Source organism: Callithrix jacchus, chromosome 6 (genome assembly GCF_049354715.1).
Source record: "Callithrix jacchus isolate 240 chromosome 6, calJac240_pri, whole genome shotgun sequence".
Taxonomy (NCBI): domain Eukaryota; kingdom Metazoa; phylum Chordata; class Mammalia; order Primates; family Cebidae; genus Callithrix; species Callithrix jacchus.
This window is the reverse complement of record NC_133507.1, coordinates 158,087,863-158,159,951: the sequence shown is the minus strand read 5'-3', so window position 1 is coordinate 158,159,951 and position 72,089 is coordinate 158,087,863.

The following is a 72,089-nucleotide window of genomic DNA, read 5'->3' as shown; positions in this document are numbered from 1 at the left end:
GACTATGGTGTCCTTCTATTAATTACTGCCTGCTTCTCACATCTTCCCATAGCCACTCAGTAACACTTGCGTTAGCATCCCCAGCACTCAGCTAGGCTCTGGGAGGGCTTCAAAGGTATAAAAAGTAGCACCACGATAAACGGCACCAAGATACACCCCTGTGAAATATGCACCCAAATGATAGCCCAAGGCCACGTGTGGCCTGCTGAAAGGAGCCCAGATCGACACAAAGATAGGGATTCTAGTTCCACCTAATCTTATCAGGTGTGTGGGCTTGAATGAGACACTGCTTTTGTTTTTTTTTTTAACTGCACTTTGGTTCTTCCCATGCAAAGTGAGAAAAAAATCAACTGCGTGGGAATAAAGACAACCATCCATTTCCCTGTGCAATCTAATCAGTAAATCACTGCTCAACCACAGAGAGTCTTCAAGGCAAGGTAACAGCTCAGCAGTGAGGGCATGCTACGACAAGAAGATGAGCTTGGGAAGACGTTGCAATGTCAAGGAGGCTTGAATGGGACCTCAGGACTAGAAAAGTTACTGAGGCAGTGGACAGGGCAACTACCTTGGGGTATCATTTTCTTTTAAAGGATATTAAGCCAAAATGTCCAGGCTCTTCAGAACTAAGGCCAATTCAGGCAGAGCTAAGTGTGAAATACGGTGTTGAAGATTGACTTGGAAAAAAAGGGAGGACAAAGACTGACACTATATTTCTTTCTTTTTTTTTTGAGACAGAGTTTTGCTCTTGTTACCCAGGCCGGAGTGCAATGGTGCGATCTCGGCTCACCGCAACCTCCGCCTCCTGGGTTCAGGCAATTCTCCTGCCTCAGCCTCCCGAGTAGCTGGGATTACAGGGACGCGCCACCGTGCCCAGCTAATTTTTTGTATTTTTAGTAGAGACGGGGTTTCACCATGTTGACCAGGATGGTCTCGATCTCTTGACCTCGTGATTCACCCGCCTCGGCCTCCCAAAGTGCTGGGATTCCAGGCTGAGCCGCCGTGCCCGGCCCGCTATATTTCATACGTAGCTATGCCTGAATTCGCATTAGTTTGGCATTGGAATTGACACAAATCAGTTGATGGAACGAAAAATTTGTGTCATCATGAATGTTATAATTTAGACGTTCACTTTGAATGACTTGGATAGTGAAAGAAGGTTAAGAAATGTGATGTTTATGGTTAACATAGTCAAAATACTGATTGTTACAAAAACAGAACCTATCACCCATCTTCAGATTCTGAGTCATTTTAAAAGAGAAAATATCTAACAATCCATTTACTAAAATTGTCATAACTAGATATTGAAGGAGCTTGCAACGTATTACATTTTTATGTGACAGTGAGTCTTTTTCTATCATTCATCTGGGAGACAGAATAAGGCTTGTTTTCTTTTGCTGTGGCTATTTTGATAGGTTAGCCAATAGATAGCTTAGCTGTATAAATGTGTACCGGTACGTGTGTATACCATTCTTCATTTCCAGGAGGTAACAGAGAAATTCAGTAAGTAAACAAAGTTTAAGGCGGTAAAAAGAAAGCACGTGCTTCATAACACCGCAGAAGCAGAGATGACTGGAAACGACAGCTAAGTGAAGTCCTCAGATTCCAGAATGGCCATTTCTGCAGAAAAGAGAGTCCTCCTTCACGTGAGGAGAGCTGCGCCCAGGGAAGACTCCACAGAAATGGCAACGCGGGCACCTTCCCAGTCACAGCGAATGCAGTATCTCCAACAGCCTGTCATTTAGGAAGATCAGCCAGCACTTCATAAATCAACTCACATCTCTAAGATGAGAAAAATAAAAATAAAAAGCGCCCACTGAGGCATCAGCTTTCCTCAGGCTTTGCAAGGAGCACTCACTTCAAAGCTTAATTTGGTGCAAACGAAAGCCCGTCGAACACGGTGTACCCACAGATTTCTTCAGAGCCTTCAAAAAACAAAGAAGTCGCTCCATTTTCAAACTTGAGATTTAGAAGCTTATGCTTGCAATCCCAGGTCAGGATGCTTAGTTGCCCAGAACCGTTTGATTCTGATGTCATTATTAAACAGTGTGCTTTGAGTTACAGCTCTCAAACCCTTCAGAACTGCTTTTGTTTTCTTCAGTAATAAAGTCTTTTCCTGTCCTGAGAAACAGATTCCGCGGAATGGCTCTGCACGGTGTCTACAGTTGGGAAGGAGGGGAAGGGGACAAGAAGGCCGAGACCTTGCTGGTCTTTCCCTGTCTCTGATCATAAAGTAAAGTTCAAGGGGTGTCATTCCACAATAATCAGAGTAATGAGGTAAGAAAATGGACAGGAAATAGCCTCACTTTAAGTGCCCATTATCTGATGCCAATTGACAAAGAAATGCTTAGGAAATTGGAAGTGTGTGCAGCAGCCAGTCCCACAGTGGGGGCGCTGAAGTCAATATGGTCATTGTTACTCACTTCAGTGTCAAGGTTTCGTGAGTAGGGGGATTTTTCAGACAAAAATTACAGTCCTTATTAGCGAGTGTTGAATATGGTGCTGGAAAGAGCAGGTCTATGTGTAATGTTTCCATAAGGGGGGACTAGTGTGGAAACAGGTCTACGTGTAGTGTTTCCATAAGGGGGGACTAGTGTGAAAACAGGTCTATTTGTAATGTTTCCATAAGGGGGGACTAGTGTGGAAACAGGTCTACGTGTAGTGTTTCCATAAGGGGGGACTAGTGTGGAAACAGGTCTATGTGTAATGTTTCCATAAGGGGGGACTAGTGTGGAAACAGGTCTACGTGTAGTGTTTCCATAAGGGGGGACTAGTGTGGAAACAGGTCTACGTGTAACGTTTCTATAACGGGGGGACTAGTGTGGAAACAGGTCTACGTGTAATGTTTCCATAAGGGGGGACTAGTGTGGAAACAGGTCTACGTGTAATGTTTCCATAAGGGGGGACTAGTGTGGAAACAGGTCTACGTGTAGTGTTGCCATAAGGGGGGACTAGTGTGGAAACAGGTCTACGTGTAGTGTTGCCATAAGGGGGGACTAGTGTGGAAACAGGTCTACGTGTAGTGTTTCCATAAGGGGGGACTAGTGTGGAAACAGGTCTACGTGTAGTGTTTCCATAAGGGGGGACTAGTGTGGAAACAGGTCTACGTGTAGTGTTTCCATAAGGGGGGACTAGTGTGGAAACAGGTCTACGTGTAGTGTTTCCATAAGGGGGGACTAGTGTGGAAACAGGTCTACGTGTAGTGTTTCCATAAGGGGGGACTAGTGTGGAAACAGGTCTATGTGTAATGTTTCCATAAGGGGGGACTAGTGTGGAAACAGGTCTACGTGTAGTGTTGCCATAAGGGGGGACTAGTGTGGAAACAGGTCTACGTGTAGTGTTTCCATAGGGGGGGACTAGTGTGGAAACAGGTCTACGTGTAGTGTTTCCATAAGGGGGGACTAGTGTGGAAACAGGTCTACGTGTAGTGTTTCCATAAGGGGGGACTAGTGTGGAAACAGGTCTACGTGTAGTGTTTCCATAAGGGGGGACTAGTGTGGAAACAGGTCTACGTGTAATGTTTCCATAAGGGGGGACTAGTGTGGAAACAGGTCTACGTGTAGTGTTTCCATAAGGGGGGACTAGTGTGGAAACAGGTCTACGTGTAGTGTTTCCATAAGGGGGGACTAGTGTGGAAACAGGTCTATGTGTAATGTTTCCATAAGGGGGGACTAGTGTGGAAACAGGTCTATGTGTAGTGTTTCCATAAGGGGGGACTAGTGTGGAAACAGGTCTACGTGTAATGTTTCCATAAGGGGGGACTAGTGTGGAAACAGGTCTACGTGTAGTGTTGCCATAAGGGGGGACTAGTGTGGAAACAGGTCTACGTGTAACGTTTCTATAACGGGGGGACTAGTGTGGAAACAGGTCTACGTGTAGTGTTTCCATAAGGGGGGACTAGTGTGGAAACAGGTCTACGTGTAATGTTTCCATAAGGGGGGACTAGTGTGGAAACAGGTCTACGTGTAGTGTTGCCATAAGGAGGGACTAGTGTGGAAACAGGTCTACGTGTAACGTTTCTATAACGGGGGGACTAGTGTGGAAACAGGTCTACGTGTAACGTTTCTATAACGGGGGGACTAGTGTGGAAAGAGGTCTACGTGTAATGTTTCCATAAGGGGGGACTAGTGTGGAAACAGGTCTACGTGTAACGTTTCCATAAGGGGGGACTAGTGTGGAAACAGGTCTACGTGTAGTGTTTCCATAAGGGGAGACTAGTGTGGAAACAGGTCTATGTGTAGTGTTTCCATAAGGGGAGACTAGTGTGGAAACAGGTCTATGTGTAGTGTTTCCATAAGGGGGGACTAGTGTGGAAACAGGTCTACGTGTAGTGTTTCCATAAGGGGGGACTAGTGTGGAAACAGGCCTACGTGTAGTGTTTCCATAAGGGGGGACTAGTGTGGAAACAGGTCTACGTGTAGTGTTTCCATAAGGAGGGACTAGTGTGGAAACCGGTCTACGTGTAGTGTTTCCATAAGGGGGGACTAGTGTGGAAACAGGTCTACGTGTAGTGTTTCCATAAGGGGGGACTAGTGTGGAAACAGGTCTACGTGTAATGTTTCCATAAGGGGGGACTAGTGTGGAAACAGGTCTACGTGTAGTGTTTCCATAAGGGGGGACTAGTGTGGAAACAGGTCTACGTGTAGTGTTTCCATAAGGGGGGACTAGTGTGGAAACAGGTCTACGTGTAGTGTTTCCATAAGGGGGGACTAGTGTGGAAACAGGTCTACGTGTAGTGTTTCCATAAGGGGGGACTAGTGTGGAAACAGGTCTACGTGTAGTGTTTCCATAAGGGGGGACTAGTGTGGAAACAGGTCTACGTGTAGTGTTTCCATAAGGGGGGACTAGTGTGGAAACAGGTCTACGTGTAGTGTTTCCATAAGGGGGGACTAGTGTGGAAACAGGTCTACGTGTAGTGTTTCCATAAGGGGGGACTAGTGTGGAAACAGGTCTACGTGTAGTGTTTCCATAAGGGGGGACTAGTGTGGAAACAGGCCTACGTGTAGTGTTTCCATAAGGGGGGACTAGTGTGGAAACAGGCCTACGTGTAGTGTTTCCATAAGGGGGGACTAGTGTGGAAACAGGCCTACGTGTAGTGTTTCCATAAGGGGGGAATAGTGTGGAAACAGGTCTACGTGTAGTGTTTCCATACGGGGGGACTAGTGTGGAAACAGGTCTACGTGTAGTGTTTCCATAAGGGGGGACTAGTGTGGAAACAGGTCTACGTGTAATGTTTCCATAAGGGGGGACTAGTGTGGAAACAGGTCTACGTGTAGTGTTTCCATAAAAGGGGACTAGTGTGGAAACAGGTCTACGTGTAGTGTTTCCATAAGGGGGGACTAATGTGGAAACAGGTCTATGTGTAGTGTTTCCATAAGGGGGGACTAGTGTGGAAACAGGTCTATGTGTAGTGTTTCCATAAGGGGGGACTAGTGTGGAAACAGGTCTATGTGTAGTGTTTCCATAAGGGGGGACTAGTGTGGAAACAGGTCTACGTGTAGTGTTTCCATAAGGGGGGACTAGTGTGGAAACAGGTCTACGTGTAGTGTTTCCATAAGGGGGGACTAGTGTGGAAACAGGTGTATGTGTAATGTTTCCATAAGGGGGGACTAGTGTGGAAACAGGTCTACGTGTAGTGTTGCCATAAGGGGGGACTAGTGTGGAAACAGGTCTACGTGTAGTGTTTCCATAAGGGGGGACTAGTCTGGAAACAGGTCTACGTGTAGTGTTTCCATAAGGGGGGACTAGTGTGGAAACAGGTCTACGTGTAGTGTTTCCATAAGGGGGGACTAGTGTGGAAACAGGTCTACGTGTAGTGTTTCCATAAGGGGGGACTAGTGTGGAAACAGGTCTACGTGTAACGTTTCTATAACGGGGGGATTAGTGTGGAAACAGGTCTACGTGTAGTGTTTCCATAAGGGGGGACTAGTGTGGAAACAGGTCTACGTGTAGTGTTTCCATAAGGGGGGACTAGTGTGGAAACAGGTCTACGTGTAGTGTTTCCATAAGGGGGGCCTAGTGTGGAAACAGGCCTACGTGTAGTGTTTCCATAAGGGGGGACTAGTGTGGAAACAGGTCTACGTGTAGTGTTTCCATAAGGGGGGACTAGTGTGGAAACAGGTCTACGTGTAGTGTTTCCATAAGGGGGGACTAGTGTGGAAACACGGCTACGTGTAGTGTTTCCATAAGGGGGGACTAGTGTGGAAACAGGCCTAGGTGTAGTGTTTCCATAAGGGGGGACTAGTGTGGAAACAGGCCTACGTGTAGTGTTTCCATAAGGGGGGACTAGTGTGGAAACAGGTCTACGTGTACTGTTTCCATAAGGGGGGACTAGTGTGGAAACAGGTCTACGTGTAGTGTTTCCATAAGGGGGGACTAGTGTGGAAACAGGTGTATGTGTAATGTTTCCATAAGGGGGGACTAGTGTGGAAACAGGTCTACGTGTAGTGTTGCCATAAGGGGGGACTAGTGTGGAAACAGGTCTACGTGTAGTGTTTCCATAAGGGGGGACTAGTCTGGAAACAGGTCTACGTGTAGTGTTTCCATAAGGGGGGACTAGTGTGGAAACAGGTCTACGTGTAGTGTTTCCATAAGGGGGGACTAGTGTGGAAACAGGTCTACGTGTAGTGTTTCCATAAGGGGGGACTAGTGTGGAAACAGGTCTACGTGTAACGTTTCTATAACGGGGGGATTAGTGTGGAAACAGGTCTACGTGTAGTGTTTCCATAAGGGGGGACTAGTGTGGAAACAGGTCTACGTGTAGTGTTTCCATAAGGGGGGACTAGTGTGGAAACAGGTCTACGTGTAGTGTTTCCATAAGGGGGGCCTAGTGTGGAAACAGGCCTACGTGTAGTGTTTCCATAAGGGGGGACTAGTGTGGAAACAGGTCTACGTGTAGTGTTTCCATAAGGGGGGACTAGTGTGGAAACAGGTCTACGTGTAGTGTTTCCATAAGGGGGGACTAGTGTGGAAACACGGCTACGTGTAGTGTTTCCATAAGGGGGGACTAGTGTGGAAACAGGCCTAGGTGTAGTGTTTCCATAAGGGGGGACTAGTGTGGAAACAGGCCTACGTGTAGTGTTTCCATAAGGGGGGACTAGTGTGGAAACAGGTCTACGTGTACTGTTTCCATAAGGAGGGACTAGTGTGGAAACAGGTCTACGTGTAGTGTTTCCATAAGGGGGGACTAGTGTGGAAACAGGTCTACGTGTAGTGTTTCCATAAGGGGGGACTAGTGTGGAAACAGGTCTACGTGTAGTGTTTCCATAAGGGGGGACTAGTGTGGAAACAGGTCTACGTGTAGTGTTTCCATAAGGGGGGACTAGTGTGAAAACAGGTATACGTGTAGTGTTTCCATAAGGGGGGACTAGTGTGGAAACAGGTCTACGTGTAGTGTTTCCATAAGGGGGGACTAGTGTGGAAACAGGTCTACGTGTAGTGTTTCCATAAGGGGGGACTAGTGTGGAAACAGGTCTACGTGTAGTGTTTCCATAAGGGGGGACTAGTGTGGAAACAGGTCTACGTGTAGTGTTTCCATAAGGGGGGACTAGTGTGGAAAGAGGTCTACGTGTAGTGTTTCCATAAGGGGAGACTAGTGTGGAAACAGCTCTACGTGTAATGTTTCCATAAGGGGGGACTAGTGTGGAAACAGGTCTACGTGTAGTGTTTCCATAAGGGGGGACTAGTGTGGAAACAGGCCTACGTGTAGTGTTTCCATAAGGGGGGAATAGTGTGGAAACAGGCCTACGTGTAGTGTTTCCATAAGGGGGGACTAGTGTGGAAACAGGCCTACGTGTAGTGTTTCCATAAGGGGAGACTAGTGTGGAAACAGGTCTACGTGTAATGTTTCCATAAGGGGGGACTAGTGTGGAAACAGGTCTACGTGTAGTGTTTCCATAAGGGGGGACTAGTGTGGAAACAGGTCTACGTGTAGTGTTTCCATAAGGGGGGACTAGTGTGGAAACAGGCCTACGTGTAGTGTTTCCATAAGGGGGGACTAGTGTGGAAACAGGCCTACGTGTAATGTTTCCATAAGGGGGGACTAGTGTGGAAACAGGTCTACGTGTAGTGTTTCCATAAGGGGGGACTAGTGTGGAAACAGGTCTACGTGTAGTGTTTCCATAAGGGGGGACTAGTGTGGAAACAGGTCTACGTGTAGTGTTTCCATAAGGGGGGACTAGTGTGGAAACAGGTCTACGTGTAATGTTTCCATAAGGGGGGACTAGTGTGGAAACAGGTCTACGTGTAGTGTTGCCATAAGGGGGGACTAGTGTGGAAACAGGTCTACGTGTAACGTTTCTATAACGGGGGGACTAGTGTGGAAACAGGTCTACGTGTAGTGTTTCCATAAGGGGGGACTAGTGTGGAAACAGGTGTATGTGTAATGTTTCCATAAGGGGGGACTAGTGTGGAAACAGGTCTACGTGTAGTGTTTCCATAAGGGGAGACTAGTGTGGAAACAGGTCTACGTGTAGTGTTGCCATAAGGGGGGACTAGTGTGGAAACAGGTCTACGTGTAGTGTTGCCATAAGGGGGGACTAGTGTGGAAACAGGTCTACGTGTAGTGTTGCCATAAGGGGGGACTAGTGTGGAAACAGGTCTACGTGTAGTGTTTCCATAAGGGGGGACTAGTGTGGAAACAGGTCTACGTGTAGTGTTTCCATAAGGGGGGACTAGTGTGGAAACAGGTCTACGTGTAGTGTTGCCATAACGGGGGACTAGTGTGGAAACAGGTCTACGTGTAGTGTTTCCATAAGGGGGGACTAGTGTGGAAACAGGTCTACGTGTAGTGTTTCCATAAGGGGGGACTACTGTGGAAACAGGTCTACGTGTAGTGTTTCCATAAGGGGGGACTAGTGTGGAAACAGGTCTACGTTTAGTGTTTCCATAAGGGGGGACTAGTGTGGAAACAGGTCTACGTGTAACGTTTCTATAACGGGGGGATTAGTGTGGAAACAGGTCTACGTGTAGTGTTTCCATAAGGGGGGACTAGTGTGGAAACAGGTCTACGTGTAGTTTTTCCATAAGGGGGGACTAGTGTGGAAACAGGTCTACGTGTAGTGTTTCCATAAGGGGGGCCTAGTGTGGAAACAGGCCTACGTGTAGTGTTTCCATAAGGGGGGACTAGTGTGGAAACAGGTCTACGTGTAGTGTTTCCATAAGGGGGGACTAGTGTGGAAACAGGTCTACGTGTAGTGTTTCCATAAGGGGGGACTAGTGTGGAAAGAGGTCTACGTGTAGTGTTTCCATAAGGGGAGACTAGTGTGGAAACAGCTCTACGTGTAATGTTTCCATAAGGGGGGACTAGTGTGGAAACAGGTCTACGTGTAGTGTTTCCATAAGGGGGGACTAGTGTGGAAACAGGCCTACGTGTAGTGTTTCCATAAGGGGGGAATAGTGTGGAAACAGGCCTACGTGTAGTGTTTCCATAAGGGGGGACTAGTGTGGAAACAGGCCTACGTGTAGTGTTTCCATAAGGGGAGACTAGTGTGGAAACAGGTCTACGTGTAATGTTTCCATAAGGGGGGACTAGTGTGGAAACAGGTCTACGTGTAGTGTTTCCATAAGGGGGGACTAGTGTGGAAACAGGTCTACGTGTAGTGTTTCCATAAGGGGGGACTAGTGTGGAAACAGGCCTACGTGTAGTGTTTCCATAAGGGGGGACTAGTGTGGAAACAGGCCTACGTGTAATGTTTCCATAAGGGGGGACTAGTGTGGAAACAGGTCTACGTGTAGTGTTTCCATAAGGGGGGACTAGTGTGGAAACAGGTCTACGTGTAGTGTTTCCATAAGGGGGGACTAGTGTGGAAACAGGTCTACGTGTAGTGTTTCCATAAGGGGGGACTAGTGTGGAAACAGGTCTACGTGTAATGTTTCCATAAGGGGGGACTAGTGTGGAAACAGGTCTACGTGTAGTGTTGCCATAAGGGGGGACTAGTGTGGAAACAGGTCTACGTGTAACGTTTCTATAACGGGGGGACTAGTGTGGAAACAGGTCTACGTGTAGTGTTTCCATAAGGGGGGACTAGTGTGGAAACAGGTGTATGTGTAATGTTTCCATAAGGGGGGACTAGTGTGGAAACAGGTCTACGTGTAGTGTTTCCATAAGGGGAGACTAGTGTGGAAACAGGTCTACGTGTAGTGTTGCCATAAGGGGGGACTAGTGTGGAAACAGGTCTACGTGTAGTGTTGCCATAAGGGGGGACTAGTGTGGAAACAGGTCTACGTGTAGTGTTGCCATAAGGGGGGACTAGTGTGGAAACAGGTCTACGTGTAGTGTTTCCATAAGGGGGGACTAGTGTGGAAACAGGTCTACGTGTAGTGTTTCCATAAGGGGGGACTAGTGTGGAAACAGGTCTACGTGTAGTGTTGCCATAACGGGGGACTAGTGTGGAAACAGGTCTACGTGTAGTGTTTCCATAAGGGGGGACTAGTGTGGAAACAGGTCTACGTGTAGTGTTTCCATAAGGGGGGACTACTGTGGAAACAGGTCTACGTGTAGTGTTTCCATAAGGGGGGACTAGTGTGGAAACAGGTCTACGTTTAGTGTTTCCATAAGGGGGGACTAGTGTGGAAACAGGTCTACGTGTAACGTTTCTATAACGGGGGGATTAGTGTGGAAACAGGTCTACGTGTAGTGTTTCCATAAGGGGGGACTAGTGTGGAAACAGGTCTACGTGTAGTTTTTCCATAAGGGGGGACTAGTGTGGAAACAGGTCTACGTGTAGTGTTTCCATAAGGGGGGCCTAGTGTGGAAACAGGCCTACGTGTAGTGTTTCCATAAGGGGGGACTAGTGTGGAAACAGGTCTACGTGTAGTGTTTCCATAAGGGGGGACTAGTGTGGAAACAGGACTACGTGTAGTGTTTTCATAAGGGGGGACTAGTGTGGAAACAGGGCTACGTGTAGTGTTTCCATAAGGGGGGACTAGTGTGGAAACAGGCCTACGTGTAGTGTTTCCATAAGGGGGGACTAGTGTGGAAACAGGCCTACGTGTAGTGTTTCCATAAGGGGGGACTAGTGTGGAAACAGGTCTACGTGTACTGTTTCCATAAGGAGGGACTAGTGTGGAAACAGGTCTACGTGTAGTGTTTCCATAAGGGGGGACAAGTGTGGAAACAGGTCTACGTGTAGTGTTTCCATAAGGGGGGACTAGTGTGGAAACAGGTCTACGTGTAGTGTTTCCATAAGGGGGGACTAGTGTGGAAACAGGTCTACGTGTAGTGTTTCCATAAGGGGGGACTAGTGTGGAAACAGGTCTACGTGTAGTGTTTCCATAAGGGGGGACTAGTGTGGAAACAGGTCTACGTGTAGTGTTTCCATAAGGGGGGACTAGTGTGGAAACAGGTCTACGTGTAGTGTTTTCATAAGGGGGGACTAGTGTGGAAACAGGTCTACGTGTAGTGTTTCCATAAGGGGGGACTAGTGTGGAAACAGGTCTACGTGTACTGTTTCCATAAGGGGGGACTAGTGTGGAAACCGGTCTACGTGTAGTGTTTCCATAAGGGGGGACTAGTGTGGAAACAGGTCTACGTGTAGTGTTTCCATAAGGGGGGACTAGTGTGGAAACAGGTCTATGTGTAGTGTTTCCATAAGGGGGGACTAGTGTGGAAACAGGTCTACGTGTAGTGTTTCCATAAGGGGGGACTAGTGTGGAAACAGGTCTACGTGTAGTGTTTCCATAAGGGGGGACTAGTGTGGAAACAGGTCTACGTGTAGTGTTTCCATAAGGGGGGACTAGTGTGGAAACAGGTCTACGTGTAGTGTTTCCATAAGGGGGGATTAGTGTGGAAACAGGTCTACGTGTAGTGTTTCCATAAGGGGGGATTAGTGTGGAAACAGGTCTACGTGTTGTGTTTCCATAAGTGGGGACTAGTGTGGAAACAGGTCTACGTGTAACGTTTCCATAAGGGGGGACTAGTGTGGAAACAGGTCTACGTGTAGTGTTTCCATAAGGGGGGACTAGTGTGGAAACAGGTCTACGTGTAGTGTTTCCATAATGGGGGACTAGTGTGGAAACAGGTCTACGTGTAGTGTTGCCATAAGGGGGGACTAGTGTGGAAACAGGTCTACGTGTAGTGTTGCCATAAGGGGGGACTAGTGTGGAAACAGGTCTACGTGTAACGTTTCTATAACGGGGGGACTAGTGTGGAAACAGGTCTACGTGTAGTGTTTCCATAAGGGGGGACTAGTGTGGAAACAGGTCTATGTGTAATGTTTCCATAAGGGGGGACTAGTGTGGAAACAGGTCTACGTGTAGTGTTTCCATAAGGGGGGACTAGTGTGGAAACAGGTCTATGTGTAGTGTTGCCATAAGGGGGGACTAGTGTGGAAACAGGTCTACGTGTAGTGTTTCCATAAGGGGGGACTAGTGTGGAAACAGGTCTACGTGTAATGTTTCCATAAGGGGGGACTAGTGTGGAAACAGGTCTACGTGTAATGTTTCCATAAGGGGGGACTAGTGTGGAAACAGGTCTACGTGTAGTGTTTCCATAAGGGGGGAGTAGTGTGGAAACAGGTCTACGTGTAACGTTTCTATAACGGGGGGACTAGGGTGGAAACAGGTCTACGTGTAATGTTTCCATAAGGGGGGACTAGTGTGGAAACAGGTCTATGTGTAGTGTTTCCATAAGGGGGGACTAGTGTGGAAACAGGTCTACGTGTAGTGTTTCCATAAGGGGGGGACTAGTGTGGAAACAGGTCTACGTGTAATGTTTCCATAAGGGGGGACTAGTGTGGAAACAGGTCTACGTGTAACGTTTCCATAAGGGGGGACTAGTGTGGAAACAGGTCTACGTGTAGTGTTTCCATAAGGGGGGGACTAGTGTGGAAACAGGTCTACGTGTAATGTTTCCATAAGGGGGGACTAGTGTGGAAACAGGTCTACGTGTAGTGTTTCCATAAGGGGGGACTAGTGTGGAAACAGGTCTATGTGTAGTGTTTCCATAAGGGGGGGGACTAGTGTGGAAACAGGTCTGCGTGTAATGTTTCCATAAGGGGGGACTAGTGTGGAAACAGGTCTATGTGTAACGTTTCCATAAGGGGGGACTAGTGTGGAAACAGGTCTATGTGTAGTGTTTCCATAAGGGGGGACTAGTGTGGAAACAGGTCTATGTGTAATGTTTTCATAAGGGGGGACTAGTGTGGAAACAGGTCTATTTGTAATGTTTCCATAAGGGGGGACTAGTGTGGAAACAGGTCTACTTGTAGTGTTTCCATAAGGGGGGACTAGTGTGGAAACAGGTCTATGTGTAGTGTTTCCATAAGGGGGGACTAGTGTGGAAACAGGTCTATTTGTAATGTTTCCATAAGGGGGGACTAGTGTGGAAACAGGTCTATGTGTAGTGTTTCCATATCGGGGACTAGTGTGGAAACAGGTCTACGTGTAGTGTTTCCATAAGGGGGGACTAGTGTGGAAACAGATCTATGTGTAATGTTTCCATAAGTGGGGACTAGTGTGGAAACAGGTCTACGTGTAGTGTTTCCATAAGGGGCGACTAGTGTGGAAACAGGTCTACGTGTAGTGTTTCCATAAGGGGGGACTAGTGTGGAAACAGGTCTATGTGTAGTGTTTCCATAAGGCGAGACTAGTGTGGAGACAGGTCTACGTGTAGTGTTTCCATAAGGGGGGACTAGTGTGGAAACAGGTCTACGTGTAATGTTTCCATAAGGGGGGACTAGTGTGGAAACAGGTCTACGTGTAGTGTTTCCATAAGGGGGGACTAGTGTGGAAACAGGTCTACGTGTAACGTTTCTATAACGGGGGGACTAGTGTGGAAACAGGTCTATGTGTAGTGTTTCCATAAGGGGGGACTAGTGTGGAAACAGGTCTATTTGTCATGTTTCCATAAGGGGGGACTAGTGTGGAAACAGGTCTACGTGTAATGTTTCCATAAGGGGGGACTAGTGTGGAAACAGGTCTACGTGTAGTGTTTCCATAAGGGGGGACTAGTGTGGAAACAGGTCTACGTGTAACGTTTCTATAACGGGGGGACTAGTGTGGAAACAGGTCTATGTGTAGTGTTTCCATAAGGGGGGACTAGTGTGGAAACAGGTCTATTTGTCATGTTTCCATAAGGGGGGACTAGTGTGGAAACAGGTCTACGTGTAATGTTTCCATAAGGGGGGACTAGTGTGGAAACAGGTCTACGTGTAGTGTTTCCATAAGGGGGGACTAGTGTGGAAACAGGTCTACGTGTAGTGTTTCCATAAGGGGGGACTAGTGTGGAAACAGGTCTACGTGTAGTGTTTCCATAAGGGGGACTAGTGTGGAAACAGGTCTATGTGTAATGTTTCCATAAGGGGGGACTAGTGTGGAAACAGGTCTACGTGTAGTGTTTCCATAAGGGGGGACTAGTGTGGAAACAGGTCTACGTGTAACGTTTCTATAACGGGGGGACTAGTGTGGAAACAGGTCTATTTGTAATGTTTCCATAAGGGGGGACTAGTGTGGAAACAGGTCTACGTGTAGTGTTTCCATAAGGGGGGACTAGTGTGGAAACAGGTCTATTTGTAATGTTTCCATAAGGAGGGACTAGTGTGGAAACAGGTCTACGTGTAGTGTTTCCATAAGGGGGGACTAGTGTGGAAACAGGTCTATGTGTAATGTTTCCATAAGGGGGGACTAGTGTGGAAACAGGTCTATGTGTAATGTTTCCATAAGGGGGGACTAGTGTGGAAACAGGTCTACGTGTAGTGTTTCCATAAGGGGGGACTAGTGTGGAAACACGTCTACGTATAGTGTTTCCATAAGGGGGGACTAGTGTGGAAACAGGTCTATGTGTAATGTTTCCCTAAGGGGGGACTAGTGTGGAAACAGGTCTATGTGTAATGTTTCCATAAGGGGGGACTAGTGTGGAAACAGGTCTACGTGTAGTGTTTCCATAAGGGGGGACTAGTGTGGAAACAGGTCTATTTGTAATGTTTCCATAAGGGGGGAATAGTGTGTAAACAGGTCTATTTGTAATGTTTCCATAAGGGGGGACTAGTGTGGAAATAGGTCTATTTGTAGTGTTTCCATAAGGGGGGACTAGTGTGGAAACAGGTCTACGTGTAGTGTTTCTATAAGGGGGGACTAGTGTGGAAACAGGTCTATGTGTAATGTTTCCATAAGGGGGGACTAGTGTGGAAACAGGTCTACGTGTAGTGTTTCCATAAGGGGGGACTAGTGTGGAAACAGGTCTACGTGTAATGTTTCCATAAGGGGGGACTAGTGTGGAAACAGGTCTACGTGTAATGTTTCCATAAGCGGGGACTAGTGTGGAAACAGGTCTACGTGTAGTGTTTCCATAAGGGGGGACTAGTGTGGAAACAGGTCTACGTGTAGTGTTTCCATAAGGGGGGACTAGTGTTGAAACAGGTCTATGTGTAGTGTTTCCATAAGGGGAGACTAGTGTGTTGAAACAGGTCTATGTGTAGTGTTTCCATAAGGGGAGACTAGTGTGGAAACAGGTCTACGTGTAGTGTTTCCATAAGGGGGGACTAGTGTGGAAACAGGTCTACGTGTAATGTTTCCATAAGGAGGGACTAGTGTGGAAACAGGTCTACGTGTAATGTTTCCATAAGGGGGGACTAGTGTGGAAACAGGTCTACGTGTAATATTTCCATAAGGGGGACTAGTGTGGAAACAGGTCTATGTGTAGTGTTTCCATAAGGGGGGATTAGTGTGGAAACAGGTCTATTTGTAATGTTTCCATAAGGGGGGACTAGTGTGGAAACAGGTCTACGTGTAATGTTTCCATAAGGGGGGACTAGTGTGGAAACAGGTCTACGTGTAGTGTTTCCATAAGGGGGGACTAGTGTGGAAACAGGTCTACGTGTAGTGTTTTTATAAGGGGGGACTAGTGTGGAAACAGGTCTACGTGTAGTGTTTCCATAAGGGGGACTAGTGTGGAAACAGGTCTATGTGTAATGTTTCCATAAGGGGGGACTAGTGTGGAAACAGGTCTACGTGTAGTGTTTCCATAAGGGGGGACTAGTGTGGAAACAGGTCTACGTGTAACGTTTCTATAACGGGGGGACTAGTGTGGACACAGGTCTATTTTTAATGTTTCCATAAGGGGGGACTAGTGTGGAAACAGGTCTACGTGTAGTGTTTCCATAAGGGGGGACTAGTGTGGAAACAGGTCTATTTGTAATGTTTCCATAAGGGGGGACTAGTGTGGAAACAGGTCTACGTGTAGTGTTTCCATAAGGGGGGACTAGTGTGGAAACAGGTCTACGTGTAATGTTTCCATAAGGGGGGACTAGTGTGGAAACAGGTCTATGTGTAATGTTTCCATAAGGGGGGACTAGTGTGGAAACAGGTCTACGTGTAGTGTTTCCATAAGGGGGGACTAGTGTGGAAACAGGTCTACGTGTAACGTTTCTATAACGGGGGGACTAGTGTGGAAACAGGTCTACGTGTAATGTTTCCATAAGGGGGGACTAGTGTGGAAACAGGTCTACGTGTAGTGTTTCCATAAGGGGGGACTAGTGTGGAAACAGGTCTACGTGTAGTGTTTCCATAAGGGGGGACTAGTGTGGAAACAGGTCTATGTGTAGTGTTTCCGTAAGGGGGGACTAGTGTGGAAACAGGTCTATGTGTAGTGTTTCCGTAAGGGGGGACTAGTGTGGAAACAGGTCTATGTGTAGTGTTTCCATAAGGGGGGACTAGTGTGGAAACAGGTCTACGTGTAGTGTTTCCATAAGGGGGGACTAGTGTGGAAACAGGTCTACGTGTAGTGTTGCCATAAGGGGGGACTAGTGTGGAAACAGGTCTATGTGTAATGTTTCCATAAGGGGGGACTAGTGTGGAAACAGGTCTACGTGTAGTGTTTCCATAAGGGGGGACTAGTGTGGAAACAGGTCTACGTGTAACGTTTCTATAACGGGGGGACTAGTGTGGAAACAGGTCTACGTGTAATGTTTCCATAAGGGGGGATTAGTGTGGAAACAGGCCTACGTGTAGTGTTTCCATAAGGGGGGACTAGTGTGGAAACAAGTCTACGTGTAGTGTTTCCATAAGGGGGGACTAGTGTGGAAACAGGTCTATGTGTAATGTTTCCATAACGGGGGACTAGTGTGGAAACAGGTCTATGTGTAGTGTTTCCATAAGGGGGGACTAGTGTGGAAACAGGTGTACGTGTAACGTTTCTATAACGGGGGGACTAGTGTGGAAACAGGTCTACGTGTAATGTTTCCATAAGGGGGGACTAGTGTGGAAACAGGTCTATGTGTAATGTTTCCATAAGGGGGGACTAGTGTGGAAACAGGTCTACGTGTAGTGTTTCCATAAGGGGGGACTAGTGTGGAAACAGGTGTACGTGTAACGTTTCTATAACGGGGGGACTAGTGTGGAAACAGGTCTACGTGTAATGTTTCCATAAGGGGGGACTAGTGTGGAAACAGGTCTATGTGTAATGTTTCCATAAGGGGGGACTAGTGTGGAAACAGGTCTACGTGTAGTGTTGCCATAAGGGGGGACTAGTGTGGAAACAGGTCTACGTGTAGTGTTTCCATAAGGGGGGACTAGTGTGGAAACAGGTCTATGTGTAGTGTTTCCATAAGGGGGGACTAGTGTGGAAACAGGTCTATGTGTAATGTTTCCATAAGGGGGGACTAGTGTGGAAACAGGTCTATGTGTAGTGTTTCCATAAGGGGGGACTAGTGTGGAAACAGGTCTACGTGTAATGTTTCCATAAGGGGGGACTAGTGTGGAAACAGGTCTACGTGTAGTGTTTCCATAAGGGGGGACTAGTGTGGAAACAGGTCTACGTGTAACGTTTCTATAACGGGGGGACTAGTGTGGAAACAGTTCTACGTGTAGTGTTTCCATAAGGGGGGACTAGTGTGGAAACAGGTCTATGTGTAATGTTTCCATAAGGGGGGAGTAGTGTGGAAACAGGTCTACGTGTAGTGTTTCCATAAGGGGGGACTAGTGTGGAAACAGGTCTATTTGTAATGTTTCCATAAGGGGGGACTAGTGTGGAAACAGGTCTATGTGTAATGTTTCCATAAGGGGGGACTAGTGTGGAAACAGGTCTATTTGTAATGTTTCCATAAGGGGGGGACTAGGGTGTTCCTAGTATTAACCACAGTCTTTAAGGCCAAATGCCAGTAAACAATGCATATTCTTTTCCACGTGAACATTTCTTCCTAATCATGCCGTCCGTACAAGATTGAATTTCAAGTCTACCTCGAGTGCTATGTGAAACATGAACAATTTGATCTTTGAGGGATTTCGTTTCATCCAAGATACTCTGAAATTTCCTTTGTCTTCATACAGTATCTTTGTTAATTTAATATGGTTAATGGCCAGGAATGTCAGAAGCCACATGATGCTGGAAGGCACATTTTCACTTCATCTGCCTTTCTGACACATTTCACTTAACTTAATCAGAGGGTTGACGCTAATTTCCTGAAGTAGTTTCCAGGGTCCTTGTGCAAAAAGGGAAAACCATTCCCATTCTTTTAGGACATATGGTTGTCGTTAGGTAAAAATTCTCTTGTGCCATTCTGGCACCCCCGTGCCCCCACCGACACTTCTGCAGATTGAGTTCAACCACCACATTTTGAGTGCACTCATTTTCCAAGGTTTTCTGGGGACGTGTCAATCAAGCACTCCCAAAAGCAGGAGTGCGTCTCTCATGGGCTCTGCATCCCAGTCCTCGCCCACCCTGGGGGGTTTGGACTGGGTCACTGCATTGCCACCAGTGCCCTAGCAGCCCAGGAAATTGACTTGATCTCCCACTACACCAAATGGGACCCTCTGTGGAAGACACCAGGGTCACCTCTGAGGGCTCAGTAGAGCAGAATCACTAGGTAGGGATGAGGACCTGGAGGGCTTTCAGCAGCAAGAAGCCCACCTGGGTCTTGGGATAGCTGCAATGGATACTCTAGAGCCAGACAGCCTGAGGCTGAGTCCTCTGGCTCTAATGCTTATCAACTCTGGCCTCAGCAAGTTTCTTACCCTCTTCCAAGCTTCCAGTGTTCCCATATTTGAAATGGGAACCCATTTCACAGAGCTCTTATGAGGGCAAAGTGAGAAAATGTACTGAGGGTACTCAGCAAAGCCAAGGGCACAGAGGAGGTGAGTAGTAATCATTAACCCTTTCCGTTCCTTCCCTGATGAATGGAGGTCAGTCTAATACACACCTCAAAGGTTCTTGTGAAGACTGAAAGAGTGAAGGCACGTGAAGTCATAGCACAGCTTGGGGCGCAGCGAGCACACAGTAAATGCTAGCAGTACTGCTGTTATTCATAATATAGATAGAGTGGCCTTGGCCTTAGCGACAGGCACCTCATCTCATAGGCATGACCCTACAGAGGCCTTGGATGCTCAGGAGATGACATTGGGAGGTGTCTCATCCATCAGGCACAGACAAAACCTTAGGGAAGAAGTCGAATCACAAGCCTCCACAGAGGCGATGAAGAGCAGAACATGGGGTAGGAGGGTTGTGGGAATTTCCGATGGGCCAAGGCCACCCAGAGGTAAGGCTGGGCATGCCCAGGAGTTGTGGGTATTTGTTTCCCAGTTATAGGAGTCAGACATCTTTAATTCTCCCTAACATTCTGTTGAGATCCCACGAAACGGAGCAATCAATAGTAGGCACTTATAAAAAGGGGGAAGAGGCTGACGGGAGACTGGCTGTTGAAGAATGTGGTGCCAATGCCTGTCTGGATGAGTCAAGGCTCTCCAGAGAAGCAGAACCAATAGGATAGGCAGAGATGCCCAAGCAGTTATTGTAGGAGTCAGCTCTGGAGATTTCAGAGGCCAAGAAGTCCCACTGATACGGTTTGGCTCCACGTCTCCACCCAAATCTCACCTTGAATTGTACTCCCATAATTCCCCATTGTTGTGGGAGGGACCCAGTGGGAGATAATTTGAATCACGGGGGTGGCTCCCCCATGCTGTTCTTGTGGTGGTGGAATCTGATGGTTTTATCAGGGCTTTCTGCTATTGCATCGTCCTCATTTTCTCTTGCTGCCACCATGTGAGACATGCCTTTTGCCTCCCACCGTGATTCTGAGGCCTCCTCAGTCTCAGGTATGTCCTTATCAGCAGCATGAAAACAGACTAATACAGTAAATTAGTGCCAGTAAAGTGGGGTGTTGCTGAAAAGATACCCGAAAATGTGGAAGTGACTTTGGAACGGGGTAACAGGAAGAGGTAAGAACAGTTTGGAGGACTCAGAAGAAGAAGGGAAACTGAGGGAAAGTTTAGAACTTCCTAGAGACTTGTTGAATGGCTTTGCCCAAAACGCTGATAGTGATATGGACAATGAAATCCAGGCTGAGGTGGTCTCAGATGGAGATGAGGAGCTTGCTGGGAAGTGGAGTAAAGATGACTCTTGTTACGTTTTAGCAAAGAGACTGGCGGCATTTTGCCCCTGCCCTAGAGAGTTACGGAACTTTGAACTTGAGAGAGATGATTTAGGGTAACTGGTGGAAGAAATTTCTAGACAACAAAGCATTCGAGAGGTGACTTGGGTACTGTTAAAGGCATTCAGTTTTATAAGGGAAGCAGAGCATATAAATTCCAAAAATTTGCAGCCTGACAATGTGATAGAAAGCAGTAATCTATTTTCTGAGGAGAAACTCAAGCTGGCTGCAGAAATTTGCATAAGTGACAAGAAGCTGAATGTTAATCCCCAGAACAATAGGGAAAATATCTCCTGGGCGTGTCAGAGATCTTCACTGCAGTCCCTGCAGTCACAGGCCCAGAGCCCCTGGAGAAAATGGTTTCCTAGGCCTGTCCCAGGGCCCTCATGCTATGTGCAGCCTAGGGACTTGGTGCTTTGTTTTCCACCTGCTTCCGCATGGCTGAAAGGAGTCAACATAGAGCTCAGGCTGTGGCTTCAGATGGTGCAAGCTCCAAGCCTTGGCAGCTTCCACGTCGTGTTGAGCCTGCAAGTGCACAGAAGTCAAGAATTGGGATTAGGGAACCTCCTCCTAGATTTCAGAAGGTGTATGGGAATGCCTGGATGCCCAGGCAGAAGTTTGCTATAGGGGCAGGGCCCTCATGGAGAACCTCCACTAGGGTGGTGCGGAAGGGAAATGTGGGGTCAGAGCCCCACACAGAGTCCCTACTGAGGCACTGCTTAGTGGAGCTATGAGAAGAATGCCACTGTCCTCCAGATCCCAGTATGGTAGATCCACTGACGGCTTGCACTTTTTCCCTGGAAAAGCCAGAGACACTCAATGCCAGCCCATGAAAGCAGCTGGGAGAGGGACTATATGCTGCAAAGACACGGGGCAGAGCTGCCGAAGACCATGGGAACCCACTCTTGCATCAGGGTGACCTGAATGCGAGACATGGAGTCAAAGGACATCATTTTGGATCTTTAAAATTTGACTGCCCTGATGGATTTGGGAATTGCATGGGTCCTATAACCCCTACCCCTTTGTTTTGGCCAAATTCTCCCATTTGGAATGTATTTACCAAATGCCTGTGCCCCATTGTATCTAGGAAGTAACTAGCTTGTTTTTGATTTTACATACTCATAGGCAGAAGGGACTTGCCTTGTCTCCGATGAGACTTTGGACTGTGGATTTTTGGGTTAATGCTAAAATGAATTAAGACTTTGGGGAACTGTTGGGAAGGCATGATTGGTTTTCAAATGTGAGGACATGAGATTTGGAGGAGTCAGGGGTGGAATGATGATTACAGAAGCTCCCTTCAGACTTGCTCAGAGAAGCAGGACCTGTCTTTGGTTTGATTGCTTAAGAAACAATGCGTGGTTAATGCTGGAACCTGAAATATTCAGGCCTTGCCATCCTCTTGGCCGGTAGCAAGTTGTCTGTAACAGTAAATTTGGAAACAAGATAGCACCACCCTTGACCTTGAACACATTTAGTCTGACTCGTTTTTCTTCCTTCAGTGTGAGCTAATCCTACCAGTACTTTAAGGACCTTCTCTAGTATAGGCAGATCCCCGCTTAAGTGCAGATTTCCCCTCCACAAAACCCAGGTAGAAGAGGAAGTGGTCACAAAGTTAGGCCAAGCATCACCTACAATCCTTGAGACCCTGGGGCAGGTTTTGGGAGCCCAGCACCCAGAAGCACAAGAGGACACAGAGTTTACTGCTCACGAAGGGGTCCACTGCCATCCCCATGTTGCAAAGGACAGCCACCAGCTTCACGGGGTCAGTCATCAGGCCAGAGCACAGTGTCTGGGAAATGAGTGACAGACCAGGAAAGCAGAAACTTAGCGATGCATCTGACCCAGGATTCTCTGATCCTGAGAGGTAGCCACCATGGAGTCCCATCTACCGGGGAGAAGAATTTTAATCATTCATGTGTGCACTCAGCTGCCAGCCACGCAATGCTCTTAGTATACTCAGTCTTTTCAGCTCCCTTCCCATCCCCTGCAACAGCCCTGAGAAAAAGCTGGGCAGGGCAGTCGCCATGACTGCGTTAGATGATGATTTGTTTCAGCGAGAGCTTGGGAAAAAAGGAAATAACTTGCTGGTTTTAATAATGGTGCAAAGAATGCATGACTATAGGATGTTCTTTGTAGATTTGAAATTTGGGATTCTCAATATTTCAGCACAGGCCCTGCCAATCCACAATGCCCCTTGGGCAGTTCTTGGTGACTGCAGGCTCGAGTGAAGCCAGCGTGAAAATGAATGGAGTTTTGGGGCTGGGGGAACTGCCAGAGAGGAGCTGGGCCCCCTGCTGCCATGGCCCCCTCTGTAGAGTCCTGCAGAGGCCAGGATGACTGGTTGGATGAAGGCTGCACAGAGGATAACAGAGGCTGCTGTTCTGTTCTGGCTGTGAGGGATGAGTGCCCTGAAGAGCAGGAGGCAGATGTTTTTCCCTGCAGCCCACAGCCACAGCCATGCCTCTGACATCAGTCTGTCCTAGCTCCTGAGACTGGGGCTGCAGCAGGAGGCATAAGTCAGTAGGGGAACTTGATCACCTGAGAGGTTCTGTCAAACCCAAGAATCTGTGGCATGCCAATTAGAGAGTGTTGTTAAAAACCTTCAAGTTCAGCCAGGTGATGTGGCTCACGCCTGTAATCCCAGCACTTTGGGAGGCTGAGGTGGGCAGATCGTGAAGTCAAGAGTTTGAGACCATCCTGGCCAACACGGTGAAACTCCATCTCTACTGAAAATACAAAATAAGCTGGGCATGGTGGTGTGTACCTGTAGTCCCAGCTATTTGAGAGGCTGAGGCAGGAGAATCATTTGAACCTGGGAGTTGGCAGTGAACCAAGATCGTGCCACTGCACTCCAGCCTGATGAGAGAGTGAGACTCCATCTAAAAAAAAAACCTTTGAGCTCAGCCCCTGAGACTTGGCTATGGCCTTGTGGAGACCCTGAGAGAAGTTTTAATTACTAGCCTGTGGACCACTTATCCATTCATCCATATCATGCTGGCACCGTTTCTCAAAGACCTGGTGTGAACAGATGCCTGCTGCCTGAATGAGTTTTAGGGGCCACCCTGCAGAACAACTCCAAGATATTACAATCTCCAAGATAACATTTTGCCTCTCTTCTCACTGTAGGATGGTCAGGGTGTAGTTCATAACTCTGGGTGTGCACTGCCTCAGGGATCCTGGCCTGTGCGGGAAGACAGAGCACGCATGTCACCACCACCTCCTCCTCTGCTCATGGCAGACATTGATAGCTGATCCCAGAGCTCTGTCTCACATCACCATTAGATCAGAGCTAGCATTCAAGGTGAAGGCTATTGGGTACCTTGGCTTTTCCCAACACAGAGTGATATGTGTTCAGTGAAACTGCTAGATAATACATAGTCAGGGATGACGAGGCTTTCATGGGGCTTACAGCAATACCTGGCAGAGACAGAAAGCATCCAGCACATGGAGATGGCTCTGTGGCTCTGGGGGTTTGTAGCTCACTTGGGTTTGAAACAGGCTCCACACTCTCCATGCACACCTGTCTACCCCAGGGGCAGAGTAGCCACCAGTCGTCAGGCAGGAGCCCTCTTAGCCCCTAACTCAGGTCCCTAGAGTGATCTGTGTGACCCAGGAGGGTCCCACAAGGAACACCACTGGCTCTGTAGGGTCAGTGCTTCAGTGGAAGAGCGTAGCTGTAACCTTCTGGTGGCTGGCAAAACACTAGCCTTCCAGCCTCTCCCAGGCAATACCCTTCACAGATCCACTGGCAGCTTCCAGCACAGGGCTTCCCAATGCCATTCGAGCTCTGCCCCTTCCATGGGCCTGGGCAGAAAACATATTTGCTACCCAGGAACTTTGTTGCAATGGCAGCTGGGCAAGGATATGATTATTGGTTTTCTCTTGACTCTGCCCAATCCCTGAAGAAACGGGCGAGATTCCATGCAAAGAGAGCCACAAGAAACCCCTCTGCTGATGAGTCCCAATGTTCATGGCACACACTGTAACGAATCTGTTGCTGGCAGTGAGATGACCTTTCATCCTCCAAGATAGAAGGGAACAACCTGCAGAGACAAAAACCTGCTGTGGCCACTGTGTTTTCTCATAGCATTTCTACCCATGGGCCTGATGTGTGAAGAGCTGCCCCCTGTTGCTTATGTGAGGGGTAGGGTGAGGGTCCCTGAGCCCTGGTGCCCTATCTAGACCAAGGTGTCCACAGGGAACTTTCTGGAAGGGCTGCCCCTCTATGGTACAATTATGAGTAGATTTTTATTACTAGAACCCAACAGAGAAATAATAAGAAAGGAAACTGTCACACAAATTCAAATGTGGAAAATGAAACTTTAGGCCAACATATATATTGTTTAAAATGAAAAATGATATGAAACTGTCATAGAAATTAATTATGCAATCAAGTCAAAGGAACTCAGTCAAAATGAAAGGGTCTCTCATGCCTGCCCCTCTAACTCCACTAATCTGGAAGAGAGAGGCTTAATGAAAAAATATTAAACCCTGTTGAAATGATAAGGTTGTGATATAGGATGAGTTCCAAGTTGGGACTGTTGGAGATAAAAGGTACTTGGTGCTGCAAAGCGGAATCAACACTTCAGCAAAAGTTTTCCCAGCCAGGCAGTTTATTTCTATAGAAGGGTGTCTCCTGCATGTAAGGCAGAAGCAAGGGAGTGCACGCAGAGCAAAGGAGAGCAGGAGTTTTTATCCCTAATGCAGACCCTATCCTGTGTCCTCCCCCTGTGGGCTGGGGTCAGACCACACAATCTAGGCTAATTCCAACTGGCTACTGTTGACCTCATCAAGGGGACAGGGGTGGGCTTTTGATGGGAAGGATGATTACATAGGTGACATGAAATGTGTATGCATGTTTGGTCACTGCAGAGACAGGGAGGGCTGATAGATGAATGGCTAAGATTACAGAACAGATCAAAGAACCAGAAACCAAAACCCTTTGAAGAGAAACTATTTGGTCTTAACAACAGGATTCTCGTATTTATTTTCCTGTTGGATACTTTAGTAGGGGTGTCCAATCTTTTGACTTCCCTGGGCCATACTGGAAGAATTGTCTTGAGCCACACATAAAATACACTAATGTTAACAATAGCTGATGAGCTAAAAAAAATTGCAAAAAAACTCATAATATTTTGAGAAAGTTTACAAATCTGTGTTTGTAAACTTGGCTGTATTCAAAGCCATCCCAAGCTACATGTGGTATGCAGGTCGTGAGCTGGAGATACTTGACTTATAGATAAACCTTACAGTGCCTCTATTCTTTTTAAATCACACACAGACACTGCCAGGGATTCTGTAGACTTCTGTTTATAAAAATCAGGGGCTTTCCCCTTTTCCTTACCTTTTACAAGATGGCCCAGGAGCCAGCTGGTTTTACCCAGAGGACTTGCTGACACACCTCTAGAGCCTCAGACATGATGAACAGCAAGACAGAGGCAGCACCTTTTACATATGCATATGCTAATAGGTCTAATTGGCCAAGCAATCCGGTGAGATCTGCCCTCCTGCCGTGCTTCAGGGAAGGGGCTTGCGCACAGGTGCCTGGCTCTGCTGGAGCTGACAGCTCGCCTCACTGGCACACTTCTCAACTGAAAATGAAAATTATCTCTGCAGGGAACTGGAAACAAGAAGCATTCTCCTTTTTTGGTTTGATGTTCTGTACTAAGACTATTTGAAATGTAAGCTCTTTTGGTATTTAAAGTTTTTGGTGCTAAGCACAGTGGCCCACGCCTGTAATCCCAGCACTTTGGGAGGCCAATGCAGGTGGATCACCTGAGGTCAGTTCAAGAGGAGCCTGGCCAACATGGCAAAACCCTGTATCTACTAAAATACAACAATTAGCCAAGTGGTGGCATGTATCTATAGTCCCAACCTCTCGGGAAACAGGCAGGAGCATCCCTTGAACCCAGGAGGTGGAGGTTGCAGTGAGCTGAGATTGTGCCACTGCACTCCAGCCTGGGTGACAGAGCAAGACTCCAGCTCAAAAAACAACAACAACAACTAACTCTTTGGTGGGGGCTATATACAGAATGATACTTATAATTACTAATAACGGTAGGAATAATTATAAAAGTGGGCAGGGCCTTGCAGGCAGAGGCAGCAGGATGTGTGAAGAGCACAGAAACACTGCGTCTGAGGGGGCACAAAACAGGAAGGAGACCTCAGCACAAGGAGACTGGGACGGTGCAGGGAGAGGAGGCTGACAGGGACCTTCTCTGCACTGAAAAATAACAGCCACGTGTGTTTCATTAAGCATCCATATTCCCAGACATGATTTAAGCTCATCTCTAAAGTTCCTAGGAATCAGGTATCGTCCTTCTCCTTTTACGGACTAAAAACTGAAGCTCAGGGGAGATTGCAGTCATGTTTGAGATCTTATCAGGGCAAAAGGGAACATTAATACATGACCGTGTTGTGCTTTTAAAATACACCCATCAATTCTTGAACACTCTTCCCTTCCAGAGGTGAAGGTCAATCCCACTCCTCTTGAACGTGGGTTGGACTTCATGACTCTCTTCTGCTGAACAGAATGTGGCAGAAGTGACGATGCGTGACTTCCGAGGCTGTGTTATACGAGGCATCATCATGGCTTGTTTCTTGCTCTCTCTTGGATCCTTTATTCTAGGGGAAGCCAGCTGCCATATTGTGAAGGAATGTAAGCATCCCTCTGGAGAGATCCATGTGCCAAGGAGCTGAGGCCTCCAGCAAACAGCCAGCAAGAAACTGAGGTGCCTGCCAACTGCCTCGAGTGAGCTCAGGAGTGGATCATCCACCCATTCACACCTTCGAATGACTGTAGTTCCAGCCAACATCTCCAGGGCAGCCTCGAGCCAGAGCCTCCCAGCCCCAAGCTGCTCTGGGATTCCCTGTGCACAGAAACAATGAGGAAAAAAATGTTTGTTTTAAGCTGCTCCGTTGAGTGGTAATTGGTACACTGCAATCGAAGATGAATACATGATTTACACATTCAGGAAATACAGATGCACATACAATAAGAAGTGTGTGTGGTCTCCTCCCGCTTTGTCTTCACCAAATCCCCCACAGAGATAATCAGCTGGTGTTTCCACGTTCAACCTTCCAAACCAGTATGCCTCTGGTAAAGGACTGATGAGCTAAAGAAGCCTATAAACCTCTTATTGGAAGGGCTTTGTGGAAGTTTGCCGAAGCCGTTGAGTATCTGAGACAGGGGCTGACCATCAGACTTGCATTGTGGAAAGAACAGCCCAGCAGCCTGGAGAGGAGATTGAAGCAGATAGCATGGGAGGCAGAATCCGTGACGCAGACGGGAAATGAGATGGTGACCAGGAAGACGGAAAGTTGCGGAACAGAAAGGCAGAGTCTAGAAATATTTAGGGATAGGATCAACGGGACCTCTCCTCTTGCTCCAGCCTCCGAGCGTCCACCGCTAGGGCCAGGTGTGCAAAAGTATGTAGGTGTCAACATGAATTCAATTTCACTGTCCCGTTATCCATACACAGCAGCCTGGAGAGGTCAAAGGCAAATCCCGTGTTCTACAGCAGAAGAGTACCTCAATGGAACCACCGATAGCACAGGAACTTGATACTCGGCAGTTTTCCAGGCCAGCCGGAACAGCGGATGACAAGGCTTCTCCAAGCCAAGTTCACCAGGACAGGACTGACCCCGGACCAAGGCTTCAGTGCTGTGCATTCAGCACCTCTACGCTGTGTTTTAGATTTTCTCGGCATTCCTATATGATAGGCACCCTCACGATCCTCACCTTCCACATCAGAATGAGGGTCAGCAGACCGCCACCCTGGAGCAAAACCTGCCACTGCTTGATTTTGTGAAGTTTTTGGGGAACCCAGCTATGCTTATTTGTTTATGTATTTGACTTTGGCTGCTTTTCGCTGCAGCAGATGAGCTGAGCAGTGGCCATTGAGACCTTATGGCCAAACATATATACTCTACGGCCCTTGATAGGAAAAGCCTGCTGACCCCCGATCTAGCGCAGATGAGGGAGGCTCAGGAACTGCCCCCTGCATCCAGACTCCAGCCGGGTCGTATATGACTTCAAAGGCCTACAGTTGTGTTGAACTGAGCCCGGCAGAGCCGCCATCGGTTTGAGGCTGGTGTCTTCTGCTTTCCTTCAGAGCAACCCTGAACAGCTTGGAGAAGCTGCAACTTGAGGCTTTGAAGGCTCCCTGAGTGGTCTGAAGATGGTCTGAAATCTGACGAGGGCCAGCGGAAGGGGACACAACTTTGCCGAAAGAAGCCGGGCAGGAGGGCCTGGAAGACATTTAATTATAGGCTCAGGTTTGCCTGTGAGCTTCTCCATCTAGGAAAGGGAGCATCCAGCTCTGGGAGCCTCACAGAGAGCTAAGCCAGCCCCAGAGAGTGGGGGCGGTTGAGGAAACAGGAGCCGGTGGGAGAGAGAGACGGAGAGGGAGACAGAGAGGAGACAGGAGAAAGAACAGGGAGAGGGAGGGAAAGGAAGAGAGACTGTCTCCAGAGGAGAGAGAAAAAGGAGAAAGAGGGAAAGAGGAAAGTGGAGAGAAAGGGAGAGGACGGAAAGAGAGGAAATAGGAGAGTCAACAGAGAGGGAGCGGGAAGGAGAAGGTCTCAGTGCCTGCACCGCTGGGTTTGGCTGGAGGAGAAGCCTGTCATCAGCCGTCCCAGCTGGCCTGTAAAACTGTAGAGAATCAATTTCCTGTGCTCTGGGTGGTTCCATCGAGGGACTCTTCCCCTAGGCATTTTTCAATTACAGGTCTAAAATCTCATTCTCTCTGAGCATGGAGCATGGGTTTGTTTGTTTTTTTTTTTTTTTAATTTTTTATTGGATTTTAGGTTTTGGGGTACATGAGCAGAGCATGCAAGACAGTTGCGTAGGTACACACATGGCAGTGTGCTTTTCTTTCCTTCTCCCCTTCACCCACATTTGGCATTTCTCCCCAGGCTATCCATCCCCACCTCCCCCTCCCACTGGCCCTCCCCTTTTCCCCCCAATAGACCCCAGTGTTTAGTACTCCCCTTTCTGTGTCCATGTGTTCTCATTTTTCATCACCCGCCTATGAGTGAGAATATGTGGTGTTTCATTTTCTGTTCTTGTGTCAGTTTGCTGAGGATGACGTTCTCCAGATTCATCCATGTCCCTACAAACGACACAAACTCATCATTTCTGATTGCTGCATAATATTCCATGGTGTATATGTGCCACATTTTTCCAATCCAGTCTATTATCAATGGGCATTTGGGTTGATTCCAGGTCTTTGCTATTGTAAACAGTGCTGCAATGAACATTCGTGTACATGTGTCCTTGTAGTAGAACGATTTATAGTCTTTTGGATAATTGGCTGGCTCCAACCCAGAGACAGACCAAAGAGCACCGAAGAGCAGAGACTTTAGACACTGCCTGGGGAGGGCATGGCTGCACCCACCCTGCCCACGGGGAGCTGTGAAAGTGATGCTGGCTGGAGAGGAAGATGTGGTTTGGAGAAGCACATGGAAGCCTGAGCCATGACGGAGCTCATGGCAGACACCAGTGGAGGGGATCCTGCCGGCAAGGGCAGTTTGTCCAGGGGCTCCAGATCCCCAGATCTAGCCTCTGAGCCCCACCCTGCCTCTCTGTCCTCAGATGGCTTGGTCTGTCTGTCTTACGGACCAGGAGAAAACCAGGCATTGGCATAAATATTAGAAAATAAAATTGCCAGTGTGAGTCCTGCTCAGGTGAGAGTAGGTTAGCCCAGGCTCCTCCCAGCTCAAGCAGACAGTGGGGGGAGGTAGCGCCTGAGAATGTCTGTCTTGCAACCTGTCATTTCACCTTTCAACTCTCACTCCTCTGAGCCTCAAAGGTTCTGGTCCCCAGGAGTTCCCACTCCAATATGCATCACCCTGGGGCAGAAGTGGTCGTCTGAAGATGGATGTGTGCAGGGTGAGTGCAGCCACGCCCTTGCCAGGCAGCGTCTAAAGCTCTCTGCTCTGCTCCACTCTTTGAAGTGAAGCATTAGGACTTCAGCAGCGACAGAAGAAATGCAATTTAGGGGAGTGGGGGAGACAGCCGAACTCAGTGTATCTGAAACCTATGATGCTTCCACTCTGTGTGAGATCCAGCAGCGGGTGAGAGGGTTGCTAAGGTGAGCAGGACACAAGCTCTGCCTCGAGGAGCTCATGTTCCAGTAAGCGCTACTCATGAGAATGGAGAAATCTGGATGCACATGGTGTGGTCAACAGAATCGTAGCCCACCAGACAGCCACGTCCCAGTCCTCGGAACCTGTGACTATGTTACCCTACATGACAAAGCAACAGTGCACATGTGAAAAATCAAGGACTTTGAGATGGGGAAGCTGAGCCTGCACTATCCAGGTGGGCCCAATGCGCTCATAAGGGTCTTTATGAGTGGGAGGCAAGGGAGTGAGTCAAAGGAGACACAGTGACAGAGGCAGGTGTTGGCGTGGTTCCATGTGAGAAGGACTGGACCAGCCCTTGCTGGCTGTGCAGATGGAGGAAGGGACCATGAGCCAAGGAATGATGGCAGCCTCCAAAAACTGAAAAAGGCAAGGAAATGGATTCCCCCTAAAGCCATCCGGGAGGAACATTGCCCGGTGGACACCTTGATTTCAGCTCAGTGACACCCATTTTGGACTCTAGCCTCCAGAACTGTGAAATAATAAATGTGCATGTTTTAAGCCTCTAAACGTGTGATGATTTGTGTCAGCAGTGACAGGGAACTCATACTCATGGTATGTGCAGGGACAGGGGTGTGCCCAGTGGGGAGGGGTGACTATGGGAACACAGGAGAGCCCGGGTGTCAGGGGAGCTGCCTGGAGAAGAAGCACAGGCTGAGCACCGAAGGGTGAGTATCTTCTGGGCAGGCCCAGAGGAAGGGCGTGCCAAGGAGGCAGAAGAGGGGAGCAGAGGCAGCATGGTCTGTAGTGCCAGGAGGTCTGTGGGCACCCTTGAACATCTTGGTCCATAGAGGAGAAGGAGGATGAGGCAGGGGAGTGTGCAGGGCCCTTGCCGGTGCCTTTCAGAGAGCACAGCGGAAGCAGCGTTAACCTGGGTTGCATTGTCCTTCAACAGCATGCCTTATAGAAATTAATATTTTCATTACATCTTCCAATAAGTAACAACTGTCTTGTCTGGGCACAGTGGTTCATGCCTGTCATCCCAGCGCTTTAGGAAGGCTAAGGCAGGCAGATCACTTAACCCCAGGAGTTTGAGACCAACTTGGGCAATATAGTGAGACCCTGTCTCTACAAAAAAAAAAAAAAAGAAAAAAAAAAAATACAATGAATTACCCAGGCGCGGTGGTGCTTGCCTGTAGTCCCAGCTAGTCGGGAGGCTGAGCTGGGAGGATCGCTTGAGCCTGGGAGTTCGAGGCTGCAATGAACCATGATAACGCCACTGCACTCCAGCCAGGGTGACAGAGTGAAACCTTGTCTCTAAAAAAAACAAAACAAAAAACAACTGGCTTAACTATTTTCAGTGGCCACTAATCAGGTAACCCCGTCAATTCATTAAGAAGATAACTGCCGGCTCTCTAGTCATCATTCAAACCGTACCCATCAAATCACTGTTTGGGGATTTTAAGATGAATGGCTAAGTTGATTACATCCAGCCGCTATGTTACCTCGTAAACTTCCTACACGACATCAGAGACATTCAGAGTTCTGAGAAAGCCTGGAACTTGGGTGAGTTCCTCAGAAGAGCTGCCTGTGAATTTAGGAAGAATAGGGTGGTCAGCCCCAGAAATGCAGAACAGTATCACCTGCTGTGGAGGCAACAGAGACTTTGGGTTAAGACGCACCTGAGTGAGATCCCAGCTCTGCCACATATGTCTGGGTAACTGGGCATGTTTCTCAACCTCTGTGAATTCAGTTTCCCTATCTGTAAAACGGGAACGATCATGCCGAGTTTATGGAGTTGCCAATATTAAATAAAATAATACATGTGAATGCAAGATGCCTCCTGAGGCATGTCCCTAACTGATATACTCAGCAAGGTGTCATAGATCGAAAAACGAGCCCCTTTCACAATGCTGGGGTGGCCCAGCCCATTGCAGACACAGCTCTGGACGCGGCTGCTACAGAGGCCTTGGGAGCTCCTGGGAAGCCAACAGTGGAACGGCCAAGCCACTTCCAAATGGAATTATGGATACGCGCCATGTCTGCATGTGTGCGCTGGGGTCTTTTGAGCAGGGAGGCCAGAGCTGAGGAGCTAGGAGGAAACGAATTCCCAAACAGACACAGATTCCCATGGAAAGGAGTGGAAAAGGGTCAGGGGCTGCAGCTGAGTACCTGGCAGGTCTTCCCTGTACAGGGGGTTCCCTTTGACCTGCTCCTGGGGACCTTGGCAGCCCCGCTTTGTTGTGCTCAAGTGTGACCTTCCCTGACCCCAGTGTCATTTGAGATGTCACCACGGAGACTGCCAGACCTCCCTGGAGCTGACCTCTTCTGGGCTTGTTTTGGGGCCGCTCACATCACCCGGCACACCCCTTCGGCGAGGTCCATGGGATCAGGCTAGCAGGTATATTTGATTTCATGGCTGTCTACACAACGCTGAAAAGGTAAAAATGGCACTCACATGGCTATTTATTGTCGGCTACATCTGAAAGCTAGTTTCATCCCACGTAAGGGAGGCCGATTACACATTATTGAAAGCGAAGGAACAGCAGGCCTATTGCTTTTGTAACTGCCTGTCAGCAATTCCATAACGTGGGCTCACTCTCGGTTTTCTTTTTAGATAGTCTTCACAATAGTCACCCATGGGATACTTGTTTGGGTTCACAGATGTCATCACCCTGCGCTGGCAGGCAGGCCCCCGGCACTTCATATGCGTATTATCTCACTGGAACGATAACATAATGGATTTCGAGCAACGTAGATTAGAGGGTTAAGCTGCTTATCACCAAGGTCCATAAGCACTGACCCAGGAATCGGAAAGTGAAGGGTTGGACTGGGACTTGGAACATTCTCCAAAGGAGATTCGTGGGGTCCCCGTGCCTGTTTTCATTGGATGTAGCAAAGCCAAATGGGTCCAATCAGCTCGCCGGTGATTTGGAAGCCAGCACACTTCAAGGGAGGGAAATATTTCATTACATGGAAATGACTGGTCCAGTTCTGGCTCAGGAACACTGAGACCTTGAGACCATCCTCGCTCAAATGAGAGGAGTAGGAGTTGCTCTAATCACCTCCGAGGGCTGCAGCGGTGCTCAAGACTCCCATCTGCTTGTGCAGCGCCAGGAAGAGAGGAAGCAGGGAAGGGCTGCAGGAGGAGGAGCCACGTGAGGCAGAGCTGAAATGGAATTTCATGTCATGAAGGAAGACGATGCATCGTTTCCCGCCAGCGTCCGGAGATAAAACCTGCACTCCAACTGCTGCGTATGGGATCGCTTTGAACTGCTGGATGAAATTCCCAAGTGGTCTCCGTCCTCTCATGTTCCTTCCTGTTCAATGACCATTTTCACTTTTCGTTTATATCTGCATAGCTCTACGCTTTAGGTAAAACAGATTAATGTTCTTTTTCTTTTCCCGTTCGCTACAACACTTCACATTCATGGTTTTGTTCAATAATTCCTTAATGAGTCTTGGCTGTGTGTGGGAGCTACACAGTGGTTAAAACGCTCCTGCCCTTGAGACGCTCACGGTCGGGTACGGAGACAGACATACAGCAAACAACGCGCTGTGATGCGTCCACCATAAAGGTAAACAGTGAATAAATAACTCTATTGGAAAGTGGGGAATCTTGGAAGACTTCCTGGAGGAGGTGAAATCTGAAGTCCCTGTGAAATGTCCAGGTGTAGTTGCCCAAGAAGTAGTTGTTCATGCTGATCTGAATTTTTGGAATGTGCCGTGACTAGAGGGTTAAGGTGGGAGTCACCAACTCATACAGGGTGGAAAACCACAGGGATGGGGGTGATATCGGCTAGGGAAAGGAAAGAAACTTCAGGCAGGGCCATGGGGATTTGTGGATCTAGACCTGTGACCTCTTCTGCAAATGCATCCTCTTTACATGGGAGGCACCTGACACCCTCCCTCTCCAAGCCTTCCCCTATCGCAGCTATTACCATGTGTCTATCCTGGCCTGGTTCCCTCCTCATTCTCTGATCACCCCATCTCTGTGGGTTTTTTTTTTCTTTCTCTTTCCCCCTGCTGGTGCATTTGTCAATAGATCATGCAAAGATCCATGAAGTGCTCATGCGCTAGAGCACATGGCAGGGTAAGATGAAGGTCAAGGTGCTGGGACGACAGGGAGAACCGCTGCAGGACAAAACCTGTAAGACCTGAGCAGGAACCAAGGAGCTTGCCATCTGCTTGGATCAATAAGATGAGGCCTGCAGAGAAGAAAGCAAACAGCAGAGAGCCGTATGTGAAAAATTCCGATATGGTTTGGCTTTGTCCCCACCCAAATCTCATCTTGAATTGTAACCCCCGTAATCCCCACGTGTTAAGGGAGAGACCAGGTGGAGGTAGTGGTGGTTCATAGGGCAATTTCCCCCATGCGTTCTCATGATGGTGGGTGAGTTCTCACGAAAGCTGATGGTTTTATAAGCAGCTCTTCCTGCTTCTCTTGGTACGTCTCCTTCCTGCCGCTTTGTGAAGAAGACGCCTTGCCTTCCCTTTGCTGCCCGCTGTGACTGTAAGTTACCTGAGGCCTCCCCAGTCATGCTGAACTGTGAGTCACTTAAGCCTCTTTTCTTCATAAATTACCCAGTCTTTATAGCAGTGTGAAAACAGACTAATACAAAAGCCAAGGTAGGGCTAAATGTGGAGTGCAGCTGGGTTTCAGAGGAAGGGGAGGCCATTGCTGGTTGTAAGGAGTCAGGGAAGATTTCTTTCAGGAGAAGATTTTGATTTTGGGGGAAGCTAGGGATCCTGTCCTCCGTCACGCCACGCATGGACCTCTGGGGACTGTCATGAGTTTGTCATCCTCTTCCCCCAGACTGTAAGCTCCATGAGGTTGAAAACAAAATCCCTGTAGATTGTCAAATCCCTGGTATATGGTAGACACACAGAAAATGCATGCTGGGGTGAATCAATCCCAGTGGCCTTTCCTCCATGACTCAATTTTTAGCACTCTGTTCTTGTCTTCCTCATACTCTCTCTTAGGAAATGCACCCATTTCTGGCCACAGCTCTCATTTTGGGGTGTGTGACGTTCAGTCCACATCCATTGCACATCTTAGACCCAGCATGTGTAGAGATGTCAGGATAATATCAAACTCTGAATTCCTCAAACCAGCCACATACATGATCTCCCACATACATGATCTGTGCTGATGTGGCCTCTTCCCCTACTCCGAAAATGCAGCCTTAGAAAAGGACTGTGTGCAGGTAGTTTATTTGGGGAAGTCAACCACGGACGCCAGTGAGGTGCTATGAAGGGCCAGCAGGGAAGGTGGAAGAGCCAATACCATCAATGCGACACACACTGTCATGTGGTATCAAGCTCCTCATCCCATCACCAGGACATCATGAGAAGAGAATACAATATCTCTGCATCATCTGCCAGGGGACAGAAGACAGAGTCATTTATCCAGCAGCTCCCATCTCCCGGTGGCTGAGGGTTGGTCCATGAGATATCAGCCCTCATAAACTTCAGAGGTGCCCAGGCATGAATTGCAATCTGGCTTCTGCAGGCATATGTGTGAGAAGTTAGGGATGGGCGGTGCTCTCTTGAGATGAGTTACCATCGGCAGGACACTGATCAAGGTCAGTGTTCGTCTCCTCACCACTGCCAGGGCTGGAATCAGAGGCAAGAACAAAAGGATGATGACAAGGCACTCAAGTGATTCCAATGCAGACCCTGTCCCTACTTGCCATGTGTCCACCCGCTGCACCTCCATCCTGCCAGACATCCAGGTCACACATTGGGCTGTCTGCAGTTCTTCTTGGCCACCCCTCTCTTGCAACTTCCAATTCAATCTCCTCCTTTCCATTCTTCTCTTGCATGTCTCTCGAATGTCCCTGTCTGTCACCACCATACTTTGAATAGATCTCCCAACTCTCTCCACACTATTAGGCTGCAAGTCTCGCAGTGGACTCGGTCACCTCACTTACTCCCTTCCAGTCCCCTCTCGCAGCTTCCCCGACACCTTGCTTTGTGTATGTCACTCCAAGACTGGAGAGCTAGTGCCTGTTCCCAATGAAGTTGAAATAATATTTCAAAGGCCTTTTTGAGGAATTTGGAGTATCCATCAAGGGAGCGTAACCATTTATATACCATCCATTTATCCACTCCGTTATTCAATGGTGTGTGTGAAGACCTGCTTTGTCCCCAGCCTGTTCCAGGCATAGAGAGAGACAAGTGAGCCTCACAGAGCAGGATCTGCCACTTGATGGGAGTTGCTGTTCCAGTGAGACCCAGGACACAAAATGACTTGTACTGAATAGGGACTCATTTTGACATAGTTTTTTTTCTTTTTTGAGACAGAATCTCCCTCTGTCACCCAGGCTAGAGTGCAGTTGCACCATCTCGGCTCCCAGGTTCAAGCAATTTTCCTGCCACAACCTCCCCAACAGCTGGGATTACAGGCACCCACCACCACGCCCTGCTAATTTTTGTATTTTTGGTAGAGATGGGGTTTTGCTATATTGGCCAGGCTGGTCTCGAACTCCTGACCTCAGGTGATCCACCCACCTCTGCCTCCCAAATGCCGGCATTACAGGCATGAGCCACTGTACATGGCCTGATCATCGTTTTTAAACTGGTAAAAATAAATAAGAAATAGAAACAAAAACTCACTAACAACAGAGTAAGGTGACAGAGAATAACTGGGTGACAGGGAAAGTGGGCTTCAGCAGGTGGAGAGGAAGGCGTTTGTGAAAAAATATGGCAGGTAGGGCCCCAACAGGACAATAGGAAACAGAGTGCACACCCAAATTGGAATAATCAGGCTGCTCTTATCATATTCTTTAACTCATACTGATAAGGGAGGTTTGGGGAAATGTGTAGCCTCATTCCATAGCTGCCTAAATGTCCCCATACCGTAACCATGAGTCCTTTTTCCCATTGCCCTTACCTTGTCAGGACCTGGCTGGGCTGAACTTTGAATCTGCTCTACTCTGCAACCTTGTACTCAGCATGTGAACTAGAACCTCACTCGTGTCTGCTCTGAAGCCACAGGAGAGGATTCCTTGAGAGCAGACTCTGTACACAGGCTCTTAACTGAATATTCATGGCATGAATTCCTTTCTTTTTCTCCTTCTGCAAGCTCCCTGGGTGGTAAGCAGCAGCGACACGATACCATAATCTTGATCATCATTATTGCTGCCATAGCAACTGAGTGCCACAGCCACTTGATCTCCCAGCGCCCTCCACCTGCGCTTCATCCCATGCCACCACTGATGAGAATATGAAGATAACAGGATCATCATGATGCCAGCACGCGCTCTGCACTAATCATGCCCCCAGTATGCAGGTTACCCCTGAGGTCGTCAAATATATGAGCAACCCAATTCCAGAATCCGTTGCGAGGGCTGTAGAGTCTGCCTCGGGGACTGTTCAGGTATGAGTAGCAGTCCCAACAGGACACAGATGGCACACTTAAATTAGGATAATTCAAAGAGGGGTTGAAAGTAGTTTCCCCTGACAAGTGTGGGGAGGGTTTGGGGAGCTCATAAGGAGCAGTGCTGCAGCCCAGGAGACATGAGGAGGGGCTGAAACCGAGGAGAAAGTTGAGCTGCAGAGCCCACCCTGGAGAAGTAGTAACTCAGTGAAGCAACACAGCCAGCCAGGGTGGGGACAGACAGTGACTGCCCCAAGTGTGCTCCTGTTGTCTCATCTCCTACAGCGCCCCTCCTACACCCCTGCCCCTCCGATACCCCTACCCCTACCCCTGCAAATGCCAGAGGGACAGAAGCCCATGGTGGCAACCATGTTCATCATGCTTCATATCTTCTATATTTTATAAGGCTTTCACACCCTGGGATCTGGCAGACACAGGGAGGAACTGGCCCTCCCCAGGACGGCAAATTCCTAGAAAGGGCAAGCAACTCGCCTGCTCACAGAGCGTGACTTTCAAATGCAAATCAACCAATTCAGAGTCCCTAGCCCCGGCCACCTGCTTGATCTAACCCACACACACCAAGCCAATATTCCACCTGCCCTAAAGCACCCTAGAAACAGGGATGAGATAACTGGGGACCACCCCTATATCTCAGACCCACCCTCTGCCCCAAATTCTTCAAGCTACCCTATCCCAAGCCTGCCCAGCTGGTCCAGCCTACCTGGCCCATTCCTTCCCAAGAAAACCACAGTAAAGGCTCGGGTCCCTGCCTTCCTGTGGCTCTCTCTGCCTCCTGATGAACCTGGCCCTTTCCCACGTGGCCCTGTGCAGCCTGGCATGGCGTGCCCACGCCTATTGATTAAGCAATACATGCTTCTTTCAAGGCAGTGGTATCCGTGTCTGTCGTCTCCCCATACCTAAAAAGTTAAATCTTGGGTATATTTGCAAGCCCAGCCCACACAGGTCCACAGGCCAGGGCAGGGCAGGGTAGAGAGTTGATGTAGGGCAGCCATGAGAGTCTCAGCATAGGAACTTTGGTGCTGTTATCTAAAAGACTGGCTGCTAGCCTCACAGAGATCTGGGCCAAGAACATTCCAGACGTGAGGAATAGCCAAGGCAAGCCGGCCCCAACCTTTGGAAGGAGACCAGCCCTCAGGGGCAGTTGCCACAGCCAGAGGGTGCCCTCATGTCCAGGGAGCACTGACCCCTCCCTCTCCTGCCATCAGCCCTCCTGCACCCTCACCCCTTTGCCTCCTTCTCTCTCAACTTTGATTATCCAGTTCAGTAGACATTCAGGCCAGGTGAGTCCTAAGTCTTCTCTCTGCTTACCCCGTTAACCCACCATGACCTTCCTCTCTTCTGATTCTAGTAGCTACTGTATACTTAATGAATGCACTCCAGGGCTACGCATTTGACCTCCTTACCCTGTTTAAAGAAAGGAGGTTTTTTGTTTGTGTTTCACTCTTTCACCAGGCTAGAGTGCAGTGGCATGATCTCAGCTCACTGCAACCTCCGCCTCTCACATTCAAGCAATTCTCCTGCCTCAGCCTCCCAAGTAGCTGGGACTACAGGCATGCATCACCATGCCTGGCTAATTTTTGTATTTTTAATAGAGACGGGGTTTCACCATGTTGGCCAGGCTGGTCTCGAACTCCTGACCTCAGGTGATCCACCTGCCTGGGCTTCCCAAAGTGCTGGGATTACAGGAGTGAGCCACCGTGCCCGCCCAGAAAGGAGTTTTTATCCCCAGTTCCAGAGGGTTGAAACAGGGCTGTTTCTGAACACGAGCAGGATGCTTAACTGCTGACCTGGGAAAGCACTGCCTTGCACTTGGCCCACAAGGGCAGTGTGACTCTGTGACGGCCTGGATTGCATCCCACCAAATTCACATGTTGAAGTCCTAACCCCCAGTAGCTCAGAAAGTGAGTAGCTCTTGACTCTCCAGAGGTAATTAAGGTAAAATAAAGTCTAATGTGGGCCCTAATCCAATATGCCTGGCATCCTTTTAAGAAGAGATTCGGACCCAGGCACACGCAGAGGAAAGAGCATGTGAGGACACAGGGAGAAGGTGGTATTTACAAGAAGAAAGGTCTCAGAAGAAACCAGCCCTGACAACACTGTGATCTAGAAGGTTCAGCTTTCAGAACCAGGAGCAAATAAACACATATTGTTTAAGCCCCCAGTCTGTGGTCCTTTGTTATTGATGGCAGTGGCTGCTGCCATCACACTGGCTGCAGCAAGGAGGTGTGGCTGGGGCCACATACTTCATGGAGCCAGTGGGGGCCCTGCTCCTTCTGATTTGGGGCAGGAGCTCCCTCAGTGTCGCTGCAGCCACCCAAACTGTGGCTGTGGATTTGAGCCTTCCTGTGCTCTTGTCCGGGGGCCAGGAACAGGCAGGACCTGCACTCCTGGGTGCAGACCTACAGCTGCAGACATGGGCCTCCTGCTTCCGGGAGCAGGAAAGAGACAGGAACAAGCAGGAGCCCCACCCCTTCTAAGTTATCAGGGTGGGAGCTCCAGGGTGCAGCTGTGGCCACCCTCCCAGGCATAGGACCCTGGCGTCTCTGTAGCCTGCACCCTCAGGGGCCCTAGGAAAAAGCCCCCCATCCCTGCAGGCTCAGGAGTGTCTGCTCTGCTGCCTGGCCTCTCTCCCTCTGAGGTCCATAAAAGCCCTGGGCCTCAACCAGAGCGGGACAGAAGACAGACAGACGATGAAGAGGAATATCCACTGTGTTGAGAGCTGCAGACAGACAACCTGCCGGCAGAGAGGAGCCACCCTCTCTAGAGCCTCCTTTCCACTGAAAGCTGCAGAGGTGACCTGCTGGCAGAGAGGAGTCACCACCACCCTCTCCAGGGCCTCCTCTCCACTGAGAGCTGCAGAGGTGACCTGCTGGCAGAGGGGAGTCACCACCACCCTCTCCAGGGCCTCCTCTCCACTGAGAGCTGCAGAGGTGACCTGCTGGCAGAGAAGAGTCACCACCACCCTCTCCAGGGCCTCCTCTCCACTGAGAGCTGTGGACATTGGGACAACCAGTTGCAGAGGAGCTACCTTCTCCAGGGTCTCCTCTCTGCTGAGAACTGAACACTCCGCCGACTCCTGTTTGCAGAGAGGAGCTGCCCACTGCAGGTCTCCTCTGAACTGTTGTAACACTCAATAAAACCCGCCCTCGTTTTGTTCACCCTTCACTTGTCTGCATACCTCATTCCCTGACGTAGGACAAGAAATTGGGCAAGGGCACTATGACCACAGAAGTTTCCAGCGTGAGAATCAACACCCCAAAGATCCTGTAACATTCTGACACCCAGGCTGACTACTACAGGCCCTGAATGTTTATAATAAAAACAGGGTAGTTATTGCAAATTCAGAATGGTTTCTGCATCAGTTTTCCAGAGTGGAGAAGGACTCTCCCCTGAGTCTGGCCGAAAGCCTGGAAGGGGACAATGATGCTCTGATGCAGCTGAGGGATCTCCCTGGGACCCAGACCAGAAAGCACAGCTGTTTAGGAGAGAAGGGTGTCCACCCCAAGCCTGTTTCCTTTGGAGCTTCGGGTTCCAACTGTAGACCACAGTGGAGATGGCACTAGTGAAGCCCTGCTCCTCTCTACTGCCATGGGTGTGTTTGGCATCTTAATGGGCTCTTGATGCATTTCCACACTTCTCTGAGTACTCACAATCCCGAGGTGCATCCAGCACCGCAGAAGGTAGATGATTCCACATGAAAGTCTAAGGTTAGGCACTTTCATTTGGAGGTAGAGGCACCCTGGTGTGCCCCATGGGCCTGAGTCACCCACTCTCTGACCGGCCACCAAACAGAGAGTCCTGCCTCTCACCACAAAAGTGCTTTCTGGCTTTAATTTTTCCTGTAGAAAACTAAATATTTATTCACAGGATATTTATCAGATGAATAAAGACTTTGTGTAGCTTTACTTGGTAAGACCTTGCCTCCTCCTTTTCCCCATTCTTAAAAAATCCTTGGAAACTTTGATTTTTTTTTTTTTTTTTTTCTGAGACGGAGTTTCGCTCTTGTTGCCCAGGCTGGAGTGCAATGGCGCGATCTCGGCTCACCGCAACCTCCGCCTCCTGGGTTCAGGCAATTCTCCTGCCTCAGCCTCTTGAGTAGCTGGGATTACAGGCACGCACCACCGTGCCCAGCTAATTTTTTGTATTTTTAGTAGAGACGGGGTTTCACCATGTTGACCAGGGTGGTCTTGATCTCTTGACCTCGTGATCCACCCGCCTCGGCCTCCCAAAGTGCTGGGATTACAGGGATTTTTTTTTTAAACATAAGATCGTTCTGAACCCATGGAATGGACCCCTTCTTTGGTCAATTTTCTGCTTTGTTGCCTGTGAATGCACACACACCTCTCCAGATCCACTTTTGTCCTCCCCAGCAGAAATAAAGCCACCTGTCATTAGGCCCACAGCAGTGGATTGTGAGTCTGTCCCCCTGGATATCAGAACATTGATGTGACTCTAATATACACAATACCTCCTGCTTGCCTGCGTCTGTGTGTCTGGCCTCAGATCTTTCACGTGCTCGTCTAAATATAAACTCGGTGGGTGAAGTATGCCTACAGAAGTCTTCTTGCCAGACTGATTTCTGCAACAGGTGTTACAGAGCTGATGTGCTGGCTCCCCGTTTATTATTTGCATTAATGGACAACATCTGTTCAACTCGCCTCCTGCTAACCCTCATCATGGGACCCGTGGACGGAGGTTCAGCTGCATCCTCCTGCCACCTCCAGTTCCTGATGGCTCTATAAGTAATTTGCAGCCTCAGTGGGAATGCCTCTGAGCAAACACTTTTTCTTCAGTCTATTCTCTCTTCTCTTGTGGGTTTGCACCTTCATAGGTCAAGCAGCCCCCACCAGGCTGGTTTTCCTCCTTCGTGGGCCAGATTCCCATTTATCCAGAGCTCTGTGGGAACACCCTAAATCCTGGGGAGAATTCCTGTCTGTGAGATGAAAACCTGGCCCCATACCTGTAAAAAAAATTGGAAAGCTTCAGCTCTTAAGGAGGATATGGGGAAATGTGGGCCATGCAGACACCTCAAACTCAGCTATTTGCCTGGAACATAGCACATTTGTAATAAAAATGTGTCAGTTACCTGGGCAAGAGCCATGGCTGATTTTCTGCCAAGTTGGAGGTAGAATGCCCCAGGGAATGGAGTGAATGTGTACTAGAAGTAAACCTCCCTTGCATTTCAACAGAGGAGAGGTTCCTATATGCAGGCCAATCATTTTCCTGGACACAGGAAAGAGGCCGAGAGAGAGGTGGGCTTGTGATGGAGTGAAGCCCACCCTTGTGCATTGGACGGTGGGGCTGTGTCCCAGAGATTGGGAGAGCTGGCCTACCCTGCAAAGTAGCCCCGTGCAAAGAGGCTGCCAGATTTAGCAAATAAAAATACCCGGTGTTCACCAAATGCAGATTTCAGATAAACACGAATCACTGTTTAGCATAAATACGTCCCAAGTATCTGAAATTCACATTTAACTGGGAGTCCTGGATTTCATCGGGCAACCCCAGAAGGGGCTCATGAGGTCCCAGCCGCCATACTGTTGTCTCCAAGGAGCTGAGGTCACAAGCTGGGGAGGACCAGGGGCAAACCCACAAGTTTAGAGGCGGGAGGCAGGAGAAGAAGCCAGGATGAAGTGGGAATTGGACCCAAGTGGGAGCAGGTCTGGCACAAGAGAGGAGACCAGGACACACTGCCTGAAACCACAGATCGAGTCAGAGAGCCACACGCCAGCCACCGAGGCAGGCTTTTGTGTGTTCGCTACCTGACTTTCTTTTGGCTATTACTCAAATTGATGTGTCATTTCTGGAGTCACTGGGAATTTGCCTGATAAAGTCTAGAAGGAGATGGATGAAGACTGTCCTGCCTCCTTTCCTGTGGAGACAGCATTCCCTCTCCCCTTCTAGATGTGAGTCTTTGGCTCAGGTCTGAACTCACGCCCGGGGCTGACAAGCACAGCAGCGTCTCACCACAGCCCACTCAGGCCTCTGCTCCAGCCTGCTTCTCCTCGTCTCTATGTAGTCAGATCTCAGTGCTGATTTCCTTCAAACTGTTAGTCAAAGAAAACAAATGAGAGAAAAATTCAGGAAAGCATGAACTACAAATTGCTTCCATTTCTGGAGCACTTAAGCCAGTGAGAATGGTCTCCGTCATCCCTCAGACCTGCATATGCCCAGGGGATAGCTAATCACACAGCTGGGGAGGGGACTCCACGTAACCAGGGGGGCTCCCAGCAGGGCCATTGTCCTCATCACTTACTCAGCATATGGCACATATTTTGAATAAACACTAAGACGAAGCTCTTATACGTATACACGTGCATGAGAGTGTGTTTGAGAAAGAGGAGCCCCTGAACCCTCACAGGAACTCCAGGCGGGTGCTACATATCATCATCCCAGGGAGCAGATGAGGAAATTGGAAGTGAAAGAGGATAAAGGATAGGTAGCTTGTCCACAATCCCTCGCAGCCTTCAGGGTCCTGACCACTGTGTTCTGCGGCCACCTAGGAGACAATGAACGGTCCACTTGGAATCAGGATGGACCTCTAGACCAGGCTCCTGGCCCTCCCTGGCCCCTGGTGTGAACAGTGCAGGTAGTACCGGGACAGTGCCAGGCAGTGCTGCCCATCATGGTGTGCAGGCACTTCTTCCCCTATTTTCTATCCTAGATGTAGGCAAATGTCTCAATGGGCACTCAGTGAGGCCAAAGGCTCAGCTCCCATGATCTCACCCCTGGCACATGAGAGTTCCCAGAGGTCCCCAGAGCTGTGCCCTTACAAGGTGACGTGAGGGAGGCATGGGCTGGGGCTGCTTTTCTTTCTCATAGTACCAGTGGCCAACCCCACTCGGTGTGTGCTGAGAACACCAACTAAGGACATTCTGCCTCATCTTTTCAACTTTTAGGGACCAAGTGTTATGCCCTTTAAATAGATGAGATAACTCTGACCATATTCAATTAATGTAGGAAATGTCAGGCTCTTCCCAAAAATAACTCCAAAGATTAAAAAAAAAAAACATTCTTTTTGTCCATGGGATCCTGGGGGTATTATTTCCCACACGTTTATACCAGGTGGGAAAATAACTGTCATAGTTTTCATTGGAACAATCATATATTTAGCATTTGTTAAATTTAGACTTCCTAATTTTTCTCTGTCACTAAACAACTACACACAAACAAGATGCAATGTTTCGAGTCCAAAATAAACAGAGCAAATAGTTTCCCAGATACCAAAGTCCCTCACCACGAACAGGGTGGACGCCTGCCATCGGTCTCCTCCTCTGAGACTGGGTTCTCACACTGGGCTCAGTTGGGTTAAGGGTGCCCGGTGTGAACCGGATGCCCCAAGATCACCGGGTCATTGAGTCTCTGCTTCTGTATGGCCCTCTAGGAAAGGTCAGTTTGTTTTGATTTGTTCAAGCCATGGTCAGTCTTGGGTTTATTTCTAATGCCACATTGTGGAAATGGAATTTTCTGTGTCCTAGCTTGCCCTGGGTTGATGGAATCAGGGGCTCTCAGGATTGGAGGGGAATTAGGAAGCCCCTCAATACAACTATCCTCCCCAAATGCCTCGGGAGCTCTTTTAGGTCTGTTCTGGGATGGGGAGGCTGCTGCCATGGTGATCATTTGAAGAACAGATCATCCCCTTGTGTCATCCACCTGATGAATGACTTAGCTCTTCTCTGCCTCCCGTTGAAGGTCATCTTCTTCCATCTATGCTCCAACTTCACTTTCTTGGGCCACATGGGACCTGTCTAATCCTCCTTCCCTGTCGGAGGCATCAAACTATTTGAAGATGGGTATCAGGTCACCCCAGGTTAAAAAAAAAGTGCAAATTTATTCTCTTACATGAATGGCATTTCAAATAACCGCTGAAAGGATGAATCATTCAATATGGTGATGAGATAATTGGTTAACTGTTCAGCTTAGATCTTTATCTCCGTTGATGAGCCAAATATATTCCAGCTGGATTAAGGATAGAAAGAGTCTTTTAAAATGAAATCATAAAATAATGAAAAATTTTAAATAGCTAGAAAAAAATGTTAGTTAAAAAACATCTGGGACTGGATGTGGCCTTTCTAAGCATAATATCAAAATCAGAGTAGACAAAGAAAACGTTCACTGGTTTTTTCAAACTCAGAAATTACAAGCATCTAGATGTTAAAAATAACCCCATAACAATCTAAAAGTAAAAAACACATTGGAAGTATTTGTAGTAAACATGACAAATAATCGAGATCTTTTGTATAATAGGAGGCTTCTCAAAATGATAAGGGAGTGAGAATAAGTTATTCATGCAATAATAAACGCACATGGCTACAAGCATTGAAAAGATTTAATTTTGATCAGTAACCAAAGAAATGCAAACTTAAAAATGGATATGTTTTCCACGCATCAGACTGGAAAAGATTAAAGGCATATAACGTTCAGTTCTGACGAGGTCTGGGAAAAGAGAGCTTCATGGAATGGTGCAAATTTTCTCAACAGAAACGTGTCAATATGCATCAAAAGTACTTTCACACGGAAATCCGACTGCAATGATTTATGCTAAGGAAACATTAACAATGTCAGCAGAAAGCTTGGATATAAGACTGATTAATTAGAGTTTTAAAATAAGACTTCAGACAAAGTTGAATGTCCTACAACATGGATTTTACAGATATATATTTTCTGACAGTTTCAAAACATATGCTTATGATACTTTAAATAAAAAAGTGGTTAAAATCTGGTATTCAGCACACAAGCATGCATGGCCGTTTAGATAAGCACATTCTGTTATATCCTTATGTATGTGCATGGGAACAATTTTGGAAGGAGATTATTATCATGGACTATCTCTAGAAGGTGGAATTGCAGGTAGCTTCTGTTTTGTTCTCCTTGCATATCTGTACTTTATACTTCTTTTAAAATAAGCTACATTTATTATATTCTAAGAACAAATTTAAAAACTTTGTTTTAGATCTTAAGGCAGCACTTGAGATCTGTTATATCAATCAATTAATAGGAAATCGCAAAGCCCAATGCTGTCACGCATTTGGGCTTGTAGTGAAACAAGCACAGGCCTCTATTGAATGTAACTATATAAATTGGTAGGAATAGTTTTGGAGATCGACATGGTATTATTGACCAAGAACCACATAAAGGATCATTTCTTTTGACTGAGTCATGCCATTCTGGAAGAAATTCTCTAGAGCAAAACTGCTCCAGGTCTGCACTCAATACCATGTTGCACATTCATGTGGGAAAACAGGTACCATTACAATAAGGAGCTTAGCAAATGATGATATAAAAACTCAGTGGACTCTCTTTCTGTCACTAACATTGTCATTACCATTTTTTATTTGATAACACACACTTTGTGTTCGGTATTTAAAGTTATTTCCAGGGCTAAGGGCAGTGGCTCATGCATGTAATCCCAGCACTTTGGGAGGCCAAGATGAGTGGATCACCTGAGGTCAGGAGTTTGAGACCAGCCTGGCCAACATGACAAAACCTCATCTCTACTAAAAAAAATAAAATAAAATAAAATAAAATAAATTAGCCAGGCATGGTGAGTGTACCTGTAACCCCAGCTCCTGGGAATGTTGAGGTAGGTGAGGCAGGAGGATCACTTGAACCTGGGAGGCAGAGGTTACAGTGAGCCAAGATATCTTGCCACTGCACTCCAGCCTGGGCAACAGAGTAAGACTCTGTCTCCAAAAAACTATATATATTTGTAATCACAAGAATTTCATTATGCCAGAATTGCGTGTTTATATGCATGCAGTCAGAGAGGGTGGGAGTCCAAAAGTAGAAACATGAAAGCAATTTGATTTGTTGAGCTTGTGGAGCTATTTTTGATATGTAGTATCAGTAAAATAACAATTTCAGGTGGCTTGGGGGAGAAAAGGGGGTGAAAGTTTAAACTGTTGGGGTTGGCCTTTAATGGAAACAAATTGTCTTTCATAGATCATACCCCCTTTTGTGACAACTCCCAAATTACTAGTATAATAATCCACACTGGAAATTTGTCTGGGATCAACATAAGCCTTATCAGTTTAAAGACCTGGTGTATCAGTCTTTTCTCACACTGCTGTGAAGAAATACCTGAGACTGGGTAAATTATAAAGAAAAAAGATTTAATTGACTCACAGTTCTGCATGGCTGGACGGGCTTCAGGAAACTTGCAATCAAGGCAGAAAGCCCTTCTTCACAGGGCGGCAGGAGAGAGAATGAGTGCAAGCAGGGGAAGTGCCAGAAACTTCTGAAACCATCAGATCTCATGAGATCCACTCATTATCATGAGAACACCATAGGGGAAACCGCCCCCATGATACAATTACCTCCACTCGCTCCCACCCTTGATGCATGAGGATTATTACAATTCAAGGTGAGATTTGGGTGGGGACACAGAGCCAAAACATAACACCAGGGTACTAAGTAGTGGCGATATTAATATATCAGTAGGCATTAATAGAATCACTCGTTCATTGCTGCTGCATTTAACCTGTATCTCCCACACAAAAGCAAGCGTGATAAAACATAAAATTTGTATTTCTCCTATTCTGCATAGCATCCACTTCCTACAAAAATGCCGTGCTCTCCTTTGTCTATTTGATCCAGGTATCATGATCTTGATTTTTGCAGATGAAGAAACTGAGGCCCAGAGAAGTGAGGATCTTGCTCAGGGGCATGAGATGGTAAGACTTAGCCATGACTAGAATTGAGTCCATCACTGTTTTCAACACAGCATGGCTGTTGCACAGTTAGTGCCATCAACAAAAGAACCGTGTTATCAGCCAACCAGGATCTGAGTATTTGTAGTAGGGTAAAGGATTCTTCCACACAGGATGCAGTGGCATAATTTAACTTAAGACTATCTCAAATATTCAGTCCAGAGTGCAGACTCTGCCAGTGACTGTGGTGAAGGCTCTAGACTGAGCCTTACACCTTTCTTTTTCTCTCTGGGCACACAGCTAGATGATGTTCCCCAGCTTTCCTTGCAGTTGGGTGTGGCCAGGAGGCTGCTTTATAACTCCTGCATCCTCTCTGCCTTTTCCTTGACTGGTTCTTGAATGTTAACATCCCACTTAGCCCTGGGAAGCTCAGTGAAGAGAGTGGAGTGAGCAGGTCAACTCCAGCCACTGACCAGGGGCCTCAGTATTACACAACGTCTTCAGTGAGGGGTCGTCTATTGGGTGGTCTCTGAGACGTGTTAGGCAGCTGGTGGTACCTTAACTAGTACAATGATCATTCACTTCTCCACTTTTCTACATCATTTGTCTTCACCCTTTCATTCTTCTCTAAGTCCACCTGTGTGACATTTGGCATCAAAAGACCCTATGCCGCATCTGTAGCCATCGAAGATACTGCCCTTGCATCTTAGAGTGAATCTACTCATAATTTTACAATCTAGGTCTACATAATGATTCTTTTCTAAAATGCCAACACAGTAGGTTCTGGGAAGTAAACTAAAATGTTAATGATATGGTTTGGCCCTGAGTTCCCATCCAAATTTCATCTCAAATTGTAACCCTCATGTGTTAAGTGAGGGGCTTGGTGGGACATGATTGGGTCATGGGAGCAGTTTCCCCCATGCTGTTCTCATGATAGTGAGATAATTCTCATGATAGATGATGGTTTTCAGAGTGTTTGTCGGTATCCCCTACTCTCGCTCTCCTGACACCATGTAAGATACTGCTTAGTTCTTATCTTTCCCTTTGCCTTCTCTCATAATTGTAAGTTTCCTGAGGCCTCGATAGCCATGTGGAACTTTGAGTCAATTCTTTACAAATTACCCAGTCTCAGGCAGTATCTTTACAGCAGTATGAGAACAGAGTAATACAGAGAATTGGTACCAGGAGTGGGGTATCTATAAAAATAACCTGAAAATGAGGAAGCAAATTTGAAACTGGGTAACAGACAGAGTATGAAACAGTTTGGAAGGCTCGGTAGAAAAGCAGAAGATTGTTCTCTCTTTTCTTTTTTATCAGTCTGGCTAGTGGTCTGTCTATTTTGTTGATCTTTTCAAAAAACCAGCTCTTGGATTTATTGATTTTTTTGAAGGGTTTTTTTGTATCTTTATCTCCTTCAGTTCTGCTCTGATCTTTGTTATTTCTTGCCTTCTGCTAGGTTTTGAGTTTTTTTGATCTTGCTCCGCTAGCTCTTTCAATTTTGATGATAGGGTGTCAATTTTGGATCTCTTTGCTCTTCTCATGTGGGCACTTACTGCTATATATTTTCCTCTGGAGACTGCTTTAAATGTGTCCCAGAGATTCTGGTATGTTGTGTCTTCATTCTCATTGGTTTCAAAGAACTTCCTTATTTCTGCCTTCATTTCATTCTTTATCCATTCAACATTCAAGAGCCAGTTGTTCAGTTTCCATGAAGCTGTGTGGTTCTGAGTTAGTTTCTGAATTCTTAGTTCTAACTCGATTGCACTATGGGTTGAGAAACTGTTTGTTATTATGTCAGTTGCTTTGCATTTGCTGAGGAGCTGCAATAAAAAATGATAAAGGGGAAATCACCACAGATTCCACAGAAATTCAACCCATCATCAGAGAATATTACAAACAACTCTATGCACATAAACTAGTAAACTTGGAAGAAATGGATAAATTCCTGGACACCTGTGTCCTCCCAAGCCTAAACCAGGAGGAAGCTGAAACTATGAATAGACCAATAACAGGTCTGAAGTTGAGGCAGCAATTAAGAGCCTACCACACAACAAAAGCCCAGGTCCAGATGGGTTCACAGCCGAATTCTACCAGACACACAAAGAGGAGCTGGTACCATTCCTTCTGAAACTCTTCCAAATAATCCAAAAAGAGGGAATCCTTCCCAAATCATTTTATGAGACCAACATCATCCTGATACCAAAACCCAGCAGAGACTCAACAAGAAAAGAAAACTTCAGGCCAATATCAATGATAAACATAGATGCAAAAATCTTCAATAAAATACTGGCAAGCTGATTGCAACAGCACATCAAAAAGCTTATCCGTCATGATCAAGTAGGATTCATCCCAGGGATGCAAGGCTGGTTCAACATACTCAAATCTATAAATGTAATTCACCACATAAACAGAACCAAAAACAAAAACCACATGACTATATCAATTGACGCAGAGAAGGCCTTTGACAAAACTTAACAGCCCTTTATGCTAAAAACCCTCAATAAACTCAGTATTGACGGAACGTATCTCAAAGTAATAAAAGCTATTTACGACAAACCAACAGCCAATATCATACTAAATGGGCAAAAACTGGAAGCATTCCCTTTGAAATCCAGCACTAGACAAGGATGCCCTCTTTCACCACTCCTATTCAATATAGTACTGGAAGTTCTAGCCAGAGCAATCAGGCAAGAAAAAGAAATAAAGGCAATTCAAATAGGAAAGGTGGAAGCCAAATTGTCTCTATTTGCAGACGACATGATAGTATACCTAGAAGACCCCATCACCTCAGCCCAAAAATCCCTGAAACTAATAAGCAACTTCAGCAAAGTCTCAGGATATAAAATCAATGTGCAAAAATCACAAGCATTCCTATACACCAATAACAGACTTAAATAGAGCCAAATCAAGAACGAACTGCCATTCACAATTGCTACAAAAAGAATAAAATACCTAGGAATACAGCTAACAAGGAACGTAAAGGACCTCTTCAAGGAGAACTACAAACCACTCCTCAACGATATCAGAGAGGACACAAACAGATGGAGAAACATTCCATGTTCATGGTTAGGAAGAATTAATATCGTGAAAATGGCTATACTGCCCAAAGTAATTTACAGATTCAACACTATCCCCATGAAGCTACCATTGACTTTCTTCACAGAACTGGAAAAACCCACCATGAACTTCATATGGAACCAAAAGAGAGCCCGCAGAGCCAAGTCAATTCTAAGCAAAAAGAACACAGCGGGGGGCATCACACTACCGGATTTCAAACTATACTACAAGGCTACAGTAATCAAAACAGCATGGTACTGGTACCAAAACAGAGATATAGACCAATGGAACAGAACAGAGGCATCGGAGGCAAGACAGCATATCTACAACCATACAATATTTGATAAACCTGACAAAAACAAGCAATGGGGAAAGAACTCCCTGTTTAACAAATGGTGTTGGGATAACTGGCTAACCATATGCAGAAAGCAGAAACTGGACCCCTTCCTGACACCTTACACTAAAATTAACTCCAGATGGATTAAAGACTTAAACATAAGACCTGGCACCATAAAAACCCCAGAAGGAAATCTAGGCAAAACCATTCAGGACATAGGAGTAGGCAAGGACTTCATGACCAAAACACCAAAAGCATTGGCAACAAAAGCCAAAATAGACAAATGGGACCTAATCAAACTCCACAGCTTCTGCACAGCAAAAGAAACAGTCACTAGAGTGAATCGGCAACCAACAGAATGGGAAAAAATTTTTGTGGTTTACCCATCTGACAAAGGGCTGATATCCAGAATTTACAAAGAACTCAAACAAATTTACAGGAAAAAAACAAACAAGCCCATTCAAAACTGGGCAAAGGATATGAACAGACACTTTACAAAAGAAGACATATATGAGTCCAACAATCATATGAAAAAATGCTCATCGTCACTGGTCATCAGAGAGATGCAAATCAAAACCACATTGAGATACCATCTCACGCCAGTTAGAATGGCGATCATTAAAAAATCTGGAGACAACAGATGCTGGAGAGGATGTGGAGAAAAAGGAACACTTTTACACTGTTGGTGGGAGTGTAAATTAGTTCAACCATTGTGGAAGACAGTGTGGCGATTCCTCAAGGCCTTAGAAATAGAAATTCCATTTGACCCAGCAATCCCATTACTGGGTATATATCCAAAAGACTATAAATCGTTCTATTATAAGGACACATGCACATGAATGTTCATTGCAGCACTGTTTACAATAGCTAAGACCTGGAACCAACCCACATGCCCATCCACGATAGACTGGATAGAGAAAATGTGGCACATATACACCACGGAATATTATGCAGTAATCAAAAAGGATGAGTTTGTGTCCTTTGTAGGGACATGGATGAATTTGGAGAACATCATTCTCAGCAAACTGACACAAGAACAGAAAATGAAATACCGCATATTCTCACTCATAGGTGGGTGATGAAAAAGGAGAACACATGGACACAGGGAGGGGAGTACTAAACACTGGGCTCTATTGGGGGGAATAGGGGAGGGACAGTGCAGGGGGAAGGGGGGAGGGATAGCCTGGGGAGAAATGCCAAATGTGGGTGAAGGGGAAGACGGCAGCAGAACACACTGCCGTCTGTCTTGCATGATCTGCACATGTACCCCAGAACCTAAAGTGCAATTAAAAAAAAGAGAGAGAGAAAAAAGAAAAAGAAAAGCGGAAGATGTGGGAAAGTTTGAAACTTCTTAGAGACCTGTTGAATAGTTTTGACCAAAATGCTGATAGTGGTATAGAAAATGAAGTCGAGGCTGAGACAGTCTCAGATGGAGACGGGGAACTTGTTGAGAACTGGAACAAAGGTCACTTTTGCTATGCTTTAGCAAAGAAACGGGTGGCATTTTGTCCCTGCCCTAGAGATCTGTGGAACTTTGAACTTGAGAGATGATTTAGGATACCTGGCAGAAAAAATTTCTAAGCAGCAAAGCATTCAAGAGGTGACTTGGCTTTTTTCTGAAAGTGTACAGTTATATGCATTCATAAAGAGATGATTTGAAATTTGAACTTATGTTTAAAAGGGAAGCAGAGCATAAAAATTTGGCAAATTTGTAGTCTGACCAAGCAGTAGAAAAGAAAAATCCATTTTCTGGGGATACATTCAAACTTGCTGCAGAAATTTGCCTAAGTAACAAGCAGACAAATGTTAATAGCCAAGACAGTGGGGAAAATGTCTCCAGGGCATGTCAGAAAGCTTTGCAATAGCCCCTCCCATTTTCCACCTGGAGGCCTAGGAGGGAAACATGGTTTCATGGGCCAGGCGCAGGACCCCACTGCTCCGTGCAGCCTTCGGACTTGATGCCCTGAATTCCAGCCACTGCAGCTCCAGCTGTGGCTAAAGAGACCGAGGTCCAGCTTGGGCCATGGCTTCAGAGGGTGCAAGCCCAAAGCCTCCGTGGCTTCCATGTGATGTTGGGCCTGCAGATGTGCAGATGACAAGAGTTGAGCTTTGGGGACCGCCGTCTAAATTTCTGAGGATTTATGGAAATGCCTGGTTGCCACAAAGAAGTCTGCGGCAGGGGCAGAGCCCTCATGGAGAACCTCTGCTAGGGCAGTCCAGAAGGGAAATGTGGGATGTGAGCCCCACACAAAGTCTCCACTGGGGCACTGCCTAGTGGAGTTGTGGCCACTGTCCTCCAGAATCCAGAATGGTAGATCCACTGACAGCTGGAAGCCTCCCCCTTGCCTCAGCATGTCCTGGATGTGAGACATGGAATCAGAGGAGATTTTAGAGCTTTAAGATTTAGTGACTGCCCAGCCATGTTTCAGACTTTCATGGGGCCTGTGGCCCCTTTGTTTTGGCCAACTTCTCCCATTTGGAAACATTTACCCAATGCCTGTATTCCCATTGTATCTTGGAAGTAACTAACTTGCTTTTGATTTTGCAGGCTCATAGGCTGAAGAGACTTGCCTTGTCTCAGATGAGATTTTGGACTTGGACTTTCAGGTTAATGTTGGAATGAGTTAAGGCTTTGGGGGACTGTTGGAAAGGCATGATTTTGAAATGTGAGGACATGAGATTTGGGAGAGGCCTTCAAGAATGGGGTTCAGTCCCCCAGGACTGCAGGAGGCTCAGAGTAGAGACCAAGGCCTGGAGCAAGCCTTCTGGTGAGATATTTGGAGTGCTCTGTAGATGGGTCGATCAGGGGATCCTACCAACCAGAGGGTGGCCCTGCACATCCTCAGGGAACAAAGCAAGAATTTCTGCTCAGGATCTCCAGCTGCCTGCACCAATGGTAGGGCATGTGCTGGAGATGAGCAGGATCCCAGAACTAACAGCACTCAGCGGTGGGAAAGGGTGGGTCGCAAAGACAAACGTCATGTATCATTTATTCATTCAAATTCCATTCATTCGACAAGCATTTGCTCAGTGCTCGCTCTGTATTGGTGCAGTTCTAAGAGCTGAGCATATGCAGAACACTATGACTCAGATGCTAGGAGGAGACCAATGTTCAGGCAGAGGCCATGGAAACAGGCACGGTCTCTAGCACATGGCATCTGCTCAAGGCGTGAATGAACGAAGCTCAGAGTCTTCAGACGCACAAGTCCCATCACCAGTGAGGTTACTCAGGTCTCTGTTATCTTCTTTGATTCGAAGGGAAAGAGTAGCGTTTTTCAAAGACACTCAATAAATGATCAAATGAAACTCGTTACACCAGGTCGTGTTTCCTGTCATGTACTAACTACCTACTACATGCATTGTGAAGGCCAGAAATGCTGGTCTGTGGACACAAGAAGAAGGCCTCCCCTGCGCTTAACTCATGAGTGATCACATTTGACGGAAACAGAAAAGGAAAAGCATGAGCCTGTGTTCTGAAAGTGATTGCCATGCAGCACACGAGTGCCTGCTCTGTGCCAAGCTTTGTTCATCTCCGAAGGAAATGAGATGGCATGAGCTGATCTCCACGTACTGGCATCCATTCATGGTTTGGATTCTCCACTGAGTTCGGAAATGCTCAGTTGTTCCCAGGGCTTTCCTACGAGGAAATGTATGTTGTGGTGGTTGTTTTCCAGTAAGATAAGACTAGTGTTCTTCCCATCAGGTTGAATTCTGAGAAGGTGGCAGAGCTACAGCACAGTGGAATCCACATTGCATTTTGTGGCCAGGGCATCAAAAAGGGCAACATCATTTCCTGAAAGAGGTCCAGGGTGAGAAATAAATTCCTAAGCCCAGTGATTTCCTGCAGTGCCAAACAGGATGTAACTTGCAGCTGAGTCTGTGAACTTTTTACCTCTTGGACCACATGGGAAGCTTAATTCCAGTGACACCGTCCTTGGTCAAATTCCTTTTAGATGAGAATGGGGCAGTGAGGTTGGCCCTGACCGTGAATTTTATGTCAGTAGGAAAATGCATGCACTTGTTTGGGATGCTGGCAGGGCGAAGCTGCTGATGGTGTCCCCACCTGCGAGCACGAAGCTCTTGGATTTAGGACTTGGTGTTGAAGGGAGCATTTGCCGACCTACTGACTCGTGGATCCGTGGAGCTAGCCGATGGAGAGATGGAGAGGACTGGGATTCCCCTCCCAGCGATTCCTGCCAGTCTTAGAGCGACAGTGGACAGGGCTCTTGCAGAACATTTGGCCCATAACTTCCATTTTACAGACAAAGAAACAGAGGCTCACAGCAGAGTGTGACTTGCCCACTGAAACACATGCATGGTATAAAAGTACTAGTGAAAATCTGTAACAATTACAGGCCATATGCAGAGCGGTAAGAGACTCTGCCATGCATCCTTCCACGGCCTCTGCTCCCTGTGTACCCTTGGCCATCCTCAGCTCTGAAATTCCATGGCATTTGGCTAGAATATACCTAATTTCCTACCCTTCTGACTTGGTCCTGTGTTCCCAACAGAAGAAATGAAATTCAAGTCCACAACACAAGACTGAAGAAATTCTGTCTGAGGTTTCTGCCCTGGGGCCCGGTTCTCCCCTTGTCTCCAGAACCCAGTGACTGGCAGAAAAGACAAAAACATAAACGGAAACAGTGACACCCACATTCATTAATAACAATTAATGATAATAATCATATTACACTTCTTGCCTGCTTAGTACCTACTACATGCCAGAGTCAGTGACTCTGAGATCGGTTATTCTATCCAGATTTCACAGATGAAAACGCTGGTGCTCAGAGAGGTGTGTTAAGTAACCAGCCCCAAGTCATACCGATGCGAGGATGAGGATTTGGTCAGGTGGGAGCGATAAAGGACATTCTCTTTCAGCCCGTCAGGCAGAGCACGTACGGGCATAGGAGCAGTTACTGCTGTACCTGTTTCAGGGTTAAAGTACAGTGTGAGACTTCAGTACCCAGGAGCCTTTGGCAGAGCTGGCTGGAGGTGGTCTCTCCTTGGCTTTCAGAGATGGATTCCCCCTTTTCTAGCCACATAAGGAGTTTCCAGTCCCCCCATGAGGAGCAGTCATCTTTCTAAAATGGCCTACAAAGCTCTGGGTTATCTGAGCAGCACCCTCCAGCCTGTGTATGTGCCAGACGCCCCCACTTGCTACCACTCCCACCCTTCACAGTCCACTTGGGCAGCCCCTCATCAGGAAGCTTTGGACCTGCTGCCTGGGCTAGGGGCCCTCTCTGACATGCCCCTGGATGGAGCACAGATCCCATGCAGTGAATCTGCAGCTGATCACAGCCTTTCCCCAGTGATAGTGCCTCCTAGAGGGCCTCTCCTAAGGGGCTGTGTCCTCTTAATCCCGGCATCCTTAATCCTGGCATTTTCTGGAATAACCCAGAACCTCAACCCATGTTTATTGAATTAATGAATAAAGAAATGAAGACAGAGAGATTGGTTTGAGTGGTGCTTCAGCCTTTTATACTCCATGCCCTTTTTGATAAACATAGACATCATGTGTAGCCTCATTCAGCCTCGCTGGAGACTGTGGGGTGCGGCACACCTCCCCTCCCCACACATGTGCAAGTGTCTGCAGCTGTCAGCCAAGACGCTTCTCTCAGTCTGTGTCCCCAACACAATGTGTAATTTATCTTATTATCCAAATACTACACACAACACACTTTTTCAAAATGCATATGCTCCTCACCTTCAAAACTCGGTTCCAGTGGCCTGGGGGCCTTTGAAAACTCACCGGGTTGTGGAGTTGCAGTGATAGGTAGCAGTGGTTTGACTACAGCCACGGTGATGGGAAGGAATTGAAGAAGCAGAATCAAGGAACACTTCACAGGAAGAGCAAACAAAACTCGGCACATTTATCTCAGACTGTGCCATGGGCAGAGCCTAAGAGGGAAACTGAGGCATCTTACTCACCTCTCCCAGTCCCTTCCCTGATGGGGAGCGAGGCGTCATCAGACACCATCCATGGCAAGGTGAGGGAACAGAAGAGACCTTCAGCAGTAACCCATGGAGAGGGAAGAAAGAGGGGCCAAATGTAGCAGTCTTTGGGGGACATCAACCTTCAGGTTCCCCGTGAGACAGCTGGCCACACTTCAGGAGAGAGGTAGGAATGTCTCTGCATTTTTAGTCTAAGAAGAGAAGAGATGTAGGAAACCTGATCCTGCCCATGAAGGCTTGAGAATCTCAAGTCAAATGACAATGTCAAGTCAAGTGGCGTAAGAAACCTGGGCTTTCAGCAGGGCAGGAGAAGCCTGCGAGATGATGGGAATCTGAGCTGGAAGAGCAGCCCTGCGCTCTCTGTGTTCTAGTGGAGTCTACAAGTTCAGTGGAGGACTTTACTGTTTTGGAAAGCACGTTTTTCTCACCAACAGAGAATGCCAACGCAATAAAATGAGATCACGTGCAATCTTCATTTCTTCCATTTGTGGCAATATAGAACTTCTAAAAATATCCATTTCACATAAGCAATGTAAAAATAACAGCTTAGAAGCAGCCATGCCAATGGATGGAGATTTTCCTGGGAAAGTAAATCTCCTGTGCTGAAATACAAATAAATAAGTGAATAAATAGGATGAATTCTGTGGATGCACTGTGGTTCTCCAGGTTCCAGGAATCGTCGGCCTGTCGGGGTGGCCACCTCATGGGCATGGCTCCTTTCTTCATCTGTGGATTTGTAATGGTCATTCACAGACTCTCCTGAAGGGTCTGTGCGCTATGCGAGTTCTAGAGGCACAGAGCTGAATGAAACAGAGACCTGTTCTTTAGAGTACGTGTGAACACACAGTTGTCCTGTAAAGGACCGACTCTCCCAGGACATGAGAGGGGAAGGAAAAGGTCTTTCAACAGACAATTTTAAAACAATAACATCTTGAAAAATAACCTACTTAGATTACCTGGTACCACATGCCAAAATACCTGGACGAATGAGAGACATATTTAATCATCTATCTTTAAAAAAAAATCAGCGGCACTACAAGAAAACAAAAATCAAACACCCCAATTTCTGGAGTAGACGGGACCTTCTGAATTTCAAAGCGGTAGAATATGTCACCGAGAAAAACAACTGTCCAGAGAATAATTTTCAATGACAATACATTACAAATATGACATAATTTTTTAAATAACTGTGCAAAACACAACTGTAGCAAAGATGCAGACACAGGGCTAATTTCACAGCAAATTGCCAGTGTTCTTCCAACCCCAGGGTTGGGGGTTATGAACCAGAAATTCACGAAAGGAAATGCAATTAGTAAACAAATACTTGGGAAAATTTCCTGCAGCATTAAGGATGGAATAAATACAATTAAAATAATTACATACCACTTTGACCTATCAAGTTAACAAAGTTTAAAAAAAATAAACATCGTTTCCTGAGAAGGTATATAAACATGGTCTCATAGGTTGCCAGCGGGCTGTTTATTCGGAGGTCTGGAACCATCTGTGGAGACAGAACGAGTACTCTAACTTTGGGGAATCCCAAGTTAATAAAAACAAATACGGTAAAACCTTGAGAGAAATATTTTCAACACAATATATACTTCATAATAATAACAAACTGAAAACACTGTGAACGCCTCCCAAAGAGACAGAACAGTTAAGGAAACATGCTGTTTGGCAAAAGTGATTATTGTATTTTATTTTAAAAGGGTCTAGCATGATGTTGAGTGGAAAAAGCAGAGCATAACACTAACCATGTAGTATGAACCAGACCTAACAAAAACACTTACGTGGCGCTTCTGCAAAGAAATGTACCCTGATTGCATTGGAATTACTTTTCATTTCACTCGACTTTCCTGTATATTACAAGTGTGCTTTAACGAGTATATCGGTGCTTCTCAAGTTTTAATGTGTATGAGTATCATTTATATACTCCTTGAAATGAAGATTCCCTGGCCCAGAGTATGTGATCCTCAAGATCTGGGGTCTAAGTTTTTATTAGCATTCCAGGAGATTAGAACGTCTATAGTTTCAAAACCAACTCTCTGACATCAACTGGATATCCTAGCATTCAATTCAATTCTGACACTAACCAGAACTAGCTCAGACCCCACAGGTGAAGGGCAAAGTCCTTCAGCTCTGACACTAAGTACCTGGAGTTTCTATCAGATCCCAAGCTCAGACCCCACAGGTGAAGGGCAAAGTCCTTCCTCTCTGACACTAGCTGCATGGAGTTCCTATCAGGTGCCAAGCTGAGACCCGCAGGTTAGGGGCAGAGTTTCAGTTCTGACACTAAGTGCCTGGGGTTTGTATCAGATCCCATAAATTAAAGGGCAAGTTCCCCAACAGAACTGCCCTTCCTTGAGATGCCCTCTGCAAATGGAGTCCCCAGGCTACCCACATTTCTGTCTGACCTGTGTACAAATTTGAGGGTTCTTAAGATTCTCACCTTAAGTTTATTAATTCTGTAGAACAATTCAGAACTCAAGAAAGCCCTATACTTAAAATCACAGTTTTACTTTAAAGGCTGCAGTTGGACAGTCAGAGGAAGAGAAACACAGGGCAAGGTCTTGAGGGTCCAGGTGGTTGGCACAGATCTTCCCGAATTTTCCCCGTGGAATTGGGTCCATCACGCTCCCAAGAGCCATCACTATGGTCCTTCAGGCTCCAGGAATGGTGTCCTTCAGCTCTGACACTAACTGCCTGGAGTTTGTATCAGCATGTGGATCTGTTCACCAACCAGGAAGCTTACTTAGGCTTTGGTGTTGAGAGTTCTTATCTGGGGTTTTGTTGTCTAGACACAATTGTTTAAATCATTGGCTATGTGATTAAACACCATCTCCAGCCTCCTTCCCTTCCTCAAAGGTCAGGGCATGGGGCTGAAAGTTCCAACACTCTGATTACGTTCTTGGTCCTTTTGTCCTGGCTATCGCCAGCCCCTCCCATGAAATACCTAAGGTCCCGCCTCATTAGCATCCCTTCAGCAAGGTCAATAGAGGTTTTGTTTGAATAACAAAGGACACTCCTATCGTTTAGGAAATACCAAGGTTTAGTGAAGCTTTGTGCCAGGAACTGGGAACAGAGAACAGATATATTATTCATGATATCACATTGCTCTCAGGGTCATACTTTAAAAATATTAGAGTACGTATTATTTCAATGTGAAAAATGTTAGCTCATGCATTATTTTAATCTTTAAAGTAAGTTGAAGGTGATTAGTGGGGAAGGGGTTTGGACATATTAGAGGACAGGGCGACGAGGCTTGTCTTGGAAGACATCTTTGAGCTGAGTCTGGAATGGCAATAGAGTCTCATCAGGTGAGCTATTTGGTGGAGTGGGTGGATGGGAGGAACAGGTGTATGCTAAGGACAGAAATTGAAAAGTATGTTGCATTTTTGGAAGGACTAGTTCAGTCCCTGGTAGTTAAGTCTGCACGGGAAGAAATTATTCTAAAAAGCATAATAATTTGGTGTCAGATTGTGACAATCCACATCTGCTACACTAGAGGCGCCTAACTTGGTCTTCTAGGTCGGTCACATTAGCACTTTATGAACTCTGGGTGGCATGGCTGATGAACAGAAGAGCAGCACCAGGGCATTACATGGATGAAGAGGAACTACTGTTTTGTGAAGTTTGTTTCTCTTCAAGGTGTATGTTTACTGGAGATGAATGTGCGTGTGTCTGAACACCTGGCGGGGTACTGTGACATAATAGGAAATATATACATTTGGTCTGCACAACAAGCCCCTTCAACCACCCCCATGTTAAAGAGGAGACTTTTGGAAAGGCCCTAAGGATGGGGCTGGTTGCCAGGGGAAGCAACCCTGTGATTAGAGCTGGAACTTTCTGCCCCACTCCCTGACCTCCTTGGCAGGAAATAACTGGAGACGGACTCAATCAACAATGGCCAATGATCTAATCAATCATGCCTACTTAATGCAGCCTCCACAAAACCCTAGAAGGACAGAGTTCAGAGCGCTTCCAGGCTGGTGTGAACACAGGGACAGGGGCTCAGCAGAGTGGGCGAGGATCTGCACACCACCCTCCTGTATCTTTCCCAGTGTGTCTCTCCCATCTGCTCTCCCTGAGCTGCATTCTTTTATACTGAACTGTTAAGTTAGTAAATGAACTGTTTTCTTGAGTTCTGTGAATTGTTCTAGCAAATCATTGAACTTGAAAGGGAGGTCCTGGGGACCTCAAATTTACAGCTTCGATCAGAGGCACAGGTGACAGTCTGGTCTTGCTGCTGGCATCTGAGGAGGGGGCAGTGTTGTGGGACTGAGCCCTTAGCTTACGGGGTCTAAAACTGACTCTGGTCATATGAGATCAGAACTGAATCGAATTATAAGACACCCAGTCGATGTCCTCTAAGAATTGGAGAACTGATTGGAGTGCTAAGAAAACCCACAAATTTGGTGTCAGAAGTGAAGTGCTGTGTGTGAGTAGAGAGGAAATAGGTTTCCTTTTACCTGGGTTTCACAGATAGATTGAACACGGCAAGCTTCCCCCCACTGACGCTGTGACCTTGTGGCTTCCCTCCAGGAGCTGGGAGCTGCACAAGAATGAGAGTCCACGCATGTGCCCTGAAACCAGGCAGACGTGCGGGGGAAAAGCCTGACCCTGACCAGGAAAGGCCTTCACAAAAGCAACTGCATTAATCAGGTGATGGCCTAGGGCACTGGCAAGGGGGCTGCAAAGAAAGGGCCAGGACGGGGAATTATGGTGACAGTGACAGGGAGGTGTCTGCCTGAAGCTGGTGAGAGTCTACGAAATGCAGAATAAACAGAGGGAGGATTGGGGGAGGTCATGAGTGATGGTTTAGCCTCATGGACTGTAGAGGACCCCCCTGGACGTGGATTCTGCCAAAGACGTACAATTACCAAATCAGATGAAATGTGGAAGGACAGACACTGCCACCCACCAGGGCTTCAAAGAAATAGAGGAAGCCACTAGGAAGGCCCCAGAAGGGAGGTTCCCGGTAGAGGTGAGAGCCGCACGTGCGGCCACAAGCCTGCTCTCCCCTCAGAACCCGTGGGAATAGGCACGGAATCTCAATCACAAGGCTGTCAAATGATCTAAGCTCAGGAACGGGAGAATATAAATCAGCGATATCCCAGATGCTGGAGAGAATTCCCACTCAGCACTACCTGGACAGAGATAGTTGGAGCCAAAGTGATTAAAATCCTATAGAACTGATTCAAGCAGAGAGAAACTGAGGCTGGAACGGAAGAGATTCATTCAGATCAGGCTTCAGTATGAATAAGACCTTGGTGTCTGCCGAGAATGTGCCCCAGCCAGGAAACCAGGGGAGTATTTGCCAAAAAGCACCAGGAGAGCTGGCTCTTTGGTTAAATAAGTAAATAAATAAGATTACATCTTCGCTTTAACCATACCCAATAAATTTAGGTGAACCAATGAGTTCACAACAAATTCAAAAATATGTGAATATGGTTCTAATCTCTGTCTAAAGAGGGGCTACTATAAGCAAATAGATCACTTACACAGATTATTTTAAATATCAACAAAGGTGAAAGCCAAACCAAGAGAATGCATTACAGAGAGGAGTGGCCCACAGCCTCCAACACTGTGTAAAGCACATCTGATCACTGGGGTACAGTCGGAACTGCGTTTTGATGAAGAGGCAAGATTTAGACAGGTGTGGCTTGGGAAGGGAGTTGCAGGTGTCCCGGACAGCATGAGGTCTGGCCAGAGGACAGCCAGGCCTTGGGTTCGCCTGGCTTAATTATCAGGTTACAAAAGTCCTACATCAACAAAAGCCACCTGGATAAGTGGCACAGCGACCTAACCTCATTTCCTTATGACTGTCAACATTGACATTTGCAGACTCTTTGAAAACAAATTTAACTACTCAAGCAAATAATATCCTCCATGCAGGGAAGTAGGTTCAATCCAAATATCTGGTTCATGATATTTACTTTGTGAGAGAGAATTGCTACTTTGAGAAAATAAGCCCTTGATATTTTTAATTGCTTGCATGCAGATTTGGCTTTCTAATTATCTTCTCCTCATCAAACACATCCAAAGAGCAGCCTTTTGCATGTTGCATCCAAAAGAGGCAACGTATCTTCAAAGAAAGATTTTTCCCATCAGAAAAAGAAAAAAAAATTAAGACAAGAATAACGCCACCAGACTCACTGTCACCCTCCCTAGATGGTGTCTCAAAGAAACAACCCAATCTGCCCTTAAATACAAATGGGCTTAATTTCATCTCCATATACTTCTTTTTTTCAGGATACAAATACTTTTGAAATATCTGGGAACCAGCTAGAATATCTGATTTATAGAGCTCACGATATGTCCATATTTTAAAATGGCATTTTATTTCCTGATATTCAAGAAAGAAATGAGCCACTTACACACACAAAGGGGAGGTTAGAAGAAAACATCCTTCTAGTAAATATGACCTTGTTTCTTTCCTGCGTCTTGTTGATAAAAATGGTACACGGGAGGCTAGATTCTGTTCCGACCCAGTGCAGAAACGCTCAAAGCCTTTCTATCAAAATTAAGGAGAAGCAGGTTTCCTTAGTGACAGATCCATGATTCAAATGACACCATTAACAAGAACAACAAAATGATCCCCTGGCCATCTATCAGCTGCCGCATGCGGGAGCATGTTTATCATGTGCCGATTCAGGCTTGCCTCCCCAGCACACACCCACCTCCAGGGATTTCTTAGACCTTGCTGGGCCTCTCCCAGGCAGGAGAGGTACTCTCTATAGAATCTCCGTTGCTTGGAGCCCTGATTTGAAAGATCAGAAGCCTGGATTCTAATTTGCAGTTTTATTAACGGCTTTCTCACCCTCCATAAAGTGATTTTCTTCCTTTTAACTCAGGTGACAGCCTTTGTTTACAGAGCCGATGAAAGGCTCCTCTCCCATTCAATCTGTTGCAAAGAAAAATTCCAACTGCACTGAAAGGTACTGCTGGACACGAAGGGACCCTGGATAGGAAGATAAGAGTTTGTTTTTTCATTTCTGTTTTCCATGACACCGGCAGCCAGATGGACGCAGGCACCTGGTGACAAAGCTGAGACCTCATTTGCCATTGAAAGAAGCCCACAGGCTGCTCGGGATGGAAATGCTCACAGCCCACAAGGATTCTGCTTGATTGTTTTTGTTCTGTGGAAGTTTATCCAAAAGGCATTTTTTTCTACTCTCTGGGAGAGGAGAGTGAAGGAGTAGAAACGTTTCCCTTTGTCCCGTGCAGGTGGCCAGAGCCTAGGGTTCTCCATGAGTGAGAATCCGCATCTGGAGGAGCGGTCGGCAGGGCAGTCACTGGGCTGCCTCCAAGGCCCCTGGCTCAGCAGGGCCAGCTCTGAGGCTCGCCTGGGGCTCCGTCCTGGCCAGGTGTCCTGTGCTGACCCTGGCTGTCTACTCAGTTGGTTTCTTCCGTGGCACTCACAAACTGCAGGGATCCATCTGTGTGCCTGTGTGGCTGCTGCCCTCACTAAACCCAGGGTAGGGCAGAGAGCTCTGTGTGGAGCTCACTTCCCCACACCCAGCACCCCGCACAGAGGCCACACGTGGGAGACGGAATTACAGGATCAGTGAGCATCTGAAAGATAAGGAGGCTTTCATGGCACCTACACTTTGCTCAAAGTACACACCAGTTTTTCTTTTATCTTAAGTTCCTTCCTGCATACTGGCTTATTTTCCTAAGCTAATTAACACATTGAAGGATCTTCTATCTTTAAGAAAGAAAAAATAAAGAACCCAAAGATACAAAGAAAAGGAGAAAAAGAAAAAAAAAGGAGAGCTTCTCCAATTCTCCCTCTTCATCTGCTACTATCACACTTGAAAGATTAGGTGACCTGTTTGGCCTTTTCTCACTTCCATTCCTCCTGTGTCCTGCTGTAGTCTCCCTCTCCCTCTTCCCTACAGTGGTCTGGATGACCCATAGAATTCCATCCTGTGACTTGTCTCTCAAACCCCAAAATGATCAGATAATATTTCTTCTTATGAGACAAGGAGCAGTGCTGTGAAGATCATTTTCCTCTTTCCCATTCTTAGGTCTACACAGCAATACACAAAGAGGGTTTGGCCTTCTTCCTCCTCCCTCCTTCCTCTTAGGGAGTGTGTGGAACCTTCTCCATGACCTCCAAGCCTCTCTCTTCCACCTTCATTATCTGACATCCAGTGGGCCTTGTCTTTCCCTTCACAGGAACAGTGGAATCACCAAGCACAAATAGCCTCAATTCCCCAGCATTTTCACCTCTAGAATCACAACCACCTTTGCCGACAGTGCATTGTTTGCCTATTGAATAAGCCACTACTCCTTAACTCAGTGGCACAGAACTGCAATAAACATCTCACAAAGCCCAGGAATTCCAGAACAGCTCAGCTGGGGGTTCTGGCTCAGAGTCCCTCACAAGATTTTAGTCAAGATATCAGCTGGAGCTGAAGTCATCTGAAGGTTTCTGGGGCTGGCCAACTGACTTCCCATCTGTCTTACTCTCACGGCTGGTAGCAGAAGCCTCTTTTTCACTGTTCTTGGCAGGAGGCCTCAGTTCCTCCACACATTTGTTGCAGTGCTACTTGAGTGCCCTCACAACATGGCAGCTGGCTTCCACCAGAGAGAGAGAGAGAGCAAGGTGGAAGCCACAATATCTCATATAGACTTGCCTAGAAGTGACATTTCATCAGTTCCCTGATGTCCTTTAGGACATGCAGTCCTGTTCATTGTTGGAGAGAACTACATCAAGGTGTGACGAGCAGGAGGAGAGGTTCATCTGAAGCAGGATGAGGCGCTTCTGAAGCAGAAGAACAAGAGGAGAGGAGCCATCTAAAAGACAGGAGGCTGGTCCCTTCTCCTTCCTGGTTTCCTCAGCAATGCACTTTCCCCTTTATCTTTAGTCTCTCTCTGTCTACTGACTTCTTTGCCTAAACAAATAAGTATAATCAATATCTTCTAACATTGTAATAAAATACAATGTTTCCCCATCTATCTGATTTCCTGACGTGGTTCATTAGAAAGCCGTCTCCGCAGCATCTCAGGCTGCTCTGCTCCATTCATGTTCCAGCCCACCACAATCTCTCTCTTCCTCCAACAGTCTTGCTGTGGTCACCAGTGAAGTCCTGATTGCCAAATCCCGTGAGCACCGTGGCTTATGTGGCATCTCTGGACAAAAAGACAGAGGTCACCTCTCCTTCCTTCCTGAGATACTCTCTTCCTCACCTTCTCAGAATCTTTCTTTCCTGAGTCGTCTCTGAATTCTGTCTCCTCTACATCCCCCTGACTGTTCTTTCCTCTGCCATCTCTCTCAAGTGCTGGCATGTCCAGGGATCCCATCTTCAGCTTCTCCTCTCCCCTCTCTCCACCCAACACAATTGGAGACTGAATCCCCAGGTGCAGTGGTCAGACAGACCTGGTTTGAATCAAGTTACCCTGTCTGTCTGGGTGACCTTAGCTAAGTCCCCTAACTCTCCACATGCCACATTCTTTGTCTCTAAATGGAGAGCTTTGTGGAAAATTGAGTGTGCCGATGCCAGATGCCAGGACAGTGCTGAGCACAGCGCCAGAGGTGACAGACGCTCAATGCCCCATGATGCTGAGCTCAGGGAACCTCATTCACTGGATTCAACAGTTACTTGTAGCAGATTCTAATTTCGCAAGTCACTAACTCAGGTACACAAACATTTCCCAAATCCCAGCTTTGTACTTTGAGCCTCCAGTACCGCCTGGAGATGGAAAACATAATCTAGTCTCTTTCAGGTAAACTTAGCCAGATCTGGTGACTTCTTAGTGATTTCAGGATGAAACTAAGCCCAATTCGGTACCTCCCCTGGGTTCAGTGCACCCCTGACCCCATCATGGCATCAGGAGCCAGCGTTTGACTCTTAGTATCTGTGCATGCAGCTTCCACATGTCCCTTGTCTCTTTAGCCGTGGTCACCTGCTACCACCCACTGAAATATGACCATCCGGGCTGGCCTGAGATGTCATCATCCCCCAGAGCTGACAGCAGCTGCGGTAACCTTGTCCCCACTCTAATCGAGCTCCTGGGAGTGGGGAACACTTTCCTCTTAGACAGCACAGGTTTGCCAGCTGCTCCTTCTCAGATGACCTCCAAGCCCTGTTTGGCCCCAGTAGGACCCATTTGCACCCCCTGAGTGTCTAAGGGATTCTGAGAGTCCCTCACAGGTACATCTGCCAGGACTCCATCCCCACTGCTTGTCTGCCATTCTGGTGCCACATTGCACACCTGGCTTCCTCCAAGACCCGCTGCTGCCCTGGCACCCCTTGGGAAGGAAGGCCTGGGATCACTGCAGGTGGGATCTGCTGACATAGAGGGTTCTTACTGCTGCCCGCCACCGCTAGAACTCAGCCAGATGAGGACTGATAGAGCACAGGCCCTAAAACAAGTCTCTGCCTCTCTAACGTCTCTCCCAGCGGGCTGCTTCTGCCCCCGTCCTCACTATGAGTGGTGCTCGTCCGGACTCTCAGGGAAGACACGGGAAGTCACTGCTGTTTTATGCAAATAATTTGCCTGCACATCCAAGCCACTCCCCTATTTTTTTTAATTGAAACCAAAAAGTCCAGAAACTTACCTGGTTTCTGTGTTCTTAATTCTCTTCCCACATGGGGCAATGACAGATGAATGAGGGAACTGCAGGGTTAAGGTACGTGTGTGACCAACACGTGGGTTCATTCTGCATGCCACGCTGGCTGAGTGCAGGCACCATAACTACCCGGTGTCCTCGGCTGCTGCACACAAGCACTGACCACTGCCACCCGGACATCTCCAAGACACCCAGCGGGAACACCAGGGTCACCCAGACATGGCCCACTCCTCCGGCCAGTCCTCGCCTTCCCTCCCTCCGGGCCGCCTGCCCTGAACGCTCACATTTTCACGTTACTATACATATATTTCATTCTGGATGTCCAGCCAATTTCAACACCACAACCTCCTGCCTCTAAAGCACAAAACACCTTCCCACAAAGAACTGAGACAAGCTCCTGGTCCCTGCTTTCTTGACAACTGAGCCTTGTGGCCCTGTATGATAGGTGGCCCGTAGAATTGGCTGTATAATTTAGAAAAAACCCTGGGTTTCAGTCCAGACACAGCCATTAAATTACTCAAGAGATTTTTTTTCCAAGATGGAAATTTCTCTGGGTCTACAATGCTTTCGTTTCTCTCTCAGCACCTACCTTCTATGAATAAATCAGGTCATGATTTCCTGAAAGTTTTCATGATTGATTTGCCCCACAGGCTGCAGTTCTTGGGCAACTCGGTTCCTTCTCAGCTGCAGTGTGGCCCCCAAGTCCCAGGGTGAGCAACTCCACCCTTCACGGGTGATGAGGGTCTGAGCTGATGGATGGACTGGGTTTCAGCTCTGACTCTAAGTCTGCAATTTGGCATTCTCAGGAGACACAGCTTTCAAGAAAAGTCATGTCTTGCCTTATTGATGCTCCGGGAGGTCAAGTTATTTGACTTTTGACAGCCCTTTTCCTCCGCGTGAGATGTTATGATTAGACATTCTCTTATCAGCTGATCTAATGTAAAGAGCCCGGCGGGAAAGAGGCACATAGGAAGCGGAGCTCGTGCCAAAAGCCTGACACTTGAGGTCAGTGTAAGCTCCCTGAGGAGGGACTGACACTATTCTCAGTCAAGGCCACAGCTACATCAGGCATGCGGTGCTCCCAGTGGGGTGTCACCCGGGTAGCCTCTGGGACACACCTATCCTTGCTGCTCACCTTCCAGAGTCAGGGCTGCCTGGAAAGCAGTGGCTCTCCTGGCTTGCCAACATTGCTGATCTCCTTTGAGTGCTCACCCTGGTGACTCTGAAGCACACTGAGGCCCGAAAGCTATGCCTGGAACCTTCCAAGACGCCCCATCCCCCCTCCAGGACACAGGGCTGTCTCTGTCCAGACAGCCACACATGCAGGCCTGGCCCTGTGTGCCATCAGGAGGTGACTTTAGCTCTTCCCAAGGTCCTCCCCAGTCCCATCTGCCAGGACAGTGCCACCTTGGTCCCTGCTCTGAAGAGTCTGGGCATCACCTGGCACCCCTCAGGGCTCTCCCATTATCGACTCACAAGCAGGGCCTCTATGACCACAGAGCTAATGAGGCTGGTGCCCACAGTGTGACCTGTGGTCTCTATGGCTCTCCAGGCCTCACCAACTCATAAAGAAACTCTTGCTCCAGTCACCCTTCCCTGGCACTGGCACCCAGATGCAGGGCTCTCCTGGAACGCTCCCATTCCACTCAAAGCACCCTCTCTACCCACAGAATCCAAGATCCAGAAGCACTCCTGTGGGAAAGGCCCAGGTCGGTCATGTGACCTTCAGGTCCTAACATCGAAGTGGTTCTTACCATGAATGTCATGCCCTCGGCGACCAGCCCTGAGGGCACAGTGTTTACCTTCTGCCTGGCGAGGAATAGAGATGGAAAAGTCAGCCCCATGGCAGAGGTTTAGTTGTATTTATTTATTTTTTTTTGAGATGGAGTCTCACTCGGTTCCCCCGGCTGGAGTGCAGTGGCATGATCTCTGCTCACTGCAACCTCCACCTCCTGGGTTCAAGCCATTCTCCTGTCTCAGCCTTGCCAGTACCTGGGATTACAGGCATGTACCACCACACCCAGCTGATTCTTGTATTTTCAGTAGAAACGGGGTCTCCCCATGTTGGCCAGGCTGGTCTTGAACTCCTGACCTTGTGATCCGCCTGCCTCAGCCTCCCAAAGTGCTGGAATTACAGGTGTGAGTCACCACGCCTGTCCTCAGAGGTTTACTTCTGTTCAACATGCCATGTGCTCGCCATCGCAAATGGAGTTCCCAGGGTGGCTGAGAAGGCCACTGTCATTTAGGCTTTGTTAGACATGGCAGATAAAATAATAATGAAAGAGAGGAAAGAAGGAAGGAGGGAGGGCCAGGGAAGGAAGAGAAAGACAAAGGCAGGACCACAGTCTTCGTCATTTTCTTAAAGACTTACTTATCTGGTAAACCAAACCCTAGTCCAATTGAATTTTTATGTATAAATAGTGATCCGAGCCCATGCACTGAACCTCTTCCAACACAAACTCCCACAACAAATGCCAAAGAAATATCAGAAAACTGGGATTTGATGCCAGTGGCTTGAAGGGCGTCCTCCACGGGCCAGGGGACTTGAGGAATCACGATCAGGTGCTGTGCAGAACTGGCCAGATTGTGACAATGGTCAGCCCCTCCCTGGAGAGGACCGGGGAGGGCAGGCCTAGGCCAGGCTGTGCATCACAGGGCACGGGGCAAAGCCACAGGAGAAATCAGACTCCAGACACCCTCACAGCAGACGGTGTTCAGCCAAAGCCTCAGACTCCAACCCAATGGAATGGGAGCCTGGCTGCAGGTGTGTGGAGGTTCCATACTCCAGTGCCGAAAAATCCGGAGCTAAAAGGGAAGACTGTGCTAGAGCGGGGGCCTGTGTCTGGATGTTTGAGCTTCTCCCATGGAAGGAGCTGAGAGGCAGGCTTGGAGGAACTCGGAGGCCCAGGAAGGAAGGTGTCGCAGCAGTGACTGTGTGATCCAGGAGGTCACTGGTGGCCACACACAGTGCAGGGAGTGGAGTTTGATCTTAGATGTGCCTGTTTGTCTGAGGAGGATCGTGGAGTGTGGCTTTGACGCACCCGAGTCAGCTGGGCCAGGGTCTCCTGGGACCCTGCTGGGTGGTCCTGTTCTGTCATCTAGACCCACCTCTCTGCAGAAGCCCAAATGCCTGTGTTACAGACAGGGTGCAGGCAACAGCCTGATCTCCTGCTGGGACTCCACCCTTGCCTGGGCTTTTCTGATGACCCACGAGGCAGGCCCCTCAGACCTGTGTTTGCCGGGGGCACTATGGCCAGGATCTCACCCTAAGGGAAGAGTGAGTGGGCACAGTGGGCATCTGCTTTAGAGGCAGGGGGAGTGGTCTATACCACAGGACATCCTTGGAGTTTTTTTACCTCCTGGCCTGAGCCCCAGAGATTCATATGGGAGAAACAGAAGTGCCACAAGGACAAGGTGAAAGTGGACTTCACACAAAATGCAGGAAGAGGCATTGTCTGCACTTTGTGGAAAACCTCACCACCCAGTGCTTTGGCAGAACTGGCCTGGTCCCCCAGGAGGGAGCAGGCACAAAGGCAGGGTCTGTGTGAGACCCTGGAGCCCAGTAACCCTGGGTCTGTTAGCTGCAGCTGAGCTTGGCAGAGAAGGCCAGGCTCAGAGGGCACTGCAGTCATCAGAGAAACACCAGCAAGACCCACTGGGCATGGGTGCACCC